Source organism: Rhinolophus sinicus, chromosome 18, assembly GCF_057876585.1.
Source record: "Rhinolophus sinicus isolate RSI-liver-muscle chromosome 18, RSI-T2T, whole genome shotgun sequence".
Taxonomy (NCBI): domain Eukaryota; kingdom Metazoa; phylum Chordata; class Mammalia; order Chiroptera; family Rhinolophidae; genus Rhinolophus; species Rhinolophus sinicus.
In genome coordinates, this window is record NC_142518.1 from 1,373,232 (window position 1) to 1,445,062 (window position 71,831).

A 71,831-nucleotide genomic window follows, 5' to 3' on the forward strand; every position below is an offset into this window, starting at 1 on the left:
TCTATCTATCTATCTATCATCTATCTATCCTCTCTCTCTCCATCCATCCATCCATCCATCCATCATCCATCCATCCATCCATCCATCCATCCATCCACCATCCATCCATCACCCATCCATCCATCCATCCATCCACCATCCATCCATCATCCATCCATCCATCCATCCATCATCCATCCATCAATCCATCCATCCATCCATCCATCCATCCATCACCCATCCATTCATCCATCCATCCATCATCCATCCATCCATCCATCCATCCATCCATCCATCACCCATCCATTCATCCATCCATCCATCCATCCATCCATCCATCCATCCATCCATCCATTTATCCTTATCTATGGCAGTGGCTCTCAACCATGGGTGATTCTGCACCCCATCCCCACAAGGGGGACATTTTGTGACACCTGGAGCCATTTTGGGTTGTCACACCTGGAGTGGAAGGTGCTGCTGCCGTCTAGTAGGTATTCCCTAGGTCTGCAGCTCAACAGCCTGCCGTGCACAAGACAGTCTTCATCACAGAGAGTGGTCCAGCCCCAGACGTCACTCGTGTTAAATCCGAGACAGCCTGCACTAGCTGAAGGGCCTATGTACGGCATGTGAACACTGCAACCAGGACACGTTTCCTAGACATCTGGGTGTTCCCAGAGCCCAGGCTGGTACCCGGCACACAGTAAACAAAGGCGGTGCAGATATAAACAAGCAGATACATGGATTAACGAGGGAAAGAGTCTGTGGGCTTCCCACAGAGACTGTTTCCATGCCTGACATTCTTTAAAGATTGGCAGCACTGTATTTCTCTCAGCCCTGACAGTCATGCTCTCCCCAAATATTTATCTTGAGTTTCCTTTTTCCCCTTCCTCTCAGGGTGAAGCCAATGAATGACAGTGCTGCGTAACTGTGAAGCATGCGTTCATGCACCCCAGATGTCTGTTTCCTGTAGAAAATTTCCGGAAAGATGTCTGAGGCACCACTTCTCCGTCCTGCAATCGCCTCCCTTCCTGGGGGGGAACTGTCACCACAGGGGACTGAGGAGGGGCCCCAGCCCACCTTCTGGGCTGTCGGGTCAGTCCTTTGACCCAGTTTCCTTGTCTGGGAAACAGTTGTAGTGAATAGGACAATTGCAAAGCGATGGATCAAAGCAGTTCCTCGACCACTCTGATTTCAAGGCCACTTCTCTCATGGGGTGCTTTTGTTCTTGAAAATATCACTGTCATCACTGCCCAGTTATTTGGAAAATATCACTTTATTATCCAATGTACATTATATTGACCTTAAAAATACAGTAAAGCAGTCATGGAAATATCAGGTCTCCTACGTCCCGTGGGCACAAACTGACGGGGGGAGAAGCGTTTTCAGGCTTTCCTGAAAGGCTTTGGGTTCATTCTGTGGGGTCACGGCTTAGCTCTCTCTTTCCTCTCCTCTCCTCTCCCTCCACCCCCCCAACTGCAGCTCTTAAGATAAACTTTATAAACGAGGAAATCCAATATCCAGCCTCCCCCACTGCGAGGTTCCCGGGAAAGGTAATCTAATAGTAGTGACTGAATTTAACGGCAGTTGGGTAGGAATCCTTTTAATTGCATTTCCATGCCTGCTGTAATGTATCCAAGTCTTGTAAAGACCAATAATTTATTACTTTTAATGAGACAGAAAGTATTTCTTTCTCTTTCTAGCCTCATCGTCTAATGAGAAAGAAAAAAAATATATAATATATATATATATATAAAACACTATATAAAAAGTGAGTTCCAGGCAGAAAGAGTTCTTTCATATAAAATGGTAGCTGTAGTGTATGAAAGTCGTACATTAAAAAAATAATAATAAATCACTCTGGTTCTAAGCCCGTAGTGGGCCAACTGGAGTTTTGAAGTGACAGAGGAAGTAACTGACAGGCGGGTACTCATTCTAGAATGTTCTATCATGGTACATCTGCACAGGGTTAAGTAGAAGAGGCATCTTCAATTGGATAACAGGGTGCTACTCATCTCTGTGGCTTATTTTCAGTGACTGCTCCTTTGCTAGCTTTGCTACAGACACTCATGAAAGCGTCGGAGTGGCGTGTGCGGCACAGGGCCCGTGACGTGCGGGTGAGAGCACACGGAGTCCTGTAAACAGGAAAGCAAGTCCCCGGAGAGGCTGAGCCCTCCTTCCCCGTCTGTGTCGCTTCCTTTTGCCAACAAGCATAGGTCAAAGTCAACAGGAACCCCAAACCCAAGTGGGGTCCCCTATGGCCCCTGACAATGCCTTTCAGAGCTCGGACTCTCTCCCCCAGGGCTTTCGGTACAGATGTGGCTTTGTCCTCAGTTCCTAAGCAATGACCGTGGAGTCCACGCTCTCCAGCCGGGGTTTCAGTAAACGTGGATATAGGTTGTTTTTGAGTCCGTGCCCAGGATGTTTTTCGCAGTGCACTTGTAGAACCCCGAGTCTCTGTGTGTGGCCTGCTGGATGGTTAATGACCCCTGGGGGTGAAGGAATCTATTTCCGTACAGACGGGCCTGCGAGCCGGCGGTCAGCTGTGATCGGTCTGGCAGCTCCCAGCTGATCTCGGCTTTGGGGACCCCCATGACCATGCAGTTCATCTTAATGGTATTCCCAGGCCGGGTGTAGATGACAGGTGTTGGCTCACTGGTGATCCTGGGGGGATACGCTATGATGATTACGGGGAAATTCATGACGGAGGAGCCAAACGCATTGTCTGCCTTGCACACGTAGGTGCCCCTGTCAAACACCGAGGCCTCTCGCACAGTCAGGGTGCCGTTTTCCCAAATGGAGACGCGCCCCCGTGCTTGGGGGTCCTGCAGAGTCATGCCATTGGGGAGCGTCCACGAGAAGCGTGCCTGCCGTCCCCCGGGAGGGAGGCAGTGCAGATGCAGCGTTTCCCCGTTGATGATGCTCACCAGGTTGTGATACTGCTGGTTCGTTTCGGGCTTCAGCCCCACCTTCAGGGACACCAGCCTCTCGGTGTGACCGGCGGCGTTCCGGGCCACGCAGCGGTAAGCCCCGGCGTCTGCAGACGACAGACCGCTGATATGCAGCATGCCGTCACTCTTGTGGTAAAACCTGTGCGCCTGTTGGCCACTCTGCAGCTCCGTGCCATTGGGGAGCACCCAGAGCAGGGTGGGGGCCGGGGTCCCCGCGGCTGAGCAGTTGAGACTGATGGTGTGGCCGGCCATGGCGGTGATCTTCTCGTTGACTGGGTCATGGAAAGTGGGCTTCTCCACGGGCTCCAGGACGGTGAGCTGGACGATCAGCCTGGCTTCCCCGCCCTCGTTGCGGCCAATGCAAGCCAGCTGCACCGAGTCGCTTTTCCGCAGACTCTTGATGTCCAGCGTGCCATTGCGATGGATGGTGACCCGGTTCCCGTAGTAGGGGGCCGGCAGAACCACGCCCTCGGGAAAGGCCCATAACACTCTGGGGGTGGGGACGCCCTCTGCCAGGCAGTCGATGAGCTTCCGACTGCCTCCAGCTGCTATCTCCCGAACCGTGGTGATGGCGTCCGGGTTCCCATTGATCTTGGGCGACTGGACATTGACGTGAATCCAGACTATTTTCCTGTCCTCCCCAGCGCTGTTCCTGACCACGCAGGTGTAGTTGCCGCTGTCTGAGCGCTGGGCTTTCTGGATGAGGAGCGTGCCGTCCTGGTAGATCTGGTATTTCTCGGAGGAGGTGGGGATCAGCCTGTTGGTTGGAGATAGCCACGTCACCCTGGGCGTGGGCTCCCCTTTCGCCTCACAGGCCACGGTGACCACATCCCCATAGGGGACGTGGACCACGGAGTATGTCTTGTTCCGGATGGCGGCGGGCTCCGTCACCACCTTGACACGCACGGTCATCTCATCCTTCCCCACCTGATTCTCGGCAAAGCAGGTGTAGTCCCCTTCCTCACGCATCCCCACTTCGTTGAAGTAGAGGGTCCCGTTGTTGAACACCACGTAGCGCTTGGTACGTCCGCCGCTGTCGTCCGACTGCATGAAGGAGTTGACCAGGCTCCCGTCCGGAAGACTCCAGAAGATCTCGGGGTTGGGAAGGCCGGTGGCCACGCAGTCCACTTTCAGGTCGCTCCCGTAAAAGACCCTGTGGTCATTCTCCTCTTTGTGCTCGATCTTGGCCGGCTTCATGACCACGTTGACCTTGAGCACCACGAAGTCGTCGCCAACCTTGTTCCGAGCGACGCACAGGTAATCCCCGGCGTCTTTGTCGGTGACGGATTTCACCACCAGGGTCCCGTTGGCAAACACCTTGACCCTGGTGTCAAAGCTGATGGAGAAAAAGAAAAGGCGTAAGATGCCCGTCTCCTAAATGCCACCCCCTGGGTGGAGGTCCCTGGGATGAAGCAGAAACATGTGGCTCTGAGAACGATCGGCACACGTGACTGCTCCTCCCAAATGTCAGATGGTTTCTGCAGCCGCCACAGGACTGTGTCCACATGAGGAAATGGCTTATTTACTGCACATGAGAACTCCCCGGTTCAGTCTTACCTTGGGGTGGCCTGGCTACTGATTGGAGGACGTTAAATGCAGTGAAGGATTTCAGCCCTGTTAGTGTGGGTGTGTGGGGATCAAGCATTTGCATGGTGGCCCGTGAAGAGTGTGTTATAATGATAAAATCAGGTAAAATGCTACCGTCATGGACAGAGTGAATCTCAGTTATCCTTATAGAGAGATGAAGTCCTTTCTGCAAAAAAAAAATCACTGGACACTATTTTCACTGTCGATGGTATTTTATAATATTGTGTCCCATGATGAAGCAAGAGGCAGCAAAATGGCTATACTGTGGATTACGTAACGGTGGTGACACCCAGAGTTTCAATGCTAAAAGTCGATTCTTAGGAACGTGACAACATTGGTGCAGAGTCTCCTTCCCTAGAATCTGAAACCAAAGCTGGGTGACACTCACCAGTGTCCATCCCTCTACGTGAAATGGTCAGAGTCGGACCCAAGTTCACACACCCCTGAGTTAATATTTATAAAAGGCTTTTGGTTTCAAAGGAGCAACACGGAAAGAATAATAGAAATATCTTCACCGTGCACATGACATTTTTATAAATATTAGTGTGTTCTTGAGCAATTCGGGACTCGTGTTTTGAGTAACAGGGTGAAAAATATTTGGCAGGCTCCTACTTTAAAAGTGTCCAGCCTGTCAATCTCAGTGACACATAAATTATAACGCTGGCATGAGTTGGGGGTGGGGGCTTCAATTTAATCCCTAAATATTTCCTAAACACACCTTATTCTTCTAATAGGGTGTCTGGGACCGTGTTGTAGATATTTAAAAAATAAGTAAAGTCTGCCTAGGACTCACTTCAACCTCATTATTGTTAAGAAAAGCAGCTACAAACAATGATTAAGTACAGTGTTTTGTTGGCCGTGGTGACAATGTCACCAACATAAATTGGTAGGATGAGAGGAGATAGGCAAAGATATTTTAATATGTCTTTGGAGTTTGGATCCGAACATGTGTATAGTAGCACATGTCTGTACACATTTTGGAACTTCTGTAAAAGCGATTGCTAGCTCCAGTCGTAATGAGAATCAGCTGAGGAAGTCTGAAAACTCGACGTGCCCACACGTCAATGGAGACTCCAATATCTGTATTTTTAAACAGCCTAATGGATAGGCAGGGCCAAGAGCTGCTGTGCTGTAAAAGTCACGTGGGTTGTTTAATTACACTTAACTAGGAAGAGAGTCAGAATTTAGTAATAATGGAGCCACAGAGATGGGGACTCGTGATTTATAGGGAGGTCCTAGTGGCGTGGTTCACATTCATACGGGAACGATATTCTTTTGCAGTTCGTGTGGCTGCAGCTGTGCCAAAACCAACTGGAAACACTTGTGCACAGACGGCACATCTGCCCAGCTGGAAGACGTGCCTGGGAAAACTGGGTGTGTGGAATTCAGGATTGACAGTGACAGATCCTGCAGGCACCACCCAGCCTTTTAAAGAGAACATACACGCAGGGGGGACAGCACTGTCCCTCTTTTCCTGCACCGGGAAGACGTGGGTGAGATGCAGCTGTGTAGGACCCGTGACTGGGCCTTCGCTCACATCCTGGAGAGGGTCCCTCACGGACGTGCGGTCCTGCCCGAGCTGCAGGGTTGGGGATGCTGAAGGCACATCACAAGCCAGGGTTCCTCCACCAGGGCACCTCTCACATTCCCTTGAATCCGTCTTGCAATCATGGTCCCTTTCCCCTGTAGCTTGAAATGCTTGTTAGAGAGACACTGACTCTTTTGGATTTGGGGCCGGATGACTCTCTGTGGTGGAAGCCTCCGGCGCATGGCCCTGTGGGGTGTGGGGGGCACCTCTGGTCTGCAGCCGCTGGGCAGGAGAACCCCACCCCCAGCTGTGCCAAGCAAACAACATGTCTGCAGGCACCGATGATTGTGTCCTGGGGCTCATGCATCTAGTTGGGAACGTAGCTATCAGACAGAGTTAATAGAGAGATAGACAGACAGACAGACAGACAGCAGACAGATAGATGATAGATAGATGATGGATGGATGGATGGATGATGGATGGATGATGGATGGATGGATGGATGGATAGATAGATAGATGATAGATAGACAGACACACAGACAGACTGTCCCCAGCATCGGAAGCCCAGGGGTTGGTGTCCAGCCAGGGACGCACGTACCTCAAGAGCGCGTCAATCATCCGCTTGGAGGGCAATCTCCAGAGGATGCGAGGCCAGGGGTCCCCGGAGGCGCTGCAGTCCAGCCGGAGGGTCCCGCCGTAGTGCACGTTGGTCCTCTGCGGGGAGGTGCCGGTGATGCGCGCGTTGGCCGCCGCGCGCTGCACGGTCAGCTGGATGGTCCTGCGCGCCGAGCCCACCACGTTGGCCGCCACGCACTCGTAGCGCCCGCTGTCCTTGGGCGCCAGGTTGCGGATGTAGAGCGTCCCGTTGGGGAAGACGAACAAGTTGCCGTTGATGAACTGGGACGGGCGGATCTGCGTCCCGTCCCACAGCACCCAGCGCACGCTGGGCAGGGGCGCGGCCTTGGCGCTGCAGTGGATGTGGATGCTGAGCCCCGGAGGCAGCGAGATGTTCTCCAGCTTCTCCTGCTGGATGACCGGCGGCAGGGCGGCCACGTGCAGGCGGATGGCCAGGCTGTCGGCGCCCGCCGCGTTGCTCGCCACGCACTTGTAGACGCCGCGGTCGGCGAAGGAGGCCTCCTTGATGGACAGGGTGCGGTTTTCGTGCAGTGTGACCCTGCCCTCCACGGGGGACACGGTCTGCCAGACCCTCCTGTCCGGGAAGATCCAGGAGATTTGGGGGACGGGGGTTCCCTTGGCCAGACACTCCATGGCAATCGTGTCTCCCAGGTAGACGGTCACGTCCTGGTAGTGGGAGGCCAGGATCTGGGGCTGCTGCACGGTCACCGAGAGAGCCACCGCCATCCTGTCCACGCCGTGCAGGTTTTTGGCCACGCACATATACTGCCCGCGGTCTTGCAGCTGCACCTTCCGGATGACGAACGTGCCGTTCTTGAGGACCTCAAAGCGCTGCACTCTGGTGTTTGGGGTCATGAGAGCACCTGGCAATCGAAAACAGGGACAGTCAGGTGACAGAGAAGGGGGCCCTTTCGATAAGGACCGAACAGGGACCTAACCAAATTCTCTCAGTTAGGTGGGAAGGAGACAAAGCAGAGACCCATCCCCGCCTGCAGAAGGGGGCGAGAGAACGTTGGGCTCCACCGTTCTTCTGGACTCTTAACACCCATCCAAGAATCGGGGCACATGCCACCTTCAATAAAGGGCAGCCACAATGGGTTTCATCGACGATTCTGGAGCCCTCCATGAGCCCCAGGCCAGTGCAAGGTGGCCACCTCATTCCCTGCAGGTCCTGCAGCCACAAACTCCGTCCAAACAGCCCCTGCCTCGCTGCATGGGCGCTGCCCTTCTGGGTCCCCAGTTTGGCTGCAGGGACGCCCCAGGCTTGCAGCCATCAGCCAGCTCTGTGCAGCCAGACTCCTCAGTCCGACAAGAGAGCCAGATGGAGCGTTTTCCTCTCTACAGGCCGGTGCAGCTGGGCATCAGGTCATGCTCCCCGGTGGCTCCTCACATGCCCTCCCCGCACCGGGGACACCTGCTTCTTTTCTTCCGCACTCTCTATGCTCACCATGTTTCATAGCCTGTCTTCTTGCTGTTCTGCCCCAGTCAGCCTCTGTGTGAACCAGGCATTTCTGATGCTGTGACATCTGGGGACCTTGCTGACCCTGGAGAGACTGTCCTGCTCGGGGCCCGCCAATCCCTAGGTCCGGCCACCAATTGGTGCTCGAGTGTTCCTTTCTTGTACAAACGCACTGTCCAGAGCCCACACTCACCACCTCATTTGCAGAGCTGTCACATGGAAGGTCACCCCCACACCACCCTGCCTTTGTCACCTCAGGGCAGGTACCAGACAACTAGGGGCAGCCCTTATGCCACAGAACCTGCTGAAAGGGTTCAAGCCAGCCCGTCCTCTGTCTGCTCACTCTGCCTCATCTGTTCCTTCCAGCAGAAACCGCAGTAAGATCTCCTGCCTCGGTTTCCCCTGCCCCTCTGCCTTCTCACCAACCCTGCTGCTGCCCCGGGGACACCTGTGTCTCATGCAATGATCCTCCTTAGGAACCAACTATCTTTTCAGTGGTAATTGTCCCTGTTCTGGTGACCTCGCCATACCTGAATAATAATAAGTCTTATACTTAAAAACAAGGAAACCCTGATTTTTAATTATCCTTTCCTGTTGCACGCTGCTGGGTTCCTGGGTCCCGGCTGACACGCAACTCTGCCTCTTCCTCTAATCATTTTGTGTAAGACGGGAGTCCTTCCTTCAGAGGGAGCTTTGAATGCTGGAAGGTCCCCTCAGCCCTCACCCCCGAAGACGACTCATATCCTTTGCCAAGGTCACACACCTCCTAAGAGACCTGCATGCGAATTGTCAAGGATGGTGTACTCCTGAGCCCAGCCACCTGAGCCCCACAGAATAGGTACTGATTGATGCCAGCGTCACCGGCCTGCCTTCCAGATGCTGCAGCTGAGAAGTCCCCCTGCTGATCCGCTGGGCAGATATATGGTGCCCTCACCTCAGGAGCTAATTGGGTTGATCCAGCAGGAAAGGCTCCAAAAACTAGGGCATCGTGCAACTCCACGACTCTCGACTGCGGCACTCAGTGGACATGAGAACATTGTGGCACGTTGTGCCAAAGAGCGTTCTAGAAACTGGAGCGAGCTAAGGAAGAAGCAGCCGGCAGTGGAAGCTGCTTCCCGGACACGTGGGAGAATGTGTGTGGATGTGCATGGAGGGCGTCTGGTCCACGGATGCTATGAAGTGGCACAGGACATGCGAGATCCACAGGATCAATGGATTTTCCCCGTCGAGGGATGTACCTTCCATCAAAGACACTCTCCTCTCATTAGGACAAACCCATGGTGCTGCCATTTGCTACTTCGAGCAAAACCCCTTCGTAAATCATTACGCAACATACGACATCAAATGCTGAGCTGATCAAAGAAGCCAATTTCCCTACGCTCCGTCGCTCCAAGCACCTAACGTTTGGCAAGCTTCCAACACTTGCGAGCTCAACGTGAGCAAAGACAGCATGAGTCTCCCAAGTGCTCTTAGCATAAATCACGGCTCTGTTATCACAACGGAGACAAAAAAACAAGAAACCCCTCTGATCAGAATCCAGGCCTGAAGACGCAGCTGTGTTGAGAGGAGGAAAGAGAAAGGGGACAGGGAAGGGCACTCCGTGGCGGCTGTGCTTCTCAGATTCACTTTCTTCTGTTACCTGGAAAGCATGTCTCTGCCCAGCAATGCACACGGTCACTTCTGTGCAGCAGGCTGTGCTGTGGGCATGTGCGGATTCCAAGTACAGCTCATCATATAGACCATCGTTAGGGGTAAACTGTGTCCCCACAAAAATTCACATGTCGGAGTCCTCACCCCCAGGACCTCAGAATGTGACCGTGTTGGAGACGGGGCTTTAAAAGGGGGAGTAAGGTAACATGAGGTCACTAGGGTGGGCCCTGATCCAATAGGACTGTGTCCTTATAAGAAGAGATGAGGACACAGACACACACAGAGGGACGGCCATGTGAGGACACGGGGAGCAGACTGCCGTCCACACGCCCAGGAGAGAGGCCTCAGGGGGGACCGGCCCTGGGACACCTGGATCTCGGACTCCAGCATCCAGAACTGGGAAAGAATAAACATCTGTTGTCTAAGGCATCCCTTTCGGGGTATTGGTGATGGCAGCCGTACCGAATAAATACAACTGCATCTCCAGGTTCAAATCAAAGCGACACCTGGTGGCCTTACTTTTGCAAGGCAGTGGAAGGACCAGGGGACTGTTCACACTGCCCCCCACCTTCCCGTGCCCCCCCACTGCACCCCACAGGGGTAGTGGAAAACTTCTGTAGTGGACCTCATTGGGGGAAGTCAGGGGCTCCTTTGTGAAGTGCTGCTAAGCCCACCTTATTTCCCATGCAAAGGACCTATTTATTACGTTTCCGTGGCTGCATTCAGATCTCACATCAGTTCAGCTCCTTACTTCCTGTCCCTGTAAAGGGATGGGCATGTCCTAGGTTCTCAGGGGTTCCCTCCTACCCTACCTGCCTGTCCCCTTCCCAGAGTCTCTGGTTCGGCCTGAGGTCACAGACTCAAGTGACTCCTGCTACATGAGCCCTGATAAAAATGCTACATGAGCCCTGATAAAAATGCTTAACTCCCCTACCTGTGGAAACCTTTGTCCAAGTAACGAACGGCTTGGGCTTCCCCGTTGCCTCACACGGGAACATGACGTCGGTCTCCGCAGTGACAGACACGGTCTGCGGGGACTTAGTGATAATTTGGGGCTTTTCCCCAAGGGTCCAGAATTTGGAGGCAGGTGGTCCTCCGGCAGAGAAGAACTTGGAGCCGCTCTGATGGAAGCTTCTGGAAGGCTGTCCAGAAGCGGTCACGAAGGAGACAGAGCTCCGGGTGGAGTGGACGAGAGGCATGTTCTGCATGTTTGTTGAAGGCAGTGCCGTGCTCCGGGGCCGTTGCACGAGTGGAGGTGCTGGGGGACCCAAGTCTCCATGACTGATACTCTGAGAGTGTATCCTCGTGTAAGGACCGGGGTTGACCTTTCTCTCTCCCATCACTGGGGCAGGAGAGGTGGGTGTCTGCGGCTTCAGAGTAACTCCCAACTGGGGGAAAGACAGGGTCCTGTTGAAAAAGAAAGGGAACCTTCCATTCGAATACTGAGGACCTCTGGAGCTTGGAAGCCTGCCACCAGGGTCTCGTAGGTCCGGGATGTAGTTATTTCCAAATACTTTGGCATTGCCGTGCCATCGGTCAGCTCCTGGGTCGGGAAACGTGCTAGGAACGCCAGCTTGGGACGTACGCCACGGAGCCCCAGCAGTGCTTGTGCTTGCGAACTTGGGAGTCGTGACGTGGTGACTCTCAGGCAAACCCCTGAGAGGAGGGTATGCCGTTATTTCCGGTTTGTTGGTCAAGTGGCGAGGGGGCTGGACAGTTACAAAGTATCTGAAGGCATGTTGTGTGGTCACAGGTGGTGGCCGTACAGTCCCTCTTGGTGGCACAGGTGAAGCGGGAACTCTGGCCGGTTGGTGGAAAACTTGGACTCTCCCTGCCTGGTGGTGACGGTCTGGGCCACGTGGGAGAATGTTTTGGGCCTTCCCATCAAATGCTTCCCTTCCTAACTCCTTCTTTGGAGTTAACTTAAATCCATCCTCGTCGGGAGACGGGGTGGATAATTCATTTGGCCTCCAAATACGCCGAGTGCCCTCATTGTGGACGGACGGGGTTTTGGTTTCTGGGACCCCCACGTAATTGAAGAAAACGTTTTCCTTGGACTCGACTGGGGTTGGAGGTACCCTTGAAGTAAGAGGCGTGGGTTTTGTGGAGGTTTGTAGCAAAGACACGAGGGTCGTGTGGGAGGGTGGGGACGCTGGCTCTCCCATGGGGGCCGGGGTGGGGTCTTGGCCGGGTGGTCTGACTTCGGAAAGGGTAACGGCGGGAGTGGTTTCTTGAGGATCCTGGGCACTGACGGTTCCTGCCCGACTTGAAGATAACGCTACGTTCATGTCCAAGAGCGTCGTTGGAGCAACATGTTTTTCCTGTTGGAAGAGTGTAGAGGCTGCCACAGAAGGTGACACCGTAGAGGGAAAATCGAGGTCCTTCCACTTGTTGAAAAAAGATGTGTCTGTCAGGGTTTCCGGAGAGCTAGTGAGAGCTGTGTCTGTGTGTGGCCTTCCCGGCTGGGCTGTGGTTGGGGGATTCCTGCTTTCAGCTCCTGGAAAGCTGGAAGGAGGGGATGCTTCCTTCAATTCTCCCACAGTGGAGACCTCGGAGCCAGAAGTTGATTCGACCTTAATGACGGACTCACCAGGGGCGAAACCATCAGTTTTATCATCATTCATATCGGTGACACTGTTATTCTTCATTTCTCTTCCAGCGGACGCAGGCTTCTCTGTGCCTGGAATTGTCTCTTGGAATGCGTCGCGAGATAAATGCATGTTTGTGGCAGTTGTCGTAGAATCTTCCACTCTAGTCATGAGACGTGGTTCTCCAGTTTGCAAAGAAACGTTTGTCGATAAAAGTAAAGTCTCTGGACGGGGGGTAACAGTATTTTTATGCTGATTTTCTGAGGAAGGGCTGGGCTTGGACGCAGATGTGGCAGAGCTCACTGTAGACGTGGAGTAACCATGCTTGTTCGGCCTCTTGCCGTGTTTCCTTCGTGGGGTCCCCTTGGTTACCGGTTCTGCATGCCTCCCCATTTCTAACTGTTTGGGGACCCCAACTGTGCTCTCACCCCAAGAGGTAGGAATGGGTGCACTCTCCACTTTGCTTGCAGTCTTCACTTCAGGGGCTCGAGTCGGTGGGTCAGAGAAAGTCTCCGTTGGGGCAAGAGTGGTGGGTGGAGTCTGTTTATGCCGGAGTCGGAATTTGTGGGGACGAAACCTCCTCCTCCCGTTGGGTCTCTTTCGAGAAGGGTGAGTGGGTGGCACTGATGGTGAAGTGGCCTTCTGGGTTGGCATCGTCGTCATCGTGGTGTCCTTGTCAAAGAGAACCACCAGGGTGGTTTCCCGGGGACCCTGGGAGGGAGCCACGCTGCCCCTCGCTCTCGGGGAAGAGTCGAGCAGAGTGCCCGACTTCCCGCGCTGCCTCTTCCTCCCAGGATTTCCGGAGTCCGCGCGGTCTCTCTCTGCCATAGCTCCTTCCTGCAGCGACAGCGAATTCTCCTCTCTGCTCTTTTTAATCGGTGAGTTGCCCTGAGTACTGAAACTGTTGTTCACACGCTGGGGGCTGCCTGTTTTTTCTTGTCGATGTGTTTGGGCTGGGACGTCTGGCTCCCCAAAAGTGACAGTTTCAAATGGCCTCGATGTCCTGGAGTCCACAGCCAACAGGGTCGGGGTTGGAGGAAAATGCCTGGGGGTCAGTTCTTTCATCTTATCTTCATCGGGTGGTGAATGGGTTTCCACTTGTGGGTAAACGGATGGCACGGTCTCCGACTCGTCCAAAGGTGACTGGTCGTCTGGTGATGTGGGGTCTGGCACGGACCCCACGTGTACTGCGAGCCCGCCCTCCTCTGTGGCTGTGATTTCGCTGGTGGGCTCTGCGTAGACTGTGTCCAAGGTCTGTAGCGTAGGAGACGACGTATAAGGCCCAGACATCAGTGTCGTGGTTGTCGCCCACGTTGAGTCAATTTCGGTTGCAACTGTATCCTCAGCCTTGTCGGAAAACTCATCATCCGTTAGTTCCTCCAGGTCTGTGCCTGTCACTTTGGCTTCGGCAGGAATGACTCCATCGTGGCCATGTTCCAGTCCCAACCTGGTTGAGGAAATGGTGCTGGAAACCTGCTCTTCCTCACCAAATAAAGACACATCTGCAGAGGACTCTTCGGCACTGATTATGGCCTGTTCCAGTGACACGGAGGGAGGGGGGACGGCAGGCAAAACGGGGGTCGCCTCTAGGCTCACCGATGCAGGAGTGGTGCTTTCAGTGACCCCAGGGATTTCCGTGCCCTTGGGGAGATTTTTCCCGCGTACTCTGGCTAAAATGTCTGCCCAGTGCTCTGGATTAATCTGTTTGTTGGCCATGTTTATTTTTCGTCGGGACTCGAACACTCTGCGGCCTTCTGCGACGGTTGTCTCCGGTTCTTTCTCAGAATTCTTCCAGGGCTTCAGTTTTCTTCTCCCTTTCTTGGTTTTCTTCCCTCCGGGGATGGCGTCGTCCTTTGTCTGGATGAACATGTCATGATCCTTCGGATGGAGAACTCGCCTTGAAGTGTTGTCTCCGTCTTCTACGCCGGAGCCCCCTTCATCCTCTACAATATCTCCTCTCAGCCTGGAAGGAGTCTTCCCGCCGGGGCGTCGGCCTCTTTTTGATGACCTGCCAGATCCTTTCTTACTCACCGTGACGGCCACAGTGAAGTCGTCCGCCCCTTGCTGGTTGACAGCCACACACCTGTAATAACCACTGTCACTGGCTTGGACCTTGGGGATGGAGAGAGTGCCATTGGCCAGCATGTACGCGTGTGATGTGTTAGTCAGATCATTAACGATCCTTTTGTTTGGAAGAATCCAGGAGAGCTGGGCTTCAGGTATTGCCAGTGCATTGCAAGGCAATATCACTGGCTCCCCTGGGTTCCTCTGAATTGTCACTGTGTGTCCATCAGGGGGCTGTGTGACAGGTGGCTGTACAAGGACCCTGTATACCATTCGGTCCATCTCATCCCGCACCTGAGCAACGCACTGGTACAAACCAGAGTCCGACTGTTCCGTTGCTTTGATCTTCAGCCAGCCGCTGGTGAGGATGGAGAATTTGCCGTCCTGGTCCTCCGTGGGTGCTTTCAGGACAGAGCCATCCGGAAGCACCCAGAAGATGGATGGACTCTCGGAAGCCTTCACGTTGCAGCTCAGCTGGCACGGAGCCCCTTCCAAGACAGTCTGAGCCCTTTGCACAGCTCCACTGGGCTCGATCATGACCCAGCTCCTGCTCCGAGACTGCTCCGCGTCTTTGCTGGACACGGTCAAGGAATGCTGCGAATAGTAGGACAGCAGCACCGTTTTGGCCGTGCTCTGTCGTCGGTTCAGTTGCAGGTCTATGGACGGCTGCATGACCCACGCCGGGTCTGCCTGAATGTGGGCTCTGACGCCCGTGTAGTAGAGCGTGCCGTCATCAGCGTCTTGCCTGTATTGGTAGCCGACGCTGGGGTCGTGGCTGAGCATGGCTTCTCGGTGCAGCCTCACGGGAACCTCGCTGTAATAGGCAATCAGTTTCCACAGTTTTTCATAGTTTTCCCGCGTCATCGCACACTCAAAGTCCAAGGCCACGGTGGCGTTGATCTCCACCTCCTGAGACTCCGTCTGGTTCAGGTGAATTTTGTACACATCCGTCGGCTTCTTGATGGCACACACCAGGCTCACCACGTTCCCGTGCTCGTCGGTCATATTTAGGGAGATGTTCCAGGCGGGGAGCTGGAAGGCCTCCAGGGAGAGCTGGCTGTCGCTGTCGTCCTCTGATTCCTGCTCGTCCTCTCTGCTGCTGCTCTTGTGGGACCTCAGAGGGGACTCTATGGAAGGCTTCACACAGGAAATGTCCTTCAGCTTGTGAAGCTCTTGTCTGTGTAGCTTCTCGGGGCTGGAGCACATGGCACATGACTGACCACCTTCGTAGGCTTTGTCTTTCTTACACTTCAGAATCCCTGAAACAGAGAAGCAAACAAACATGCTACAAGTTAGTGACCTACGTACGGAACGGCATGCCTGGCACGCGGCCAGAGGATAAAGGCTTCCTGTGCCCGGTTCCCACCTGGGTGCCTTTCCATAGTGACTCAATGCTTTGCCTCTCTGACGTCACTTCTGACCTGAGTTCAATTTAATGCACACAGTGTGTGGCAACTCACCAGGGTTTTATAACTGCTTGACAATGAGTAATGAGTACTTTGCGAACATGTCTTCCGTGAAAAATTCTGCTCACACACATTCCACATGTTGCTTTCTGTGAAGGTCCAAGAGAATCTACGTAAAATAATTCATGAAGGTGTTTCCAGGGTAAAGGACCAACTTTTGGCATGAATCGCATCCTATCTACTTTTTAATCATTGTTTTTCCTCTTTCTACAGTTTCTTTTGTCTCGGGCAGTGTTTGCTTTATGGATCCACATTCTAGACATGAAATCCTCCAGAATTTTCTCCTCCGCCTCTGGCCACCATTCCATCTCTTCCTGTTTCCCCCTTCTCTGCCCGATGCATTAGTGATGACGTGTTCCTTAGCTTGGTCTAAGCCCTTTTCTTTCTTGTTCTTCCCCACCAGCGATGACGTTGCCCACATGTGTGGTTTCACTTACCATGCATTAGGCATTGATGACTTCCACATGTGTTTCTCCACTGCAAACACATCCCTACGAGGTCCACACCTAATTCCCTACTTGACATGTCTATTTAGATGTTACAAAAGCACCTCCACATACGGAACCATATTATGCTTTCTCCCTGCTCCACACCTCGCCCTCTCATGCCTTGTTTTATATCAGGACGTGGTGCCACAGACTCTCCCCATGGGCATCCTGGAAGGCTAGGAATGTTTTTGCACCGTCCTCTGGGCCTCTGCCCACTTCTTGCTGTTTCCCACTGGGAATACTGCATACAAACCATCGTCACCTATGACTTGGAGGAGTATAAACCTTTTCACTGGTTTCACGCTATGTCCTTTTGCCTCCCTGAATACAGCGTTGGATGTAACTTTCAGAGTAAACGCCTCAACATGCAAGTATGATTGTTTCACACACCTCCTTGAATACACCACACACACACACACCCCACACACGTACACGTACACAGACAACAAGCGTACATGCGTACACCTGCACACAAAGGTACACACATACATGTCCGTTATGGCCGAGAAGGCTCTCTGCCCAGAAACACTTCACCATTCCACTTCCGTACAGCAGCGCTGCTGCTGGCAAATGAGTAAGCAATGCATTCCCTCTCATTCCCTGTTTGGGGACTAGTTCCTGTCAATGACATATGACTGCGGGTGACGTGTGTCTTTTCTAGTTGAAACTATGACGAAGCGGGTATGTGTCTCTTTCCCCTTCCATTGCCCACGTAAGCAAATCTGGGACCTACTTGAGGAGAGCCATAGAGGGAAGCACTGGGTTCCTCACTCAGTCCTTGGAAGAAAGCCACCTGGCAACCGAAAGCCCTCACATCAAGTTGTGACAGACGGTGTGTGTGTGCGGGAAGTTCCTCGATTGCCACGGGCTGAGGGTCTTGCAGAAACTAAGGACAACGAGACCCTTCAGAGCAGGTGACCTGTTAGCAAAGATTTGGGTGCTGAGAAGAAGCCAGCCTCTTGAACGTCTAGCAGAAAAGTGTTCTCGGCAGGAGGTGGAGTGACCCCGATGACACTAGGTTGGAAATAGGTTTGGAAGGGGCAGTGCAGCTGGAACTGGGTCAATACGGGAAGCTGTGGGGCCAGCACGTTGCAGGACGGGGGGCAGAGCAAGGAAGCACCATTGTGTAGGAACCATTGGCAAGGCCTTTAGGATACATGCTTTGTATCCTAAAAGCAATGGGAAATGATTGCGGGACTTAAGCAGGCGTGGGGCGTGGCCAGGTGCTTATTCTGAAAATGTGTGCTGACAAGTTCTGTGGAGGATGGTTGAAAGGGTGTGAGCAAAGCTGCAGGAAGACCTACAGACAGTGCTCCAGTGTCTTCCTGAGTGACAAGGAAGGAGCTGGACCCAGGCTGGTGGCTGTGAGCACGGAGACGAACACAAGACCCAGGATACGGTAAACCCAGTGGCATCTGAGGATGGGTTCCAAGGCAGGGCTCGGGGGAGGGGGTAAAAAGGAAAACTGAAAAACAAACAAACCACTTCCTCATTTTGATTCAGCAGCTACTTTCTTAGGACTTCTACACATCGGTCCTTTTCTCGTTGTCATTGTTTGAATCAGTAGGACATCTCTCTCCACTTCCATAAAAGAATAATCTCAGTCACCTCCCGCCTTCTCTTTTCCAAGCACCCTTGTGTGTTTCCTCACAGGACAAGGAATCACAGAAAGTCCCACATCTACCTGCAGCCCCGCTGAGCATAACACTCCAGACATCCATTGTATGACAACCGTCATCAACTGAGCATAACCCATCAGGTGACCGTGACGTTCCATTCTACTAAAGGATAGAAATGCATTTGAATCACGGAGTGGAGGTGCCTGAACATTTCAGCTGTAACCGTGACGTGTAAGTGTCCCGCCCTCCTGATTTGGTGATGCAATTTCACCCGATTCAACATGGAGCCATGTGAGAAGGTCGGAGAAGGTGACGTCTCCGGAAAGGTGAGTAACGAGGACACACGTTGACAGTCTCCCCTTCTTACCTTTGGATTTTGCATCCCATTGCAGAAACCATGTCATGTCACAGTCACAGGACCACGGGTTCCCCTGCAGGTACAGGTTCTCCAGAAGCGGCATGTTCTGCAGCATTCCCGCGGGAAGAGCTCGGATCTGGTTCTCTGCTAAGTACAGGTGCCTGATGTTGGACAGTCTGAAGTAGTCCAGAAAGGTGAACGTGGAGAAGGTCCCGGCATGGAGATGGTGGAGCATGTTCCCCTCTAAGTGGAGGAGCCGGAGGGACGTCAAGCCCTTGAACGCTTGTGGGTGGATAAACTCGATTTTGTTGTGGTCCATGTGCAGCCTCATTAAGCTCCAGAGGCCCTTCAGGGTCTGTCCTGTGATCACACGCAGCTTATTGTAGCTGAACTTGAAAACCTATGAATGGGATCAAATATATGGTGACGGAAGGAGGACGGACTCTGGGTGGTGAACACACAATGTGATATGTAGATGATGTATTACACAATTGTACACCTGAAACCTATGTGACTTTACTAACCATTGTCACCCCAATAAACTTTAATTTAAAAAAAAAGAAAACCTATGAAGACAACAAGGGGGGGGGATTGCTAGTGAAATTCATGATCATTATTTAACAAGCCACAACCAGGAACAGAAAGCAGAACAGAGGGCAGGAAAGTGATGGCATGAAGCTTGTTTTTTCTTGGGGAAAAAAATAAGCAAACCTGGCAATGTTCTTTATCATGAGGGAGCGTTACAGAATTTCCTTCTGCTAGCCAGGACGCCAGGATGGGCCCCAGAGGCGGGACTGGGGGTGCTGTGACGTGCCCAGCTTTACCTGAAGAGAGCTGAGGTCCTTCAATGCCCCGTCGGGGATGCTGGGTATGTTGTTGCCGTGAATCATGAGCAACTCCAACCTGGTCAGTCCCGCGAAGGAGGTTTCGGACAGAGCTTGTATACTATTAAACCTAAAATACATAGGTACATACATATGTAAATAACGGCTGGATGGATGGATGATGGATGGATGGATGGATGGACAGATGGATGATGGATGATGGATGGATGGATGGATGGATGATGGATGATGGATGATGGATGATGGATGGTGGATGGATGGACAGATGGATGATGGATGATGGATGGATGGATGGATGGATGATGGATGATGGATGGATGGTGGATGGTGGATGGATGGATGGATGGATGGTGGATGGTGGATGGACAACGGGAGTAAGAAACCGTGAACACATAAATCCCACATGGGAAAGAGTCCCCAGCCCGCCAAGCAGCAACTTAGCAGAGATGGATTCTGAGGTCCTTACTGGTGCTGTTCCCAAAGCACAGGCCTCTCTTTGTGTCCTTGTCCATATGTGTCACAAGAACCCTGACGCATTTGTCCCTACCCTCGTTTAATGAAGGCGTGCTCGTTGGGAATTCCGACGTGGGATACGCTGATCCAGTCAGAGGCTGTTCAGCAAGGCCCAGCCTCTTACAGCAAGTGGTCGGAATGGCCTCTCGTTGCCAACCGCACGGTGTGGTACCAGTACTAACAAACGACACGTGGCCCCCGACATTGGAAGGAAGCAGACAGCATCAGAAGGAAGCAGCTGTGCATCTCATAAGAGACGGAGACGTCTCTGAGCTAAAGGACCAGATTACAGAGCTGACGGCCAAACGTGCACAGCCTTGTTTTACAAGGCACAGGGGGTCCCTTCTGATAGATTACGTACGTTATCTGTAAACATTCTGGCGTGTGTGGGGCTTTGTTTCTGTGTCAACATGGGTAAAGATGCTCCCTTGACTGGAAAGCCCCCATTGCTACATTGTAATGGCAGAAGGAGCCCCCCCAAGTTAACCCCTGGAGAACCAACGATAAAATGAGCGGAGAACCCGTAGGGCACTTACCGCACACATCAGTGCTTTGGCTAAAACTTAACACACCCAGCCTGACATTATCGACTACTTCTCCTTATCACCTAAATAAAAGGAAATAGGTGTGTAGGGAACTCAGATGGGGCCCTCACAGCTTCATGCAGGCAACGCCAGCCAGGTGTGATTTTATAAGCTCTTTTTTTAAAATAAATATTTTTTAAGATTTTTTTTTAATGCATTCTCCAATTACAGGTGACACACACTATAACACAGTGTGTGGGCTGACAGTCTGCCTCATTGGTTTACCATTGCTTAGGATCTACAAGGAACTTCATCGGGGATGGTGAACACACAAAGGGAATGGATAGCAACATATAACCCTTCCCCCCACCCAATTTCTGGAGCCCAAGGTTTGTCCGGAAACAGTAGGGAAAGTTATGGTATCAGGTGAAGTAGGTGGGATCGGCAGGGACCAGGTAATATAGGAGCTGGGAGACATGAGAAGTCAGTTGTTCCAAGTTCAATGGGAAGCCATGGGAGGGTTTTAAGAAAGTAGGTGATGTGAGCAGAGTTACAGGTTAAAACAACAATGCTGGTGCCTCCAGGGAGAATGGGTGGGGGGTGGACAAGCCCAGAAGCAGGAGACCAGGTAAATACCGGGGAGGGGCACTGATATCCATGACCAAGGTGGGGACGGTGGAGATAAGGGTCCAGGGAAACCTTCCAGCTGTGCTTAGAGGAAGAGCCAACAGGCATGGCTGAGTGACGGAATTACAGACGGAGAAACAACTGGAGGACTGGCTTCTGCCTAGATGTGAGCAAGTAGGTGGGTGGTGCCATTTGCCAACATGGGCGAGACTGAGAGAGAGAGGTGTGTGTGTGGGGAATGATTCAGTTATAGTTGCCATGTGATGTTGACGATATTTGTGAGACTCCAAGGTGAAGCTGAAGGCTGAGACACAGACCCAAACTGTGCACATTCAGGAGAATTGGCCAACTGACTAATGGAGTGAAGATCACCTGAGAAAACCCCAAAGCCAGCGAAGAGCAGAGAGACCAGAAAGAGCAGGCGGGCCTTGACACAGGGGAGGAAGAGGTCAAAGGCTAAATTGCTAAACTCGGTCAGGAAGAGCCTGATGTTCCTTGGCACACGCTAGTCCAAGGGTGTGCTACGCTCATCGGTGTTTCCTATCTTAGCCTCCAGAAATTCTCACTCCCGATTTGACATCCAGCTGCACAGTGGATGCCAGGGTGGGGGGGTGAAAGAAAGGGAACACACAGAGAGATGGGAAGTTAACGTGGCACTCGGGGAAGAGAAGCTGCTGGGGGATTGGAAGGACGCCGGGGTGGGGGGAGCCCAGCTCTGCAATCTGTCTGCCTCTTCAAAGGGTCTCCTTCACCTGTTGGTTGATAGTAGCTGACTACGTAACCAACCAAGTGAAATGTTTTCTTTTAAATCAGAAACATTTGCAAAGCTGCTTCACGGATACGGGTTATTATCACAAAGCAAAGAAAACTGAAAGCAACAAAGGAACAAGACAAACAAAGAAATGAAAACTCTGGCCGGCCTGGTGGCTCAGGCGGTTGGAGCACAGGCTCTCAACCACAAGGTTGTCGGTTCGACTCCTCGACTCCCGGAAGGGATGGTGGGCAGCGCCCCCTGCAACTAAGATTGAACACGGCACCTTGAGCTGAGCTGCAGCTGAGCTCCCAGATGGCTCAGTTGGTTGGAGGGCGTCCTCTCAACCACAAGGTTGCCAGTTCGACTCCCGCAAGGGATGGTGGGCTGTGCCCCCTGCAACTAACAACGGCAACTGGACCTGGAGCTGAGCTGCGCCCTCCACAACTAAGATTGAAAGGACAACAACTTGACTTGGGAAAAAGTCCTGGAAGTACACACTGTTCCCCAATAAAGTCCTGTTCCCCTTCCCCCAAATAAAAATACATACATACATACATACATACATAAATAAAAGGCTAAAAGAAAAGAAAAGAAACAAATACTCGTAGACACAGACAGTAGTTTAGTGGTTACCAGAGGGTAAGGGGGGTGGGGGTGGGAGATGAGGGTAAAGGGGATCAAACATATGGTGATGGAAGGAGAACTGACTCTGGGTGGTGAACACACAATGGGATTTATAGATGATGTAATACAGAATTGAACACCTGAAATCTATGTAACATTACTACCCACTGTCACCTCAATGAACTTTAACTGAAAAAAAAGAGTAATATAGGCATTTTGGAAATTCCAGAAATATGTCATCAAAGTTAGTGTTTGAAATAAGCAGCAAACTATTTAAAGGTCTACAGATCAGACACTAAGTGGACGGTTTTATTTTGTTTGCTCAAAAATACTTCGAAAGGAGCTTTTTGGAAAAGCAAACAGGAAACAGGAGACGTGTCTTTCAATGCAGACTGGGAACCCTTAAAACATCTGTGTGGGAACGAAAAATTGCATAAGTGCTCTGTCAATAATCCCTCCTTCCTTCAGAGTTTTATGCTCTTTCCAGGCTGCTGAAAGACAAATTAGACCCCGATTTCTATCTGTATCACATATCGCTGTTCTTTCTTTCCCGCCCCCCAACCTACTTCGAGACTAGTTTTCAAGAACAGCACTGTGGTATTTTAAGCATGACTTACAAATGTGGTATATTCATTCACGTTGCAAATTAAGCCAGATGGAAGCAATATATTCCATCTATAGACAGTGAAGCTATTCCTTAGCTATTTTTTCTTTTATCTTGACTATTACGCAAAATCATCTCGGATATCACTGGCATCGGTAGGAAAAAGGAGCACTGGCTACCTTTCTTTCATTCTCGTGGCAAAGCTTTCAGGGCGTCATAATTCCTGTGTTTACCAGGAGTTGCCCAAAATGAAACCACCAGAAATGATGTTCTAATTGAAAGGTTAGTTACCTTCCACACTTACAAAAATACTTCAATGTACAGACGAGTGGGACAGCGTCTCTGGGTCCATGAGATGCAAACAGCTTGACAAGAAGTCGTCTCAGGGTGTTGCAAGTTTAAAGCCATCACACAGTGGACCTTTTCGGGAGGATGCATGGAGTATCTTCCCCACCCCATTCCCAAACTGATGGCCTTGACCCCCAAATAACAACAGGTGAATTGTCACACTTTCCAGGGGGCTCCTTTAGGGCCTGTCTACTAGAAACCCCAACTCTATGCCCCATAAAGGGGTCAGGTTCGAGGTATTAAGTGGTTCAGAGGGACACTATGCTAAAAACAAGTCGTACTAAATTGTAAGATTGTAAAAAGGAAACCAGATTATCTATTAATATTCCCTCTTCTGGCAAACCCAAATGATTTTCCCCACGGAGGTATTATCACTGTGGTTGGATTTTCAGACAGTCAAGTCATAAATAGTTCCTAAGGTTTTACTGAGAAAACGATGTAATGGTCTGGGCCTTGGCCTAGGGAAGTTTGTTTTATTGTCCTAACTTCCCACTGTCTCATTCTGCTCTTGCACTATAGAGTCACAAAAGCGAGACTATTTGAAGACTCTGCGTGCTAAGGTGTAAAGTCTTTGCCCATTGTTTCAAGCTCGACCATCTTATGGTACGAAGATGTCTCCTCAGTAGATAGTCATCAACCCCTAAATTACTTTTCTTGTTTTCTCGATGGTAGAATATCGCTAACATATTTTTTAAAGAAATCCAAATGGTCATTTACAGCTAAAGTTGCCCTCGAGTACCTGCAGCTCATAACACCTAATATTTATGTACACAAAACATTTAGGTGTATAAAATGAAATTTTAAAATACAAAAGTTCTATCCAGAATGCTGCATTAAAATATCTCTTAAAATACAGAGGGTGCCCCAAAAAAATGCATACACATTTTAAGAAATGAAAACTATTAAAATTGTAATACTCAATATATACCAATAACAAAAGACAAATACAAGTCTCGTGTGACTTCTGCAACGACAAGAGGTGCTCAAAGTGGTTCCCGTCAGCGTCCAGACACTTCTGATGACCGTGAACTACTGCTTGAGCCACGGTGACCAAAGTGTCCACTTGTATACATTTTTTTTCGGCATCCTGGCTATGTTATTTAAATAGGTGAAATCCTAAAGAACTCTTTTATTTTTTCAAAGTCACAGTACTTCATCCAGATAGCTTACAAAACGTCAGATGTCCCACTTGTCCTTTTTATTATTCTTGACTAGTTTCTGACATCTACTTAAATGATAGCCATATATTTACGTGTGTGTTGTGTGAATTCTTATGTGCGACATATTAAAGAACAGTTGTCCAGGGACATTTCTGGACAATTGAAGTGGCTCACGAGGCTTCCTTATTAAACTTTACGACAACGATGACAGAGGACGGATACGTTCAGAGAATCGCCCAAAGGGAGTGTATTTAGCAGAGTTAAAACTCACCACCTCGATTCTGCCCCCAGAGAACCTCACAGGGCTTGACAGAGCGACCCGAAAAGAAAGACATTTGCAGTTCCGCGGATGCACCTACCCACAGGCAGAAGCACATAAACACACAGGCAAACAGGCGGAAACGTGCAGGAAGAATGCGGTACAAACCCCAGATTGATTCTTTCCACATGTTTAGAAATCCCAGCTGGCACGGAAGCCAAGGAGCGGAACGTGCAGTGGACCTCGCTGGGGACGTAGCAGGAGCAAGGGTGAGGACAGGCGAGACCCGTGCGTGGATGTGCCCAGAGCAGGATCAGCACCACGGAGAGGGCTCCGCAGGGCGCCGGCGGTGGCATCTTGCTGGCGCTCGTGGTCCCTGGACACCTGCGTGGGGACAACCACAAAAGGACATGCGCTGACTGCCAGGTGGCGCTTCTTCGTGTCCGGCCAACGGGGTCTGAACTGTGCGTCTCGGTTGTCAGCATCCCAAGGCTTCAAAGGATAGACACTAGCGACCTTTCAAATATTGAAGGCAAAAAAAAAAAAAAACCCCACGAAACATATGTAGGTGACCTTTAGCCGTTAGCTTGAATCGTTACTATAGGACATCGCCTTAATTCCTGATTTTGATGCTAGGATTTGGAAATCTCACTATGTTGTGAGAGAGGGTATTGAATACGGAGTGGGGGTGGGGGGAGGGGAGAGAGAGAGACAGAGAGAGAGAGAGAGACAGAGACTGACAGAGACAGAGAGATTGAGAGAAAGAGAGAGACAGAGAGAGAGATTGAGAGAGAGACTGACAGAGAGAGACAGAGAGACAGAGAGACAGAGAGAGGGAGAGAGAGAGACACAGAGAGAGAGAGAGACAGAGAGAGAGAGACAGAGAGAGAGAGGAAGGCCATTATGTTTCTATAAAAATAAAGGTAACAATAAAAATAATTGTTATATGTCTGCCATCAACGTTCATTCCGAGCCATTATATACGGTATGTATTTGAATAAAACACTTCCAAGAAGGTCATTGCTATTAGGACTCGTTCCTTCTTTTAATGACACTATTTAAAGTTTTAATTATGTCTTCTTAAGGGGGCATTCATTAAAGCCAAATTTATTCCATCATTTGTGGGTTTGTTTATTATCTTTTTTTTTTTTTTTTTTTCTGGGCAGAGCCAAAGGTTGATGATGGTGCAGCTTCCTTGTTTCCAGGGAGGAACTTTGGGGGAAATTTCTGTAAAATCTGCCATTAGATAAACAGGAAAAGGATTGCCTGATGAAATATGTTCAGGGAAGCAAAAAAGGTCAGAGAGGTAAAAAAAAAAAAAATAGAAGGGAAGAGATAGAGGGAGGAAGAGACAGAGAGAGAGAGAGAGAGAGAGGAAGAAAGAAAATAGAGGGAGGGTGGGAGGGAGTGAAGAAAGAAAGAAAGAAAGAAAGAAAGAAAGAAAGAAAGAAAGAAAGAAAGAAAGAAAGAAAGAAAGAAAGAAAGAAAGAAAAAGAAAAAAAGAAAAAGAAAGCAGTTCAGATGGATATTAGAATTGCATCAGCTGCCCCACTTAGAATGCCCGTGATTGCATTTTCATGCACCGGGCATGACTTCGTCTCATACTTTTGTCATCTCTGGAATGAAGTTTATTGAACACCAGTCATACCCATGGAAAGTAAAGGGTACAGGAGAGAAACACGCCTGTCCATTCGTCTCTGCGGCGCGCGAGCGCTCAGGACTGGTGAAAACTCCACATCGGCTCACGCGGGGTGGGGACAAACTCCGCAGCTTTTCCGTCCTTTACATATATACATGTTTTCCTAAACCCGTGCGCGTCTCGCCTTTCGGCAGCTCCTGAGGAGCTGGCCGTGCAAGCAGCTTTGCAAAAAGCAAGTTCAGGCTGCACCTCCGCGCTCTGGAACGAAGCGCTCCCGCTGCTTTGCAGAGAGGGGCCTCCCCGCCCCCGCCTGCGCGCTCGACTTGGGCTTCTGCCAAGGGCACCGCGGCCGGCGCCCTGTGCCCCAGGCGGACCTGGCCTCGGCGTCCCAATGCCTCCTTTCCAGGCTTCTCGCCCCGCCCTGCCCAGGTCCTCCCCGGGCACCGAAAGCACGCGCGCGCCCCAGGGAACCCTAGTCCCGGGCCCGCTCGGGAAACCGCCCTGAGTTTGCAAGGCTGCGGGGAGCGGGCTGGCAAACCCCGGAAAGCTGGGCGGGGGTGCGAGGCAGTGCGCGCCGGGGGCGCACAACCCCGAGCTGCCTGGCGTCCCTGGCCGGCTTCCAGCGCCCGCTCGGACGCGCCCGGGTGAAATAAGAGCTTTGCCCGAACGTGGCTCGGGTGGCCCCGCGGATCCCTGCTGCCTGGGAGTGGGACGCCGAACGCCTGTTGGCTAACGTGATGACTTCTCCAGCTCCACACCGCGCAGCCGCCGGCGGGGCCTGGGGTCTCCCCCTTTCCAGGGGACGAGCAGGAGGAGGGAGGAGACTGTTAGCACCGGAGCCTGAGGGTCGGGGGAGGAGGCCCCGCCACTGTGCTTCCCCCGCCAACGCCGGGGCGCAGTCGGTTTCACTAGGGGTTCCGGTAGGTGGCTCCCTGGGAACCAGGGGTGGATGGGTGACAAGTCGCTAGGGAGACGGAGCGAAGGAGCGAGAAAGACTTGGACGTTCCTGAGACCTACTCACGCACCCTCCCGCCAGCCTTCCTCAGCTTCTCTTCTGGATCTTAAGTGGCCCCTCGGCCGCTTAAAGTCGTGCCAGGAACAGTTCACTGTGCCTCGTTACCTCGCCCTCCCCCCATCGGTCTTTCCCTTGGTTGTTCCCCAATTCTCTTCACCCAGTGCAGACAGAGCCCGCGCCCTGCATCTCCCCCGGCCGCCCAGGCCGTCCTCCGACCTCACCTGCTCTTCGGAAGCCGCGACACACGGGAGCTGTGCGCACGGAGCATCCGCGAGGCCGGGACGCACGAGTCACCGCCGGGGGTCCGCCGGGGCCATACCCTTCCCGGAGCCGGGGGCGAGGTGACACGGCTTCCCAGCGCGGCACGGCGAGCCGGCGCCCTTTTATTCCCGTCGCCGAGAGGCTTCCAGAGTCCACGCCTCGGCCCACCCCCACCCTGCCCCACCCCGGGAGACGCGCGCGGGCCGGAGCCAAGGGACCCTGGCCGCGCCGCTCTGCGCTCAGCCCTCCTCTCGTCTGTTCATCGCGCCTCGTCCCGGGTGGGCACGCCTCGCCCACTCCCGCTGGAAGGAGGGCAGGCGCCAAACTCGCACCGTTTTATTGCTGGTCGGAAAGTCCTGGGACCCGAGTGGAGAGGGGAAGCAGGAAGCGCTGCGAGCTGCAGAGTCCGCGCTCCCAGCTCTCCTCCCAGCAGAGCTGGAGACGGTTTCTTTCCTTTCGGGGAAACAGAAGGAGCAGGGCTTGCAGTCCTCTAGGCGGGACTCAGTGTCCTCTGGCAGCGCCTCGGAGCCCGTGTGCAGGCAGGGGCCGGCTGCGCCCCGCCAGCGTCCCCCGAGCTGCGGGCCCTGCTGCAACGTGAGACCCACGGACACGCCCTCCCGCCTCTACTGTGGCTCCTGGCCGCCTGCTTCCCTCCGGCTGCCAGAGTCCTCCTGCCAAAAAGGTGGAACGGCTCTCCTCCCGCTTGGGGAGCCTGCGGGAGCAGGGAATTTGGGGGAGCCTGAGGGAGCCGGGCCACCACAGGGAACTGGGGAGCCTCATGGTACTAGCTGGGGGAAATGGGAACCAACGACCTGCAGAAGGCAAGAAACAGAGGCTGGAGAGGATGGTGCTTTGCTAACCCAGAAAGGGAGGGAAGAGAAGTAGGTCATCTGGCCTCCAGAAGGAATCAGACCCACCAAAGGTAGGAAGCGGTCAGGTGGGGACAGACGTCAGCTGGACCCACCTGGGACCAAAGGACAGAGCGACTGTGAAGAGGAAGAACAGGGCTGCCCAAGCAGCAGCATCCATGCAGGAGAGGAGTGTGCGGGGGTCCTGACTGAGCGTATTGCACGCTCAGGCCTGTGGCAGGTCTGTTAGGAGGTGGCCTCAGACCTGCTTGGAGACGAGTTCCTTCCCATGCATGGAGTAAGGTGTGCCTCGGTTTCTCCTAGGAAGCCTCCAGCAATAGCTCATCGCCCCGCCCAGGGCGCTGCCCCCAGGGTACAGTCTCCGTAGATGTGGGTTCATTCATGGGTCAATTCACTTCTTCTATAACTTTGCTTCTCAATCATGTGTTGACATATTTCCAGGAGGTCGTGATTCAGGTCTTCACTTTCTTGGAAAGCCCAAAGCCCATCGATTAAAACAAAACAAAAAACAAAAACAAAACAAAGGCTGTTCCCAGACCATCTCCTAACCCTCCTTAATAGCAGTGTCAGTCATGCACCAACTCAACTAAACTGGGAGCTCATCCTGCCCCCATGACTCTCCTTCAGGACTTTGAAGTCAACTGGTGACCAGCTTAGGGACTTCTGATTCCTAAGGATTGTGGGACCCCACAGCCCCCCTTTGTCTCACTGCAGTAGTGAGAACTCCTGTCTCAGCCTCTGCCAACCACTTGATTCCTTCAAGTCCTTCTTTACTCAACCTCCAGGGGGCCACCAAAGCTGCCATCCCCATCAAAACAGGTCCTGACGTTGTCCTGGGTGGCACATGACCGTCCAGTGTCACCCCAGCCCATCCCAGGGTGCTTAGCGTACTCTAGGTGCTCAGTTAAATGCATGACTGAATGAACAAATGAAGTTCAAGTCTACTAAGAAATGCGTAAATTTAACTCACAGGCCCTCGCTTCTATGACACATCCACGTATACAGCATTATGGCTGCTCAGTGATTTGGAAATTTAGGGGGGGAAAAATCAACATTTTGGTGTGTGTAGTGCTTTTGTTTTGACACTTGTCCTGCTCGCATCGCCCACCTCCTGGCTGGTTAGCCCCACCAGGGTTAGCAGACCCTGTTTTACTTGTGGTCGAATCCCCAGAAGCACCAACAGAGTTTGCGCCTGCCTAGGGAAGGCTTTAAATCCATGTTGGTTGAATGGAATTCCGCTGTTTGCTCCCAGCTCCTGTAGCTGTGCTTGAGGAAGGTTGAGAGAATGACGGCCAGGCCAAGGAGACAGCACGACTCTGTAGGTACCTACTAACGTGCTTTGAGCAGAGAGGTGATGGTGGCCTGACAGGAGGTTGGACTCCTCCTGGGGACCCAATGCCACGAGACCCTCATGCAGCTGGTCAGCGTCCTTATAAGGAGATGCGAGAGCAGAAGTCTTTCTCCACCTCGTGAGTACACAGGGAAAAGACGGCCGTCCTGGATCAGGAAGACAGTTGTCACTCACTCTGCTGCTGCCCTGGTCTCGGGACTCTGAGGACTAAATGTCTGTGGTCTAACCCCGCCCCCCCCGTGTGTGCTATTTTGTTACAGAAGCCCCCCCCCAGCGAAGACAATACACTTCGTCTTGAACTCTCGCCTACTTGTGGTCTCAGATCTACACATAAATGTATTTTTTACGAGCCCAATGGTACGGTTTACAGCTCCTGTCTACTGAGATACCCCAGCAGCCACTGAGGGTGTGCGGCCTTTTGCTGGCCTTTTAAAGGCGATGTGTGCGTTCCCAGACACAAAATAAGGACAATGACACCGCCTCTCAGAGCTGTCGTGACAACAGGATGCAATGTACAGCACCTTGCGAACCAACAGCCATTCATTTCGACGGCATGCTTGTGTCTTTCATCCTTGTATATAATTTTACCCCAAGGCAGGATCTCTGCAGATATGTTGGCTGTTTCTTGCCTGGGCTGAAGGTCTTAGGCTTTCTGATTCTTCAGGGGGAGAGTTTGCTATTGTAAAGCAGACTTGTAGGCAATTGCATGGCTCTCTGCTTACCAGGGATTGCACACGTTATTTCTGACTCGTGCTGACTTCCATCCCCGCTGCTGCCCAGCCTGCATCACCAGTGGACAGTGGCCCCAAAATATTCTAGGAAGACTGGAGACAAACGCATGTGCGTGCACACACACACACACACACACACACACACAGAGAGACACACACAGAGGCTACACAGGAAGTGTCTACTTGCACAGCTGGGAAATCCCAGGGGTGGACAAGAGCTTGTGAGGCCATATCTTTATGTGAGCAGAAAGAGCCTTCTAGGAATTTTCCATGTGAAACTTAAGGCCCGTCCGTCTATGTCACCCTTCAATGACAGCGCAGGCTGCCGTCAATCTTGCTGAAAACGACGGGGTATTTTTGTTTGGGTTTGTTCACACACACACACACACACACACACACACCACAGTCAGTAGACGTCTCCTGCTCGGTTGTGTGTCCTAAAATGCTTCCAGATTTTCTCAACAGCATATTTTTTTAAATGGAACAGCATTAAAAAAAAAAAAAAAAAAAAAAGAGGTCCTTGTTGAAGAAACTCTTCAGATCTCCCAAGAACAGTTGAATCATTTCTGCAAAAATAGGCAGGAGAAAACGCTGCCCCGCCTGTCAGCCAGCATGACGAGTCATGAGGTTAGTGTGACCCATCGTGGGGGACACGCTGGAAGGGATTTCGGGGCAAAAGGGAAGCTATGTATCCATCACCACCCTGTACGAGGGGTGTCAGACACGTGCTCCTGTACTTTGGGTACTTCCCACATTCCGCTTGGGGAAAAAAACTACTGCTGGGGGATGAGAGCGTGGATTTTCAGCACCGTCCTCTCTGGGTGCCGTACAGGCCAGTGACAGGCAGACAGGGAGATGGACGTGGAGAGGCCAGCACCCATGCATGCACCCCTTCAAAGACCTCAACACTGGATGCTGACTCAGCAGCATACACCGAGACCAGTCTCCCTTTGCAAAATAAAAACTGCCAGAGGTCTCCACTACAACATGAGACTGTTTAGTTCAGAAAGATGGCCTGCAAAGGAGGAAGCATCAGCATTCCCTAGAGCGTCAAGACCTTTGATTGTGTGTGTTCTTTTTTTTGGACCGTGCAGGGCGTTTGGTCTGCATTCATGCTGACTCCACTTCCTCCCGTCAAGCTGACTCCAGGAATGAAACCCCAGTGGCTTCCAGGGCTTTTCCCGGGAAGCTGCCATAGAGCCTGGAACGAAAGCATGTCATTAAGAGATGTTTCTGAGCGCCGAAGGCGGGTGAGACCCAGCCCTTCCATGGGTCTCATAAGGCAGTAAGTGGGGGGCTCCGTTTTACCTGTGGATGCATTGAGGACCTCAGGTAAAGTCATTGATTCTTCGGTGACATGCCTGTTTCCTGAATTGGAAGGAGTGGCCTCACGAATGGACAAAAGATGATTTGTGGAGAGACCTGAAGTCAGTAAATCTATGTGCCCGGGAACTGTCTACTCTCCCTGCGTGTCAGGGAAGAGAACCACGGAGATTTGCCTGGTTGTGAATTCAGGCATCTGTGAGCAGGAGGAGACATTCTTCGACAGCCAAACTCCACTCGGGAAGTGTCCACAAGCTTTGGGACACAGTGTTTACAGGTATAAATGTCATTCATTTGTGAGTGAACCAGAAGGAACGCGTGATTCGAAAGGGTGAGGAAGAGTGGGGGGCAAAAGGAAACTCCAGAAGAAAAGGCAAAGAAGAAACAATGCAAAGCAAATATGAAGGAGAAACTACCTCCAAACATTGGTATTACTTGTATGGGTGTCCTGGGGCTGTTGTGAGAAATCACCACAAATCAGGTTGCTTAAAACTAGACATTTATTGTCCCCAAGTCCTGGAGGCCAGGAGTCTGCCCTCAAGGTGTCCCAGGGCCACGCTCCCTCCGGAGGCCCCAGGGGACGGTCCCTCCTGCCCCTTCCAGCTCCTGGGGGCTCCAGGCGTCCCTGGGCTGGTGGCCGCCTCCCTCCCATCTCTGCCTCCGTCTCCATGTGGCGTCCCCTCTGTGTCTGTGTCCCTCCTCTTCTGTCTCTGACGAGGACACTGTCATTGGGTTCAGGGCCCCCCTGATCCAGGACGACCTCACCTCAGACCCCTCACTCAGTCCCATCTGCAAAGACCCTGTTTCCAGATAAGGTCCCGTTCTGATGTTTCAGTCGTTTCACGTACATATGCGTACATCTTTCCAATCCATCATGTATGAAAAAGTAGAGAGACAGATACTAAAAACAGTATTAATAGGGCCTGTTTATGGTAAGTTTCTTCTCAGCACAGAACCTCTTCTGAAATTTTGTCTATTATTACCACTCAATATATTAATATATGCTACTTTTTTTCTGCTGCATGAAGTAAGGTTATCTATATCTATCATCTATCTATCTATCTATCTATCTATCTATCTATCTATCTATCTATCTCATCTATTACCAATCTTCTATCTACCTGTACTGAAAATAAATGAATGGAACCCATTTCTATTAATTTGATTTAAAAAACAAAACAGCCTTATCCAAAGGCCCATATGAAACTTTGAGTCTGATGATTTCTTCTAAAATAAAATAATAATAAAATGCATTTCCATATAAAAAAGAAAAAATGAGACCCTGCTTTCCATTGCTTTGGGTACATGCCCAGAAGTGGAATTCCTAGGTCACATGGTAGCTCTATTGTTGTTGTTTTTTGAGGAATTTTATACTGTTTTCCACAGCGGTTGTACCGTTTTACATTCCTACCAACAAGACACAAGGATTCCAATTTTTTCACATCTTCACCAACCCTCATTATTTTCTCTCTCTCTTATTTTAAATATAGTGTGAGGTGGTATCTCACTGTGGTTTTGATGTGCATTTCCCTGACAATTAGTGACATCGAGTCTTATCGGCCCTTCTTACGTTGTCTTTGGAGAAAGGTCTATTCAAGTCCTTCGCTTATTTGTGAAATTGGGTTTTTTTGGTATAGTTGTTAAGTTTTATAAGAACTCGATAGACTATGGATAGTAACCCTTTATCTGATTCACGATTTGCAAATATTTCCCGCCACGGTACAAGTTGCATTTTTACTCTGTGGATCTTGTCTTTTGCTGCTCAAAATTTCTTATTTTTCAAGAGGTCCACTTTGACTGTTTTTTCTTTTGTTGCCTCTGCCTTTGGAGTCACATACAACAAATCTTTGGCAAGTCCAATGAGGTGAAACTTTGTCATAAGTTTTCTTCTCCCCCGGCCCCAATTTTATCAATTTTACCCTGAATTATCAACCCTGCCAATGGCAATCTTGCTTGTTATCTGAGGGTCACGTGGGCAACAGGACGACATAAATGCAATTCTCATAGTGTCCACTTAGGGACTTGACACTCCAACTTCCTTTTTAAAAAGTGCTTGTGAAGGCACTGACTGCAACTCAGATTGTGTAACTGGATTAGAAAGATGAATTTGACCACAGAATTTCAGACCCTGCTTCTGCCAGTCCCAGGAAAAAAGAAAGTGCCAAGCGTACTTGAATTAGGACGCTGAAATATGATGGTAAAATGTTCTAAAGGCACCACCCTCAGTCTCCCCAGGTGTCCTGCCTCGGTGTCTAAGAAGAGCTGACTTAGCCAAATATCCTGTATCCTTAAGTGACACCCATGCGAGGATGTTATGTAACAGCTTCCAAGAAAGAAGAAACATTTCGGGACTGCTCAACAAGTAAAAAGCAAGTAACATGTTCCTACATCAAATTTAACCCTGGGGCCAAAACAGCAATGAAACACCTGGAAAGTTATATCTTTTCTTCTGAAGTTTCCACGTAAGGAAACAGCACTCCGTGAACTAACCTAAGTAACTATATTATTTGGAAAAAAAAAACCCAAAACAAACAAACAAACAAACAAAAACCACACAAAACAAACAAACAAACAAACAAACAAACAAACAAACAAAAACCAATACGGTGGCACTAGTGAGTATAATTTTGATGGAGGGAAAGTGCATGTAGATCCGGAAGTCAGATGCAATGGATCCCTTCCTAGCTTTGGTCCTGAGGGGCACTATAATATAAAAAGAGAAAAGTGACGCTGATGTCCTTAGCAGAGAAGTGTCATTTAAGAGATGACTGAAATAAGAGATAACACCGTGCTTTCAAAGGAAATCAATTCAGCGGGGGCATTTCCCTGCTGGGTTATACGTTCCCCACTTGAATGGTATCAGCTCCCCGATGGCAAAATGAATCTCATGCCATCCTTGCTCAGGTTAAATTACTTTACAGCTCCCAGTAACGGGAGCTTGAGGCAGGTGCTCCCCACATTCAGCCAGCACTGTTACCCCGAGTCTGTCTCTTTCTAATCACCTTGGGTCCTGGGTACCTCCCGAAGGGACATGTGGGAGACCCCTGGTGCTTCTACATGGCAGCCCTTCATATGTTACGTTTATCCTCTTTGGAGTAAATGTGGGCTCGTGTGTGCTGTGGTTAACTGCTTGCACCACGTCTCCTTTCCTATGTCCCTGCACAGCACAGCAACCCATGCTCACGGCTGCCCAGGTGAGCCCAGGTAGGAGACAGTGCCGTGTTTCCCCCTCAGGGGATAGAAATGGATGTCACAGTGCAGCGTTTGATCTGGGCAGGTATTTCTCACGACCCACCCACATGGAGTCCACGGTAGATATCTGTGAAAGCTTCCAGAGCTGCTCAGAAATCTCTGCCCGTCAGGTGTAGAGCAGACGTGGCATGAGCTGGTGGTGGAGGGAATCAGGATAGCTGGTGTAACCAGGTGGACGGTGCTCCTTTTGAAAGGGAGGAGGGTGGAGGGGGGCTCAATGCTAGAAAAAAGAGACGTGTTGAGAGAAACAGAGGCTGGAGCAATGTGAGCTCAGGATTGCAAGGAGGCTTTAGAAGCCCTGCCCACCCCTTAATTTTAAGACTTTGATATGCAGCATAGAAAGAGGACAGATGCATGTTGTTGAAGCCACTCAATGAATGACCATTTGTTACAGCCACACTAGGAGACTCACACACGTAAACACTGACGTTCAGCGTACGCTACAACAATGAAGCCACCTCAGGCCCTTTGCAACTGCTGGCCCCTCTGCTTAGAAACGTCTTTGTCTGATGCTGAATGGTTTATTCAGAGACCTCCTTCTCAGAGGAGCTTACGTGCTTCTGTCTCCCCAAAATGACCTCCTCCTGTCTGTTTGTGCCAATTTACTTTTGGAAACAATCTCCCGTTAGAACTTGACCTCAGTGCAATGGACGGATGGATAGATAGAAATCCATGGAAATACAATGCAAAACCAGGTGCCAGCCAAGTGCTGCAAATAGCAATGAGGGAGGGAAAAGTTTCTCCTCGTTGGACTTCCAGGCTCCATGGAAATCAGGGCTTCTCTACATTAGGGGAGGAGGTGACCCAGTTTCATATTAAGTCCCCGTACATTGATTTATCCAACTCTCCACTCGAAACCAATGAGGGTCTACATTCCATTGGTATTGTTAGATTTGTGAGAGAAGGGAAGACACAGGAGATGGCAAAAATCAAAGAGAAGCCTAAGAAAACTCAGCAAGAACATTTGCAGGGCGGCCGGTTAGCTCAGTTGGTTACCGCGTGGTGCTAATAACACCAAGGTTGCCGGGTCGATCCCTGCATGGGCCACTGTGAGCTGCGCCCTCCTTAGAAGAAGAAAGAAAGAAAAGAAAGAGTTGTTGCAAGAATGCAGGCCTTGTTTTTTGCTTAACTTTGTTTTACTGAATAGCCAAGACCAATGAAGGCCACGTGTTGGTGAGGCAAGAACAGATGACAGAAGGAAAGGGCCATGAGTGCTAAGTGGCCAGGAGAAAGGAGATTACAAGGCATCTCGGAATAAACCAGTCCATATGCCTTTCTTCTTAGGAACCACCAAACAGACATCAGCCTCTCCTAATGAAGTCACTCTGTGGTCACTGTGTCGTTAGCCAGGGGATGAGGCAATCGTGTGCTGGGATGGCTCCAGCAGCAAGGTTTTGCTCAGGGCCACATCACGAATCAGGCAGAGCCTGACTGATTGCCTACCTCCTTCTTCGTAGCACGTGGTCCCCAAGGCAACACCTCCTTACTGGAGCTCCATGTGTGCAGACGGCTGCCCAACCTTCCCCTCAGGAAGAACCACACAGCACTCCCCTCGTGTCTGACGCATCGAAGGTGCAGCGTTGCCTGTACATGCTAGGGTTCCTGATTAAAGACCAGACTTCAGTTCAATTACATTTTCTGATGAACACTTCTTTTTAGTGTAAGTCTGTCCTACATGTTTAGTGGGTCAAATTTAGAGAAAAAAACAAAAAAACCAAAAACCTCATTGGTAATCTGAAACGTCCCTTCCACTACACAAAATAAAAATATCCTGTATTTTTATTTGCTAAATCTGGCAACCCTACCACTGGCTATTTGAATCTAGAGAAGTAAAAAGATAAATGAGTTGATATTAGTTTAAACATCTGACCTTTTAGCATCAATAAAATGATGATGATAGTGATGGTGATGGTGGTGATGATGATGATGGCGGTGATGGTGACGGTGGTGGTGGTGGTGGTGATGGTGGTGATGCTGGTGGTGATGCTGGTGGTGATGGTGGTGATGGTGATGGTGGTGATGGTGATGATGGTGATGGTGGTGATGGTGATGGTGATGATGATGGTGGCGGTGATGGTGACGGTGGTGGTGATGGTGGTGATGGTGATGGTGATGATGGTGATGGTGACGGTGATGGTGACGGTGGTGGTGATGGTGGTGATGGTGATGGTGGTGATGATGGTGATGGTGATGGTGGTGATAGTGGTGGTGGTGATGGTGATGATGGTGATGATGGTGGTGATGATGGTGATGGTGGTGATGGTGATGGTGGTGATGATGGTGATGGTGATGGTGGTGATGGTGATGGTGGTGATGGTGATGGTGGTGATGATGGTGATGGTGATGGTGGTGCTGGTGGTGATGATGGTGATGGTGATGGTGGTGATGGTGATGGTGGCGATGGTGATGATGGTGGTGGTGGTGATGGTGGTGATGATGGTGATGGTGGTGATTGTGATGATGATGGTGGTGGTGATGCTGATGGTGGTGGTGGTGGTGGTGGTGATGGTGGTGATGGTGGTGGTGATGGTGATGGTGGTGATTGTGATGATGATGGTGGTGGTGGTGGTGGTGGTGGTGGTGATGGTGGTGATGATGGTGATGGTGATGGTGGTGATGGTGATGGTGGTGATGATGGTGATGGTGATGGTGGTGATGGTGGTGATGATGGTGATGGTGATGGTGGTGATGGTGATGGTGGTGATGGTGATGATGGTGGTGGTGGTGATGGTGGTGATGATGGTGATGGTGGTGATTGTGATGATGATGGTGGTGGTGATGCTGATGGTGGTGGTGGTGGTGGTGGTGATGGTGGTGATGGTGGTGGTGATGGTGATGGTGGTGATTGTGATGATGATGGTGGTGGTGGTGGTGGTGGTGGTGGTGATGGTGGTGATGGTGATGGTGGTGGTGATGGTGGTGATGGTGGTGATGATGGTGATGGTGGTGATTGTGATGATGATGGTGGTGGTGATGCTGATGATGGTGGTGATGGTGGTGGTGATGGTGATGGTGATAATGGTGGTGATGGTGATGGTGATGATGGTGGTGATGGTGATGATGGTGATGGTGGTGATGGTGGTGATGATGGTGATGGTGGTGATTGTGATGGTGGTGATGGTGGTGATGGTGATGGTGGTGATTGTGATGGTGGTGATGGTGGTGATGGTGGTGATGACGGTGATAGTGGTGATGGTGGTGATGATGGTGATGATGATGGTGATGGTGGTGATGGTGGTGATGATGGTGGTGATGATGGTTATGGTGATGGTGATAACTGTTTTTTTGGTGGGAGAATTTCCCTGTTTACCTCTAATATCCATCCAAGGTCAAGCCTGCTTGCTGCATCTTGTTCATCAGCCCTTTTGTACTCCTTTCTCCAGGTCAAGATGCTATCAGGCAAAGATGAACCATTGAACTCACAGGAAACAGAGGCTTTTCTTTCAAAGTAGAAATGTGGACCAAATGTATTTTTAAAATTCATCTCCATATGTGATACTAAAATATTCATCCTACCCTCCTTTGATCATTTTCAGCCACGTGCCTTCTGGGTGTTTTTAAAGTATGTTCTTGGCATTTGCAAACCATTATATGGCAAGCATTTGGAAAAGAAGTGACATCAGTTCAAAAGACTCATACTTGTTCGTCTTGGCGCTGGAGTCAGAAGCAATCTTTGATGATATAGAAACCCTTTGGATCTTCAATCCAACTTCATCCAAAAGGGAAAACAATTGGTATTTTTAGACATTTTTATTTGAACAGTTCTTATAGAGACCACAGCACAGGGGGAAAAAATCTGCGATTATTTTGCTATAATAGAATATACGGTAAATGCAAAACATAACGCATTGTCACTAAATAATGCAAATGGTGAATATTCATTACACACAGAAGGCAGATTTTGGAAAGGAAGATAAACCGTGATCTATAGAGTGTCCGTGGCTAAAGGAAAAACGCTAAAAACTTAGTAAAGAGAAGCAACTGTATCTACGTATATCATTTTGGCAAAGACCTTGAAAACTGCAGCCACTTAGAGCAAATGCACATTTTCACTGTCACTGAGCAGGTAGATCAAAAATAGGGGGCGAAAAGTGGCGGTTTGAAAAATCATATGATCAGAGGCGTTTTAAATTGAATGAAGCAGGTGGCAAGTGGCCATTCATTAAGTTTGTCCACATCTTGGAAGACAAGCGGCAGAAGGAAGCCAAGTTCCAAATTAAAAAATAAAGCCTTAGCCGGAAAAATGTCTCCTTTTTTTTTTTCTTCTTCTTCTTTATTCTTTGTATGTTATGCCCATTCTCCCAGTTACTGATCACCGGGGAATTTGTGGTTGCTAATTCTCAACGTATAATTTGTTTCTACGATTCCACATGGTGCCCTGGAATTGGAGTAGACAGTCTTCTGGGGTTTAGTTTGGGTTTAGAAAAAGAGATTTGATGCGCCATCAAAAGGGTTCTTTCTCAACACTGTTTACTTGGAAGAGGTTTCAGGTTCCTCTTTGGTGCATAATTTCTCCTACATGAAATTAAAGGGTTGCAAGAGCAAGTATCTATTAAGGAAATCTAAAAATATAATAATAATAATTAAAAGCATAGGTGTGCTGCGTAGGCATGAGAAGTGTGTTCTGGGGTGCACGTGTTTCATGGGTGATGTGCCTGGTAAGAACATCTTAATAGAAAATTGGTACTGTCTAATTTTAGTATACGTGGCAATATGCATAATGCCTTGCTGTAAGAAAAACCATAATATAAGGATCTGAGAGATTCTCCCAGACCAGAGCTTCTCAAGTTTAACGTGGGGATGAATCACCCAGGAGTCTTGTTACAATGCAGGCTCTGGTTCAGCGTCTCTCGTGTGGGGTCCAAAGCCCAGGTGAGGCTGGCTGTCACTGTGGGTCCACGGACCACACTTTGAGTAGCGGACTCGTTAGGCTGGAATCTCTAGGAGCAGAGCCTGGCACTGAATTTGCCTTTGAACTCCCCGGGTAACTCTAACATGCAGTCTGAATGGCAAACTGCACATGGACACCGACGCCTGGGTTCTCCAAAGAGGGGAATGAGATCGAGTGGTTTTTAGGACTGAATGACATTCGGTTCATGTTCCCAAAGCAAGAGTGGAGGGAATTCAAGCACACACTCCTGTCATTTGTCCTTGGGTGTTGATGTGGCTTCCCAAATGGGAAGAGGCCATTCTTCATCCTTGATCGAATTACGAGGCCATGAGGTGGAGGAAGAGACAAGAGGAACAGACAGGTGGTGACAACAGAAGCATTTGGTCAAGGTGACACTGGGTTCCAGCGTACGCAAGACGCAAAATCCTACTGTGCATTTGGAGGACACCACCATTCTTTGTACCGCCATCTACATTTCCAACACACCCACTCAACCTCATCAAAATGTGTTTGTTTGTTTGTTTGTTTTCAAAAGCAATTTCCTGAAAAGCCATAGGAACCAACCATATCTGAAGCTGCAAATGAGCTCAGCCTGAAGGGGGGCGTAAAACAGCCAGGGGTGAAAGGCGAGAGAGAGCAGAGGGCTTCAGCCTGCCTCGTCTCTCACTCTGCAGCGCAGGGCTATCCAAAACTCTGTAGTTCTGGAAACAAAAGATGTCTCTTTCTGCAGTGACCAGGGCTTCTGGAGAACATGAGGAACAGATTTACAGAGATTGTGTCGTTGAGAAATTTCCCATTGAGAGACATCCTTTGGCACCTTCCAGAAACCACCAGTGAACTATACCTTGAGGGACGCCCTCCATTGAAAGGTGAGTGGAGAGCTAAGATCTGGTCCGTCTGATGGCCTCAGTCCAGGCTGGTGTTGGAACAAAATCAGAAGGGCTCTGGTACCTCCTCACCCGCAAGAAGCGATACCTACTTGGAGGGCATCGTCACTTCAGTTATACTCCTCGGCTTGGAGGGCGATTAGAAAACGCAAAAAAGAAAAGAATAATCCAGCAAGAAGTTTTCTGTTTCACACACAAAAAAATCCCCATTTATTTATATGTTGAAAGAACTCCAAGATCCCTGATGTGAAAAAGAAGAAGAAGGAAAAAACGAAAAACCCACATGTCATGATTCTGCTGAGCCCTGAAATGCTCTGCTGTGTGGACCGGTGAGTAAGAAGGCAGAGACACCGGCCAAACCATGGGTCCAGACTGCAGCCTCCACTTGGGTAATGAATCCTAAGAGTCGTGACTCACTGGGTGCAGGAAGATAATGGCTGTGCAACAATTAGCATGCAGCGAGCGTCTGATAGGTGTTATCGTGATGAGTTCACATCCTTTTGTTTCTTCACGGTGATGTTTCATCACCTTTAGTTTTTGCCCATTGGACAATGCGCTCTCTTCAACTTCTTACCGTTCCAGACATGTTACCTCCTGACAACGTGCTGAAGCCATGAGATCATTGAAGATTCGTGTGCGGAGGGAAGGAGGGCCGTTAGGATAGGAAAATGTGCCTTGGGGAATTGTAGAATAACCCAGGCCAAAAAAAAAAAAATTGCCAACAATATGAAGACTGGGAAATAATGATTTATTATGATGCATTGGTCTTGCCAAAAATGATCTCAACAAGCTGTGTTTTAGGTAAATAATGCGTGGGAGGTCCTTCATTGAATATATGCAACGTGCCCCTCAGAATTCAAAGGGGCCATTCTTGTGACGGAACCGTCCTCCTTGCTGTCTGCACAACAGTACGCGGTTCTCAGAGGCCTTGGCTAGAGGACGGCAGCCCGTGCTATCTGCATCAGCGGAGCTGACCCCGGCCAGGCGTAACTCACTGTCTAGACATGGAGTTAATTTGCTGATTAGACCAGTGAGGAACCTTTGTAGAAACGCCAGCTGCAAACGTAAGACACCAGAGCACACCCGCCGTATCTCACCTCCAGCCAATGCACTGAGCTAACCTAAAATGCCTTCTTTGGAAGTGCAGAACACTCTTTCCTTGCTGTGATATTTCATCTGCAACCTGCAATGGCACAGCTCCACAAGCCCCGAGTGTGTGTGTGTCTGTTTTCTCGTATGTACCTGCTGGGTTGCTTTGTCTATAGTAAACATCTCACCATGTATTGGTGGTGGGGTGGGTTTTCCAGAAGTGTCTGTACTCAGAAGACACACTGCACTTTACGTGGATGCTCTAAAAAGATTTCCTTTGCACGTTCCAATCTCCATGTTTCAAAAGGGCTCAGGACTTAAGAGTTTCTATAACCCCAATCATTGAAGACCCATCTCCAAGTACGGCCTCATTCTGAGGTCCTGGGAGTGAGAACCTCAACATATGAGTTTGGGGGACACAATTCAGTCCATAACCATAGGGTGAAAGGAAAGTCCATTTTCACCTTCTATTAACCCTTTTCAACTTATTAAGTTGGAGAAATCTTGTCCCACTGCTGTGTAAAAACTCAACAGGTCCTGTGATTTTTTTTCTTTCATTCACTCTTAAGTAAACTATCATTTGGAGACAGGTCTGTAAAGAGGGGACGAAGGTAACACGAGGCCACTAGGGTGGGCCCTGATCCAACAGGACTGTGTCCTTATAAGAAGAGGAGATGAGGACACAGACACACACAGAGGGACGACCATGTGAGGACACGGGGAGCAGACGGCCGTCCACACGCCCAGGAGAGAGGCCTCGGGGGGACCAGCCCTGGGACACCTGCACCTCAGGTTCCAGCCTCCAGGACCGGGAAACTAATACACTCATGAAAGCTGGAGTTCAGATCCATGCCCTGAATCCCTAACAGGAGTTGCTCAAAGCATTAAGCTGTCCCAGTGTCACTGCGTGGGGATTTCTCCTTTGATCTCCCAAACCCTTGACTGACCTGCAGCAGCCTCAGTGTAAACGTATGTCTGACACTCATTAGCGTCACATGGAGCCAGCCCTGGATGGGGTGCAGGTGGGGGCTTCGGGGAGACTGCCTTTGTGGCATGATAAAAACTCCCTCCTCTTAATGGTCACTTCTTACAACATCACACGGTGAGGGGGTGGGGGAGACGTCCTCTGTTTGCTGAGTGTAACAGTCCTGTACTTAAAGGAAAGCTGTCCCAGAAGGGACCGAGGGATGAGACAGGAAGAGTTGTCAGTTATTAAATGAATGCAAAGTCCTTCTCGGACAGTGGACAGTGGAGGGTGAGGGAGGAAGGTCAGCAGAGTGTGTGGGAGGAGAGAGCCCAGGAGGGGGGAAGAGGGGAGAGGCACAGAAAAGAGGGAAAGTGGACACTACAGGGCAGAGGAGGCGTGAGTGGCACGGGGAGGGGAACTCAGGCAGGAGCTTTATGGTGACTGGGGCTACAGCTTTTCTTTTCTGTGCTGCCAGACATTTCAAGTCCCCTCAGCTCATCCCGGGAGCTTCTGATTTTCCCCCTTCCGTGCTGCATCCTCTGCGTGGGAGGCCAGTTTCCTGTCCAGAAACTTGCTCCCTCCAGCAGTAGCCAAAGTCTCGCCCACGACATTTCCTGGGGCCTCCGAGACACCGAGAGACCACGATGTGGAAAAAAAATCTCATCCGCGTTGCGTTCTTTCAGGGGAGCAGAACATATCACCTCCTTCCCGGAATTTCCCTGGCTGCCGCTGGATGCTGACTGAGCCTGCACCCTGCCCTCACTGGACAATGCCGTCTGTCTGCATTCCATCCAGGAGGGCTGGCTGCTGACCACACAGGAGGGTAGCTCAAAGCATCTGGACAGCAGGTCGTTCCAAGCGGTCCAGCCTCGTCAGCAGGCTATTTTCAGCTCAGCTCGTGTGCAGAGAATTGCTGACACAGGCAGTTCCGTGCAGAAAAACAGAGTGCTTTCGACTGAACAGATCTGGTAGGGCTGCAGAGCCCGTCCCTGTGACGTTTTCTGGAACATGTGGTACTTGTTTACTGTCATTGTACACATATATTTTTCAGGAAGGGTCTTCTGCTTTTCATAGACTTGGTGACTTTGGGAACTTTCCAGAAAAGAAAAAAGAAAAAAAAAAAAAAAAAAAAGGCTTCCTTTTGGCAACTGGCCAGGCCATGAAATGGAAGATATCTGTTTTTGTTTTTGCATATTAATTATTTCCGTTCCAGGCTTTTGGAAAAAAAACAAAACCAAAACGATATCTCAGGGGAGATAAGAGATACACAGATTGTGCTTCCATCAGTGAACTAGAATGCACCGCTTCTTGCTGAGTTGCAACTTTATACAGTGGTAAGACAAACAACAGGAAATAGTTTCTTTCTAACGACATAAGGTGCTATAACCTATCAGACGTAGATGATAGAACATGAAGTAGAATCATAGCTAAGTGAGTGTGACGGACAACTTTCTTTGAGTTGTTGATGGTCAAAGTCCAGCTCCTCCACCCCCTTCATCTCAGACAGAATCTGAAATGCACCCTTCATGCCATTCCTTTAGCTCTGTGAGCTCGTGATAACCTCATCAACAGCACTTAACCCAAAGGACGCATCCTGACCTTCACCAGGCAGCTGAATGTTGCAGCAACTCAAGGGTCTCTCCTGGGCGAGTCTCATATTCTACCCAACACTTCTAAATTTTCTTATCGGATACCCTGGCTTTCCATCTCTAGACCTGTCAGCCAAAACTTAGGTTTCCAGCCCAGGTTTTGCCTAGACACTGCAGGTTTCTATATTTCATGTCATCTCCAACATTGCCTCTCCAATATCCCAAAGGTCGTTAAACTCTTGACCAAAAGAGCAAGCGTCTATTGCAGCTGGGTAGGTCCAGTCCCACAAGCCAGAAACCTAGAAGACTTCATCCTGCCCTTGCCTAATCCATCGCCAACGTTGATGATAACTCATTTCTATGCATCTCTCCATCACCGTCAGTCTAGTAGAAACTACCACCGTCTCTCATCTGGACACGTTCTCTGCTTTCTACTGTGATCTATATTATCTATATTTCACTGTGATCTATATTCTCTACTCTGCAGCCATAGGGACTGTCCTGAAATCTCCCTCTGCTTGAGGAAATCCTGCCTCCTTGAAGCTTTTAAGCTCTTCCCATTGCTCTTACAAGGAATGATATCCTTGGCGTGACCCACAAGACTCACTGCTTGCCCTCCCTCTCTCCCTCCCTCCCTGGTGTCATTTCTCCCCTCTCTGTTCTTTCTGGATGCCATCCCGCCCCCGCTGGCTGCCTGCCATTTCCACCTCCCTCTGATGGACAGCTTGTGGACATCTTATGTCTTCCAGGGCCACCCTGAGACTCAGAGCGTCCGTCTCAGACCTCCTGAAGCAACCCATCCGCTCTGTGACACATTCTCCCAGCGTGGTATTGATTTCCATCAGAGCATCTACCACCGCCTGTAATTATACAACTATTACTATTTGTCTGAGTTTTCTTTTCCATTACTGTCTGCCTCCCCTAGAGTGTGAGTTCTATGCTTGTCTGGTTGTGCTCTCTCCTTAAGGTCCCTCACCTAAGTCGCGCCTGGTATCAACTCCCTTGGACAGATGGAGACAGGTCCCACAATGCCGGGCTCTCTGAAGCCTGCGCCAGCGGCCAGCCTGTGTTGCATGAGGACGCGAAACAGGAAACGCCATCCCACGGGAACTGTCCTTGTGGCTGGTCATTCTGCAAAGTGTGGACTGGGGGAGCTCACGCAGCCGTTCGTGAACACGGGGACACTTGTTCCTCACTGAGCTCACGGGCACACATTTAAGTTATTGATGTGGTACTACTTGCGTGTGTTTCCCTTCTAAACCATCAGAATGGCAAGGGTCATGACTCCCGCTGCTTTCCGTGTCTTAGACGCTAGTAATCCTCACAGGTGCCTTGTTCAGCTTATGACCTCGGGCTGGGAGGCATGTCGGGATGTGTTTTCCCAAGCTGCCAGGGCTGAGGTTCAAGATGCCTCGTAAGCAGTGGGGCAGAGAGTGAACACCAAGCAGCATTCTTTCTCCCCTCGGATGAAAGCACTAATTTGAAAAGGATTTGATCAGCTGTTGCTTTCTGGTTACGGTCCTAAGTCACGTGTGCCAACTATTCCATTTTCCCCATTGCCGCAATGGCAGTATTTTAGACACAAGGTATATTTTAAAAGGAGGTGGTGTGTGCATGGATACCAGCTAGTGGAATTCCATCCGCAGTAGGACAAGCCTGCATCTCTGTGCTTGGTTAGGGCTATAAGCCCACAACACAGGAATAGACTCACTTCTTCCAGGGGGAAAACACCGTTCCACAGGCTAAGAAGCACAGCTATGAGGATAATTTCTATATGTGCCTCCAACTGGGCCCTCAGCACGCAGCATCTTGCTAAGTCCTGTCCAAAGCCCAACACGGTCCAGAGACGCTTAAAACAAATAATTGCTCGAGAACTGGAGACAGCCAGGATGCAAATTCTTGGGCGTTCACGACACCGTTTACAACCTTACGGGGCTCTCTGGGGAGCAGACCCCGAATGGGGACACATTTGGACGCCTGACCCATGTCAGTACAGGGGAAAGAGAAGCCAGGGACCCAGGGCCTGGGATCTAACTCAGCTGATGTAAAACCTTCCGGCTCAAAGAAAAGTGATTTTTTGAAAAGCTCCATTTTCTTTACTGTTTCTAAGGCCATTGCAAAGAGAGAAAAATATTTTAATTCGCATGTGACACATCAGGTTTTCTTTTCTTATTTTGTTGTTCTTTTTCTTTTCTTTCTTTTTGTTAAATTCAAGTTTATTGGGGTGACAATGGTTAGCAAAGTTACATAGATTTCAGGTCTACAATTCTGTATTACATCATCTATAAATCCCATTGTGTGTTCACCACCCAGAGTCAGTTCTCCTTCCATCACCATATATTTGATCCCCCTTTACCCTCATCTCCCACCCCCACCCCCTTACCCTCTGGTAACCACTAAACTATTGTCTGTGCCTATGAGTTTCTGTTTCTTCATTTGTTTGTCTTGTTCCGACAAATCAGCTTTTCTTTACATTTATTTTTTCAGAGCAGTGGTAGGTTCACAGCAAAACTGAGATGAAGGTCCCAAGTCTCCCCGTGTGCCCCCTGCCCTCCCCACATACACATCTTCCCCAGTTGTTAATGTTCCCCATCTCCCCCCCCCCCCAACCAGAGCGGAACTTGTGTCATAGCTGACGAACCGACACGGACACGACATCGTACCCAAAGTCCGTCATATACATTGGGCTCACTCTTGGTGTTGTACGTCCTATGGGTTTGGACAAATGTCTAAAGACGTGTGTCCACCCTAAGTTGGCTTTTTAATGACAGCATCAGTTTTTTGTTTTGGTTTTTAATTTCCAGCAAGCTAGTTACGAATTGACATGAACACCAGGTAGAGTTTTGCTTCCTAGACACATAGGTCTGCTTTTAACACACAAGGTCACCTTGTATTGCCCAAGGTCACCTTTCTGACGACACTTCCAGGGATGGGGGGCTGCCCGTTTTACAAACATCTCAGGGTGAGGGGTCCCCAGGCGTCACCCTGAAAATTCAGACACGTCAGAGTAGGCAACAAGCGGGCACTTACAAAAGGTTTAATTACCGAATTCATGGTATAATACATGGAGCTGAGGCGTCCCAATTTTCTCAAATGCTGGACTCATGGCCCATATTTAAAGATACTGGTGGCCACACAGCCTGGGTGTGGTACCTGACTGATCTGGGATGCACGCGGGGTGTGTACATTGGGACAAGTTCCTTGGGTATTGCTAAACGTGTGGGCAAGTTCAGGACCCTCTAGTTTGCCGAATGGCAGACCAGATACGCCAGCGGAAGCTTGGTTTGCATGGGGCGCTGCTGCTGTGCTGGAGATGCAGCTAAGCTGACTGGCGGCTCACAGGCAGCTGGGAGGAGGGTGTTTACCCCACAGAAATGTGCACATGCCTCCTGTATGGAGTTTGGCTGGAGTAAGATCTCCAGGCACGTGGGAGCATAGAGTCCGTCAGCTCCTACTAAGCTGATAGAGCAGAGAAGGAAAAGGGTCTGCCCGGGGGACAGCTGACAGCCCCTGGGCTTGTTGCATAGCCTAAGGGAGAGGTCAGAGGACAAGCGCCAGTATTCACTCATAACAGGCATCCATATCCCCTGAGGTCGGCACCAAACACCCTGATCGCCCAAAATGCAACTCAGATCTGCCGCTAGCTGCTTATTCAAATGGGATAGAAGTCACTTCACTGGAAGGTACAGAGCTAGGGCTGTCACAAAACTGGACCCTTCTGCTGTTTTTCTCCGTAAGAACCCAAAGGGCCCAAGGTGGTCACTACATATAGTGTGCTGACCTAGCCAACCGAGGGTTAGAATTATCTCAACAAAAACAGAGCCAAGAAGAGATTTACAATACACATGCCTACGAGGTCTGACAATGAAGTTTCCAAACTCATCCTAGAAAAAGTGCTACATCCCTCACTGCTGAATATCACTGTGGTCACCTTTGAAGGACTCCCCTTGGGAAGCTGTGCGCTGACGCCAGCACCTAGTCCACCCTTCAAAGCAATGTTGGAACTCTTTTTCTGCAATGGCCATCAGAGCTGTCGTCGTATTACCCTTGATGTCCTGAATGTCATCAAAATGTCTTCCTTTCAATATTTTCTTTATCTTTGGGTAAAGAAAGAAGTCACTGGGGACCAGATCAGGTGAGTAGGGAGGGTGTTCCAATACAGTTATTTGTTTACTGGCTAAAAACTCCCTCACAGACAGTGCCGTGTGAGCTGGTGCATTGTCGTGATGCAAGAGCCACGAATTGTTGGTGGAAAGTTCAGGTCGTCTCACTTTTTCACGCAGCCTTTCCAGCACTTCCAAATAGTAAACTTGGTTAACTGTGTGTCTAGTTGGTACAAATTCATAATGAATAATCCCTCTGATATCAAAAAAGGTGAGCAACATTGTTGCAATGAGTTCACGAACATAATTGTCAGACCTTGTATGTGTGCCTGCATGTATGTAGGGTGTACATGTGTTTGTGGCTACACTTGCTGTGCTTTTCATGGTCCAAGAAGATATTAAGCTTGTGTGAATAAAAAGCAAGCAGCCTGGGCCGTCCCCGTGGCTCAGGCAGTTAGAGCTCCATGCTCCTAACTCCGAAGGCTGCCGGTTCGAATCCCACATGGGCCAGTGGGCTCTCAACCACAAGGTTGCCGGTTCGACTCCCACAAGGGATGGTGGGCTGTGCCCCCTGCAACTAGCAATGGCAACTGGACCTGGAGCTGAGCTGCGCCCTCCACAACTAAGACCGAAAGGACAACAACTTGACTTAGAAAAAAGTCTGTCCCCCAATAAAGTCCTGTTCCCCTTCCCCAAGAAAATCTTAAAAAAAAAAAAAAAAAAAAAAAGCAAGCAGCCTGTTTAATTTCACAGCAGTGTTTTTCAACCAAAATTTCCACCCACAGTCACCATGAAAGCGGCATGCCCCCTCTTGCAGAAGGACCTGCCCCCGTCCGTGCGGGTGACATGGGAGGAAGCCAAGTCATTTCATCTTTGTCAAGCAGGCACTTTTTTCTTCACCCAGACATTAAACCATTAAGATCAACCGTTTTGGAACACTCGACTGGCTTTTAAAGCAAGACGTGTTTTGTTTGTTTTGAAGTTTCATTGTTGTAGTAGTGACTTTTTTTTTTTTTTTTTTGGCTTTTTAGAACTTTTTATTTATTTATTTTTTAAATTTTATAGAGGGGATCACTTTGCAAATTACATAAATGTCTAACCACTAAGTAGTGAATTTTTCTTGACAGCCCCAAAGGCACCATAGAAGGTTGGCACAAGATGCCAACAGATGAATTAATAAGTGAGTTAAACAAATGTAAAGCAATAAATGAATTAATGCCAGAAAAAAAATCAGTGTTTACAACTACTCCCATTCTTAAGGCTTATAGAGACCATGTAGAGGTTGGTACCAGCCTAGCGTTATTTGCGGGGAAAATTTTGTCCCGGCAGAGGTATTTGCCAGCCCCTTTCGGTGCCTGGCGGGGGTGATACCCATCAGATGAACCATTTGTCTGAGGTCTCTGCTTTCATGAGAGGACACAGCCCTGGCTTTTGCCTGCTTGCTTGTCCTTAATATCTGAACTGTGGGTTTTTGCCAGAATGTCAACCTTCACGCCTTCACCCCTCACCTTTTATCAGAACCTCAAGGAAGTTACGTGTCTCCTGAAGGGTTGCCCGAGGGAACTTGAGTCAATTGATTCTACATTTTACACTCTGATCAACTCATAGTATGAAAAAGCTTTGGCGTTTAAGAGAAATCAGATGTCAGACTTCAGTAGGCTGGCTCCTTCTAGGAAAGCTTTCCCCAATACTGTTGCTTTTGCTGCATGACAGTGGTTTGTAATAGGACCATGAAAATGTCCTGTGTCTGTGTCAGGATGTGATCAAACATATTTCTACTCAATGAAGTTGAGGAAACATGACGATATCTCCACTACTACCAAGCCATTTTACTTTACATGGTGGGCATTAAAGATTCTTTTTAACTGGCTATGATTTCCTTCTACCTTTAGAAGGACGCGCAGAGGGAAATTTGGTTCATTCCCATAGCAACTGCACCCGCATTTACACCTCCCAAAACCTGTGTGCACCCTTGGCAAGGCTCACAGTTAGCTGGCTGAGTCTTGGACTAAACCAACCTAAGCGTAAATGTGGGTTCGTCCTGCCCCAAAGTGAACACCATTCTAATTCACTTGCAGTGTGCTTGTGTGTGTGTCATAATATTTGTGTATTTCCATTTCCTCAGCTGCTTGCAGGCAGGCAAATCAGTAACCTTTCAAATTCTGCCTTAATTCTCGGCTTTAGTGACATATCTTACATGCGTATTTCTCTTTCCATAGAAATTTGCTGTATGAACATGCAAGTGTGAAATTTGCCTCATGGAGAAGAGTGAATGGGATTTTCAAGATGCATCAAGGACTTACATTAGCTGTTTTTCTCTGATACTAAGCATGGCAAAGTTTTAATTTTCAGGAACTGTCAAATTTCACGGGTGTACTATTGTCTCTTTATACTTTCTGATTTATAGCGTCACATGTCATGGAATGTTGGCATATCCAACCTCAAAAGTAAAGCATTGACCCATGCGAAGGTAGCAATGTTACAAAGTATGCACCAGTTGGGTAAGTGTTTAAATCACCTCATAGAATTATTTACCACCTACGCAATGGATACTTCCCTCTTTTTTTCAATGGAAAGTTATCACAGGTAGAACGAAGTAGATTCTGGCCACTAACATGGACTTAAAGCTGTCAATTACCGTAACAAGAAAGTCCCAAAGTGTGAACGTATGCTTCTACACATGACTTCCTGTTCAAAGTCCTCTGTAATTCACGTTTCAAATGTGCAATGAGTAAGCTGGTACTGCATCCTGAAAACTATGTTCTTGCTTTTCTACATTCCAACCAAATAATGTACTATTAGAAAAAACTCAATTGGCTAACAATTTGTTGCTTTGTTTTCTTCTATAGATTTTTTTTTCCCAATGACAGTTGACATACAATATTGTATTAGCTTCAAGAGTACAGTGTAGTGATTAGACATTTATACAACTCATGAAGTGACCACACTGACTAGTCTAGTCCCCACCTGGCACCATCCATGGTGACAACTTTGTAATTTCCTGATCCCGTCCCCCTTTCCCACCTACACCCCTCCCATCTGGCAACCATCACTTGTTCTCTGTATCTGTGAGTCTGTTTCTGTTTTGTTTGTTGGTCAATTCTGTTCTTAGATTCCACATATAAGTGAGATCACATGGTCTGTGTCTTTCTCTGTCTGATTTAGCTCACTCAGCATAATACCCTCTAGGTCCATCCAGGTTGTCGCAAATGGTAAGATTTCATTATTTTTATGGCCGAGTAATATTTTGGTATATACATGTACCACCTCTTCTTTATCCATTCGTCTGCTGATGGGCACTTAGGTTGCTTCCATATCTTGGCTACTGTAAGCAACGCTGCAATGAACATCACCAATGCAATTTAACAATACGTCCTGTTCAATTGCATTGTTTCTCCCATCAGCTTTTCCCTCCCTTTCATTTATTTATGCTCCCCTTCCTCTTCACTCTCCTTTGGAAACTACGCCTCCTAGAAAGCACAGAGTCAAAATGCTAAAGAAAACATGTTTGGCCTAAAATCTGCATGCCAATAACAGCAGGACTCTGAAACAGTAAACCATGTTTATAGAATGCGTCCTCCTGACTCCTTCATTAATGCAAAATCACCATCATAGTCATCATTTTGTATCATAACAACCATTTGGAGCTTTGTATTATTACTTCTCTTGCGTGGCGAGAACAAAGTCCCACAGACAAGGCGGCTTAAACAATGCATGTACATTTGTCTCTCCCAGTCCTGGAGGATGGAGTCTGAGGTCCAGGTGTCCCAGGGCCGGTCCCCCTGAGGCCTCTCTCCTGGGCGTGTGGACGGCCGTCTGCTCCCCGTGTCCTCACATGGCCGTCCCTCTGTGTGTGTCTGTGTCCTCATCTCTCCTTATAAGGACCCCAATGCTATTGGAGCAGGGCCCACCCTAGTGACCTCATGTTACCTTAGTCCCCTCTTTACAGACCCATCTCCAAACACAGTGCCATCCTGAGGTCCTGGGGGTGAGGGCTCTGATATAGGAATTTCAGGGGGAGGGGCACCATTCAGTCTCAAACAAGCTTCTTCACCATACACATTACTGTGCTTGGCCATGTATTCCCCTGACCTACAGCTCACACACACACACACACACACACACACACACACACACACACACACTAACAGAACCTCACAAGTTAATGACTCTTTTCTTAGTGACTCTCTTCTTAGGTTTGGAGGTTACACCTACCTTCACCATGAAGGGTTCCTCAGCCCTGCAGTTAGTGTTTTGACTTAAGACGGTCAACGAAAAGTTAACACTGGCCAAAAGAGACTGTCTTTACTGGTTCTGCATGTGTGCAGACGCTTGTACCCTGGCAAAGGCCAGTTTCTCATTTTGAAAGGTATTTTATGATCTTGAAGTAAAAGCCATTTCAGCGCTCCATAAATTCTAGGAAAAGTAAGAACAGCCAAAAAAGGAAAGACAGTTGATGAAAAAAAAAAAAAAAAAGATATCATATTAGATACACCTGTTTTCCCAAAGAGACTAATGCTGCTCTCCACGTTTGGGTAGTTTGTGTCGAAAGGATAACATTCCAAAAGAAGGAAAATGTGTATGTAGTTTCCCTGGTTCTTGGAGCCCTCTGCAGCAGACCAATAAATTTAATAAATATTAGGCAAAAAAAAAGAAATCTGGAAAACGAATTATCTGGTTGTTCAGCTAATTCCTGTGGGGGACATTTGCACATAGCCATGCATCTGTGTTTGTCCCTCCATCGATATTTCAGAAGACGATCCATTTTGTGAACGGACATTTAGGCCACATATTGGTCACTAATTCAATATTCAAGCAAAAAAACAAACATACAAACAAAAAAGTTGGGGAGTATGTTTTAACTGCCTGCCATTGTCAATTCCATTTTCAGTCGGATAATAAAGCTACGGCATCCAGGTGGCTTGCCAACTGTAAACGGTTTCTCGGGCTCCCGCTATGTCTTTAACTTGGGATCAATTACCCTCCCAGGGCACTGAGACCAAGGCTCTTCCGATTCACCATTGGGATTCCTGCAGACCCTGGGTGTCTCGGACACCCTTCATTTTGCATTCATGGCATGTCCTATCAATCCTCTCAATCACCTAATAAGAGGTCATTTGAAGACTGCTGCACTTCCGGTGTCTAAAACTAATACTATGAAGAATCATTAGATGACCTGCCACAGGTCAAGAGCAAAAAAGGAAACAGTCCGATTTAAAAAATGGGCAGGGGACCTGAATAGACATTTCTCTAAAGAGAACATACAGATGGCTAATGGGTGCAAGAAAAGGTCCTCAACACAACTAATCACAGGGGAAATGCACATCAAAACCACAGCGACATGTCACCGCACACCTGTCAGAATGGCCATCATCGAAAATACAAGAGATAACAAGGGTCGGCGAAGATGTGGAGGAAAGGGAACCCCTGTGCACTGTTGGTGGGAGTGTCAACTATGGAAAACATTATGGACGCTTCCTCAAAAATTAAGAAATGGAGCTACCATATGACCCGGCAAACCCACTTCTGGGTAATTATCCAAAGGGAATAAAGAAACAGCCACGTTATTATGGTTTATTCACGATAGCCGGGATACGCAAACAAGATGTCTCTCAATGGGTGGATGGATAAAGAAAATGTGATATGCACGCAATGGGATACCGTTCGGCCTTAACTGAGGCTAACGGGTGGGAAGGAAAAATGAAAGAAAGATGGGATGGTGTCAAGACAAGAGTTTCCCAGCCTCTCTGCTCTAAGGTGAGGCATTTCTTACTCGCAAACGAGGGATGAGGGGTTTTGTTCTCCGTGCTGGGAAACAAGGCATTTCCTGTTCAGGTGGGTGTTTTCCATTCGGGTTCCATCAAAAATGAAGACGTTACCAGGGACCCGGGTGAGGTGGTTTTATGTGGAGGTTACCCCAAGATGCTGGAGTGAAAGAAACAGGAAGAAAGAGGCGGTGACAAAGGGGCAGCTGGGCTTCAGCCCCACTGGGGATTCTCTCAGCATCTTTGTAGGATGAGGACCGAACTGTCCCCCCAAGGATGGGATGTGTGTGCCCCAACATATCCCATCGCTGATGGCTGTGGATAATCCAGAAGGCCTTCTCCCCGCCCCGACCCCCACCTCTCCAAAAGTATGAGCTTTGCTCAAGTCCTGACACAGAAGAGCTGTGCCCCCAACGGCACACCAGGCTTTCGGGAATGACCTTGCATTGCCAGAAGTGGGCGATGGAAACGGGAGCCTCAAAGTTAACAAGCTCAGAGCCTCCTTCCATTTTAACGGAAGGAAACACTGAGAAAGCGGGGGGATTACTGGATTCCATGGAGGGAAGGGGAAGATGTGGTCTGATTAGAATATATGCTTCCTATAAAGTTTAAGGCCAGCCCATTCACTTAGAATGCGGAAAGCATGTTGGGGTTGGAAGGAAAATGGAAAATAGTGATTTTAGAAAGTGGGAAAAGCAATGCACTGGGGTGGGGCCAATGTAGATACTACAGAGAAATGGACACGGTGCCGTGAGTTTTCTCCAGCCCCAGTCAGCTCAGGAGCTCTGGCATCATGCATGAGTTTTGCCATCTTCAAAAATATTCTATGGTCCCCACTTGAAGATTACCTGCAAACCATCATTTTAAGTTGGCTCACAGGCGCCATAAAAATAGCTGAATGCATTTCTAAGTGACGGGACAGAACAGAATGTGTGTTTTCTTCATTATTCTGGCATTCGGAGTCAGTTCAGTTTTTCATTTGACTGTACACGTGTCTTAGAGTCACCTGTAAGAGGATTTATTTTTCTTTCTGAAAACTTATAAATTCTGAACGACGACCCTGACACCTGGGATTACAAAAACACTCCACAAAGAGAAAACGTGTTAAATTATTTTCTCTGTGTGCTTTTTGGATGTACCTTCAGAACTGAAAGGGAAAATAAAAACAAAAACAAAAAGCAAACAAACCCCAAAACCAAAAAAACAAAAAGGAAAAACAAAACAAAATGGTAACGTGAAGCCAAAGGCTGAAAAAAAATAGGAGGGAATGATGAAAATTTAGTCTTTGGACTCTGTTCCCCATAAATGAATGCACATGTATTTCGACCCACCCAATTCTGAGAAAAATACTTTCTCGGAAAAAATACTTTTTCAGAGTCTTTTTTATCAGGAAAGAGAGAAAGGCAGGGGTGCGCGAGCCTGGTGTAGGTGGCGGTCACTCGGGTAAGTGGATTCTGTGGTTCCGACGGCAGCAAGGTTTTGGGTCCCTCAGGTGGCGTCAGGTGGTGCAATGCACAGGAAGTGTTATTAAAAGGTTAATGGTGGTAAATCTTTCTTCCTCAGATGTAGTAGCGAAATATCAGTGGGACCAGAAAGTCCGCTAGCAGAGACACAGCTTCCTCTCTCACAGCAAATTCTTGGGAAGCCCAGGACGGCTTCCCGGGGACCTCAACAAAGGTTCACCTCCCTCAAAACGGGGATGACAGTAAACACACTTCTTGGAATTCTCTGCGCACAGCAAATGCCTCATAGAAGCTTCAGAACATAATAAATGTCAAGCGAAGGGTCGATGACACTTGGAAAACCAGTAAGATTATTTTCTCTACATAAGCGCATCGTCTGGGGATTTGTTAAATGCTAAGCTTTGCTGTTGTCTGTGGGTCGATGTGACCTGGAGCTGACTAAGGGGTGTTGGGTAAAAAAAAGCAAACAGAGCCATTGTGTCCATAGAATTTTAAAGGATGCTTTTCACTGGGTGATGAGAGCGAAGGATGGCCTGAGACCCAAACTGCAAGTGGACGCTGAGTCTCAGAGGCTCCACGTTTTGCAAGCCCCTGGGGGTAGGATATGAGAGATGGGACAGCCAATTAGTTCTGCAACAGGCCAGCCAATCGGTGCTAATGAGCGGAAATATACGGAAAGGGCTTGTTAAATGCTGCTTGCCAGGGAGGAAATGGATTGTCTTTTCATTTTAATAAATGTCTTTAAAAGCTCCATAGGTACCGAGAGGAAGTACAATGATCATAAGTGTTTGGTAAGAAAGAAATCTGCCACACGCTTTTTATTTTAGTGCAGAACTTTCTCATTGTCTCAGATTGAGACTCTGCCCCCATTGGACACTCGCTCGCTTCCCCTCCCCCAACCCTTGGCATCGACACCTACTTCCTGTTTCTATGAATTTGTGACTCTAGGGACTGCCTATGAATGGAATCCTACTGTTCTCAAGGTCCATCCACATGGTAACATGTGTCCCAATTTCCTTTCTTTTTAAGCCTGAGTCAGATTCCACTGTAAGCATGGGCCACGTCTTGTTTGTTTTGGGAGATTTAAAAAGTGTAATGAAACACAGAGCACCTGATTGTGTTCATTTTACCTCTCACTCTTTAAAACCTACTCAACCACAGAGGCTGTCACACCACATGCACTACCGTGTTTGGAATAAACTCCTGTTTTCTAATTGCAACTTAAATGGTTTCCAGATAACATAAATAAAGAAAAAATACCCTAAGCAATCCAAGTCTGGCAAAAAATGCGATTTCAAACATATCTCCAGGTGTAAATAGAAATAAGAACCCATTGCCTTTTACAAATATACTTTAAAGAGTCAGAACAAATGTAGGTGCAGATTTATCGTAATAAAATGAGTCATTTGTTGGAGAAAGAAAATAATACCTAGGCATGGAGTATCGGGGATTTTACAAACAGCGGAGTTCTGTTGTTGGAACTAAGACTCCGTATGTTTTCCTGAGTTCACAAAAAGCAAGTGATTTTCCCTTAGGCGATGGCCTGGATGCACACGGTGAGATGACGGTGCTATAGTTCTCGCCTTATTGTATTCTGCGTAAAAGATACTGGACGGGATTGCTAAATACAAGACTCAGAAGTACAACGCCAAGATCTTAGGAGGTTATCAAGGCAAAGAGAACAGCCACGAATGACAGAGCAACAGGAGCCACCCTTTCTCCAGTGGGATGTCTTCCTTTAGGACAGGACACCTAGCAGACACTTCTAATACGTAATTCCTGTTTTTCTAAGGATACGCTTCTAGCACAGCCAATAGGATTTTTCATGGTTGTTTTTTTTTTGTATTGAAAACAGCAGGAAAATGGCTTTACGTACGATCGCTATGTAAAATTGATTGTAACTTTCCCCCACGTGGAATGGGAATGACACTGATCTCCTTTCTTGTAGTAGGTGGTCATACCCGGACTTGTAACCTACCCATTGTATGATGCTAAATGGGACATTTCCACATATACCTGGATCTGGTTTCATGCAAGGAAAAAAAGAGAATCAAAGATAACTTGAGATACACTCAAAACATAAAAGTAATTTCCCTGGACGACGGGGGACATATATTGCTAAAGAGCCGAGTTCGACGAGATATGGCTACATCGAATTAGCATCAACGACCCACTAAAGAGATTTATAGTTTAAGCTATGTTTCTATTTATATATGCGTACATATTGAATGCATAAGTTATAAATATATATATATATAAAATTCATAAATTATAACCTATACTGTAATGTGTAGATATGTTTATATATGTAGTCTGTGTTTATATTTTAAATCTTGGTTTTTCATAACGCATTACAATGTAAAGGGTAAAGTGAGTAGAACTTTGAAAAATAAATATACTCTTAGCAGAAGCCAGAAATAACATAAAATGGTTATTAGAATGCGTTTTCTGCCCCAACGTTGGCACTGACGTTGGACTTTATGAAAAACATACACTGGGGCCAACAACCACCAACGGAATCATTTCAGTTGTGTATTTCCACCAAAATGTCAGCGCTCATTGCTAATATAATTGGTGTAATGGAATATTATATTATAAACACAACATCACGAGGTTCTGAAAGCCATAAAGTAACTCCAGACTCTTGTCTGTAGACAGAAAGAGGAGACCCATGGAGCCCAGAGAGAAATGGGGTTAGTGTTGTTTTGCAAAGGGGTGAAACCTTCGTTCACAAGCTTTCCTGCTTCCGACGTGAAAGCCCCATGTGCATCCTCACTCATTCTAGGCTTAAGGGAGCCCTGTGATTTCTTGAAGCCACGAGTTCTTGCGGATGAGAAGGGAGGTTGAGCGCTCCCTGAGGTCTCTAGCCAGCAAAGATGGATTCCAGTGTTTGTGGTGAGTAGCTGTAGCGACCGTAGGTACAGAAAGATCGATCAGCTCCCCACGATCCTGCAAAGGAGACAGACTCCGGCAGGAAGACGCTTCCCAAATCTCCCCCCAGGGCACAGTGGGAGATGGAACCATGTGAAGAATTTTCAGGGGGGAAAAAAAAAACGTCAACCCGGGTGGCTTTTGTGTGTCAACATCATGGAAAACAAAGATGGCGCTTGAGACGGCCAGCCCCTCGGGGACCAGAAATGCTGGGGGCTTGGCTTCTTTTGCTTCCATCTGAGTGAGTTTTCTTTATCTATCCAGGCTCGGAGGGTTGTGCAAGCCCAAATCAGATGGAGCACATCTGAGAACACGGGGAAAATGTGAACTCAGAGTCTTGGCCGGTCAAGACACATTGGTTCTGAAAAAAATATTTCTAGTTGCTGTAAAGACCTTTCAGGGGCAGCTGATAAGCTCAGGATTGGGAAAGTCATGACTAACTTTTGTAGTGTTGAATGCTGTGGGATTAAGGGAGGTGATATCTTTATACTGTATGTTGTTCTGAACTCACTGGACACAGCCTGAATTAAGCTCGCTATATTGTTCCTACAACAGGCGTGCAGCCATGTGAATTTCCACTGCGGCCTTTCTCTTATGTTTGATTGATGTTTACCGAGTTCCTGGACCTTCACTGAGGGTGTGTGTGTGTGTGATAAATACTGGATTCATGGAGCTTTGTGGCGAGCGAATGAGGAAACGCACGAAGCATCTCCTGAAATCTGGTGCACAGGCAAGAAAATGCATGATAAAACGTGTGTATCAGCTTCTCAGTGGTGCACGTGTCCTTGATGGCTAGTGTGACCGAACGTCAGAAGGTCTGCCTGCCGGACACACTGCAGAGCCAAACGCTGAACACCGAGTTCCACGGCGGGGAACTTAGAGCCACGCATCGGAGGGCGCCAAGCCACTGGTGTCCACCTTCAATCTTTGACAATCTTATTTGTCAATGACACAGCTGGGGAGAAACCATAACCCATTCCACCCTAGGCCAAGGCTTAACTATCACTTTGCAACTGTGGGAGTTGTTGAATGAGCAGAAAAATCACTCAGAATGCATAATGAGAGTGAGCTAAAGACCGTGAGGATTCTGGAAGGTGTGTGTGTGTGTGGGGAGGGTGCTGCAGGGTCAAGGAACTCACCCACGGGCATCTGCCTATGAGAAGCCAGAGGCCCCCACACAGGAGAGGTGGGGGAGACCCACAGGCTCCTTTGCACAGCGACAAAAATGCAATGACAACTCCAGCTGAGCGACCGCCATGAACCAAGCTGGATTTGATTTAGTGCTTCAGGGCGAGTGTTGGCAATTCTCACAGCCCTTGACAAGGAGGGTTATTGATGAGGAGGGTGCAAGGTGTGGGGGCAGCTCAGGGATTCAAACCCAGCAGGATGGATTTAAACCCCAAGGCCTGCGGGATGCCATTTTCCTACCAGACGCGCCTGCCTCAGCAAGGTGAGTGGCTGGGACCTCCTGGCACGTGGAAGTGTGGCCCCCGGTATCCCAGACCCACGCCCCAGGACGTGTTTTTTGAACTTTCCCCTTTTTTCTTAGATTCGTCTGCAGACAGCGTCCACAGATACTTTATCGGGGTTGATGAAATGCTTATATCCGACATCTCCAGACAACAGGAGTGTGCTTGGCACGAAGGACACAATCAAAATGTGCTAAGAATGAAAAAGACGGAAGATTAAGCCATAAAGATGTAAGCAATGGAAAGAATCAAAAAAGTAATGTCTTCCCTCCCTGGTATATAAAAAAATTGTGTGACTGTGTGTGTGTATGTGTGTGTGTGTGCACGCACGCTTATGTGCAAGCATTCTATCGGGAGAAATATAGACCCATTGTAAGGGGAGGGGATGTGTCTCCATTATGGAAGGGGCCACGTGTATTTTGCAGTGTTGTGTTGCACTGCCTTGTGTTCTGTTGCATTGTATCGTGTTGCCTTGTGTTCTGTTGCATTGTGTCGTGTTGCATTGTGTTGTGTTGCATTGTGTTTCCAGGGCTTAATACAGTCACTGATATGTGATAGTGGGTAGATATGTGGATATAATCTACAGAAACACTCACACACACACACACACACACACACACACACAATATATAGTCAATTCTACTATCTCGTTTGTTTTGAACATATAAATTCATTCCAATGAGACTGACGTCCGAGGGGACAATTTGAACAGAAAGCAGGTATCAAAAGTCATCTGGATGTTCGTGAACTTTACAAGAGGAGTGTGTGAATGGCGTCTTTTATGATTCAAGAATCTCTAGCTCCCACGTGGCTAAGCCAGCCTCGCTGCATCGGAGCTGTTCAGACAGGGCAACAGACGTCCTTTGTCACTGGCCGTTTGCTACTGGGGGTGCAAAAGGCGGGCAGCTCCTGTGAAGTCGGCCAACACCTGTCCAGGGGGGTGTAATTTAAGGATCATGCTGGGAAATACAAGGAGACTCCCTTTAATTAGCTTCTATGTGGTTATGAGGGGCTGCATCTGCTTAGGAATTTTCTTTCCGTGTGTGTGTGTGTGTGTGTGTGTGTGTGTGTGTGTGTGTGAAAGTGGTGACAAGCACGTCATTTTATTCATTGTTTGCTGAGAATGGCTTACCATTCACTACATGTTTCTGGTAGGGACCATTTATCTCATTGTAATATATATATACATATTGTTATATATATATATATTTTTTTTTTTTCCTTAATGAGGTGAAATGCACATAAATTTGTTATTTAAAAGTGTGCAAGCCTGGAGCATTTTGTGCCTTCACAGTGTTGTGCAACCAGCACTGCTATCTGGTTCCAAAACATCCTCATGTCCCCCAAAAAAGACCCGTGCCCGTGAGCTGTCACTCCCCACTTGCCCCACCCCAGCTCCCAGCAGCCACTAACCTGCTTGCAGTCTCTGTGAATTTATCTATTCTCAATGTGTCATGCAAAAGGAAGCATACGACATGTGGCTGGTTGTGTCCGGCGGTGTCACTTAGCATCGTGTTTCCAGGTCCATCCGTATTGCAGTGGCTGAGTCACATTCCACGGAATAAATAGACCACCTTTTGTGTATCTGTTGATGGACATGTGGGTTGCTTCCGCCCTTTTGGCGATTGTGGATAATGCCACAAGCATGGGTGTAAAAATATGCCTTCGAATCCCTGCTGTGAATTCTTTTGGCTACATACCTAGAAGTGGAATTGCTGGTCACACGTTTAACTTTTTGAGGAACCGCTGTGCTGTTTTCCATGGCAATGACACCATTTTACATTCCCACCGTCAATGCCCCAGGGTTCCAGTTTCTCCACACTTACTATTTTCTTTTTATTTTCCCCTTTTTCTGTGAAGTGGTATCTCACCGTGGTTCCGATTTTCATTTCCCTCATGACTACGGATGCTGAATGTCTTATCATGCGTTTATTGGCCGTTGAGGCATGGCCTTCAGAAAAATGTCCATGCAGGTCCTTTGCCCATTTTTAAATTGGTTTTGTCATTGAGTTGTTGTGTTTCGCGTTGATGGTGGGAATGTAAAATGGTGCAGCTGCCATGGAAAACAGCAGGGCGGTGCCTCAAAAAGTTAAACTGTTACCATGTGACCCAGCAATTATATATTCCGGCCACTGATCCCTTCCCAGATCTATGATTTGCAAACAGTTTCTCCCACCTTGTACGGTGTCTTTACGCTGTTTTGAGAGTGTCTTTGGATGCGTAACAGGTTTTCGTTTGGAGGAAGTACAACCTCCTTATGGTTTGTTGCCTGTGCTTTTGGTGTCACATCCAAGAAATCACTGTAACTTTTCAAAACATTCTTCTAGGACAGTGATGTGCATCCAGAGTGGAAAATGCCAGCTGTAGCTGGATGTCTCCATCTGTGGGAATTCCTTGGTACAGTCAGGTGTCCAGACAGCTGGTTCTAATGGCACTTTTGTCCCATCTTCACCTCTGCTGCTTGTCACTGCCAAGAATACGTCTCTGCCCAGGAGGTAGGAAGACAAGCCAGTTTGGGCAAATGCAACGAATTGAGTGACTTTCTCAGTGGACTGTTCCCACTGGTCATCGGTGGCTGTCCCTTCACTTGAAGGAAGAAACTGGGGTACAAATTCCTAGCAATAGCCCCGCTAAAGCTGTCATCAGTCGTCCATGCCCAGTTCTCCAAGGGTCACATCAGGAAAGTTAGCTAAGTTCTTTCGTCTCTTTTCCAAGGTTTGTGTTTTGTTTTCCCCGGAGAAACTTATAAATCTGGATTCCTGATGACACGGTCTTTGTGGTTCCAAAACGTTGTCTTAAAAAAGCAAAAACATTTTTCAAGAGGTTGCATTTTCCCCCCCCTCTAGGTGGTGACATTTGGAGATTTTACATGGAGCCTGCCTACGCCCCTGGAGATGGCTTTTGGAAAGGAAGGTGATAGATGTCACCAGTGGACAAAGTAGGGTGTCCTCCCAAGTTTCCAAAGACTGGGTGGGTTTTACCCCACCAGCGCCCAGCTTTGCCTGCGTTTTCCAGACCAGTCACATCACCAGTCCTGGACAGACTGTGTGCCCGGAGCCACAGACCAGACAGAGTAGGGACCACTTCCAAGGTGACAAATCCCGCAGCTTATCACGTCTCATCCCCGAGCCGTCTGCCCCTACCATCCCAGGCAGACTTATTTCTGTATCCTGAGTCTTAAAGACAGTTTTCCGCGTGGAGTCTGGGGCCCCTAATGCAGCCCCCTCACTGCTCCCTCACCTTCCCTGTCACCATGACACTTTTCCTCTTCTGCTTTTGATAGAACTGACTTGCGTTACCCCCGAAATCTGTGTCTGCGAGAAAAGCATGAATCGGGTACATTATTACCTAGGAGAGAACCATCCGTGGGCCTGCGGGGCCTGAGTTTAACCACGTGTAAAAGTTGGAACTGCCTGGTGTCTGCTTCTTCCCTTCCTGAGGTCACGATGAGACTTGGGAGGGTAACGTATGCAGGTGGTGAATTTGGGCTTCACGGCAGCGTGTGTGTGTGTGTGTGTGTGTGCACGCATGTGTATCAGACAGCTTTCATTTTCAGTCTAGATTAGCTGCGGTATACATGCAGATACCCAGCAGAATTTTAAACTCTAGAGAGAAATCCTTTGCTAACCCTCGTCCTGTCGTCGTTACAGATGAAACTCAGTTTGTAGCACGCGCTGTGAGATACGGTCTCCAGCCATTGAAGCAAGTTCACTTTTACCTCTCAGGACCTTCGCTAGGTAAACATTTGTTGTTGCTGTTGTTACTTTGGAGACACGTTTGAAGGTGTGGTTTGCCTCCAGATTTATTTTCACATAAACCTCTCAAACCGTCGTGTGGGACCTCTTTGAAAATCAGACACACAAAGTTTGAAGGTGGCAACCCGGCCAGGGCACATGCGGTCTGTGGCCAGACGATCACGAGACCCAGAGCAGCACACATGCCCGGAAGGCACCAGGCTCCAGGCTGCAGCCCCAGCCCGGCCAGGCAGCTGGACAAGGCTGGTGTCGGTGCCAACAGCAGCCCAGACGTGCCAACGCCCCTGGATTCCAGGCCTCCCCCTGTGGTCCCAAGGACATGTTGGCTGCCCTCATGCTGCGCTCACACATCAGCTGGGAGACGCTTCGGGAGATGGTGGCTGAGGGGGCGACGGGAAGGACCCAGCACGCATTTCTCCAAAAGGCACCCTGAGGGAGTGACTCGTTTGCACTCAGTTTACCCCCCCAGCCGTGCCCCAGCTGGGCGGCAGCTTGGGAAATCCACCGGCGGAGCTGAGAGATAGAAACAAATGGTACACGTCGGGCTGTGCTCATCTAGAGCGAGGCTGGTAAGCTTTGGCACCCGATGCGGCCAGAAAACAACTCCCACTGTGGTCCCCCAAAAAGGGTTAGTGTCCAATGCTCACTGGTGACTGACAGAGCGGGTCCATGCCTCAGTCCAGCTCCTCTGGAAATGCAACTTGTGTCACGCTGTCATGTCTACATACCATTCGTGTGAAAACCAATCCGATTTTATCTCATCTTATTCTGCTCTGAACTAAGTCACATGCCCACCCTGGAAAATTCACAGCATCGTGAGAGATGACAGTCACACAGACGGCTGAGTTCTGCATTGAAGCCATGCTCTAGGGGACACAGACGATCACGTTTGGAAAAAAAAAAATCTCCTGAGGTGAGCCACCTGAGGTGGATGACAGTGCTTGTTGTACGTCTGACCCACGTGTCACCAAGCGTTTCGTTTGGGAAACTAGAGGGCTGGGGCGGGGGTGGGGAACCTCACTGTCCACATGCAGAATGGTCGCTGTGGGGCAGTTCCCTGCGTTATGGGCTCAGTGTTTGTGTGCCCCCCAAATCCATAGGTGCACACAGAAGAAAGGACACAGCTACCAGGTGGCCGTCAGCAGCCACCAGAAGGACACCGCTCAGCAGAATCAATGCTGCCAGCCGTGGATCGCGGACTTCCTATGAGACAACAAGTTTCACTTTTTAAGCCACCGAGTGTGTTGTATGCTGTTACAGCAGCTGAGCTGACTCAGACGCCACCTCTGGGCGTTTAGCACCTGGATTTGTATCGGGGGGACAAGTGGATTTCATAACCGGCCACAGGCGTGAGCCATAGGTGCCCAAAGGAATGGAGGCAGTCTGGCCGGCCGGAGCGGTTTCGCAAAGGACCTCAGTGTCTGACTGTGGTGTTTGGGGGACGCTTCTGCCCCCTCCCCCGAGGGAACAGAAAGCACATGCCCACAGGTATGGGCTGTGTTTTCTTCTCCAGCATCTGTGTTTGCCAAGATGACAGACGTGAGAGACTATTTCTCACTCCCTTCCTGTGCGTGGGCCAGGTGGGTAACGCTCCCTAATGAGTCACACCTGCCTGGACATGGCCAGTCCCGCTTCTGGCCTCGTGTGTGGGAGGGTCTGTGGTTTGCTTACAGTGGTCAACTTGCCCTGGTTGGATGCTCCTAGACCTGACATTTCGCAGAGGTAGTGTGGTGCAGGCCAGCGGCGTACAGACGAGGGCTGGCGGCCCTGCGGTGCTGCCATTATGGTGGGTGTTTACCTGGCCCAGTGCAAGCTCCACGCAGAAGATACCTCCGAGGAGTTCACATGACTCACCCGTGTTCTCACTTCTCACATTTTAATAAGCGAGATTTCAACATCTGTCTGCACGATTCCAAAGGAATTGACACAACAGCACCACAGAGACCCAGAAAACATCTAGCTGTCTGTCTGTGTATCTATCTATCTATCTATCTATCTATCTATCTATCTATCTATCTATCTATCTATCTGTCCTTTATCTACCACCTATATATCTCATCTCTCTATCCTCTGTGGGGTGCATTATGGAGAATTTCAAAGAATGGGCTTGAACCTCAGAGAACCTCCCACGTGTACAGGAAGCAGCCAGAAACTCAAGCCCATATTCCTGCCGTTGGCATGAAACCTCACTGGCTGTGCAAAATACCATGTGTCCTACGAGCCGTATGAAACTCCGGTCACCTTCGTGCAGGCTAACACCCCCTGTGCCCTCTGGTCACCTGCATGAAGCAAGCCGATTAGAACTCAGCCCATCTGAGCAGCAGACCCCTCCACGAATTTCCTGTTGTTCATTGTATGTCATAGGCTGTCGGTGACACATGGGGAGTGAGAGCTGGGGGAAGGACTACCTTCTCTGTGTGTGCCGGAAAGTACAGCTCCCTCCTTCAGGAGGCAGCTTGTCTGTCACTGGCCGTGAGGTGACCACCATCTTTAGAACAAAGAACTATATTTAAAGCAATGCATTTAGGAAAAAATACATGTTTAAATATACATCTAAGAATTGCCAGGAAACAATGCCCCAATTGTCACAAGTCCCAGTTTCCGTCCACCCAATACAATGTGTCCCACAATTGCAGGAAGGAAAGTCACCTTCAGGATCTAGGCCACAGGAGTCATTCTCCAGTAAAATTGCTGTAAACTCCTTGGACAGGGAAGCGTAAGAAAGCAAGCTTTTCACTCTCGAGGAAGATGGCAGGTGGGTCATGTTCCCGACTCGGGAAGAGTATCCCCCACCAACCTCATCACTGGGGTGAGGCGGAGGGAACAGAAAGACAAAAAGAAACATTTTTCATTTTATGCTTTTATTAATGAATCCCTGACCTTTCTCCCAACAGAAATGGTCGCAGGGAAACCCTTCTGCCTCATGTACATGTTGTCTACTAGGAAATTTGCTTGGAAGCTCCTGTCTAATCCTTGAGAATCTCTGAGGCCACGTAGAGCTGCTAGGGTTGGCCCGGGGACCTGGCCTCCCAATGCACAGAGGCTTCTGGGATTTCATGAGAAAACCTCTCTGCTAGGTATTAACTCTGAGTCTGCTCCCCATTTTGTCCCTGTTTTTCATTTCGGGCAACTTGAATAACCTCTGCCTGTGAGATAACTACGGCCATTTCTGCCTATCTCACTGCATACAAAGAGTGCTGCGCCCTGGGCTGCTGCAGGGTCTGAAAGCGCCCAACTCTAGAGATCTCCCTTTATCTTCTCAAGATTTCCTACTCTCTTCCTTTGCCTGATCTTGTTGCTAACAGGTAAGGAGCTGCCCACACTCAAAAACCGTAATTTGTAGAGTAGGAATAAGTAGAACCAACTGGGCTATCTGGTCTACCACCATTTCCATCCTCACTACCCTCTGCCCACAGTGACTAATACTCCATGTGCTCCAACGATACTTGTGCAGTAAACGTGTTGCACCTCAAGTCCTGTCTTAGTTGAGGAATCAATGCATTTCGCATTCACCCAAAACCCTGACATCATAACTGATAAGAGTTCCTGGTTTGATGGGTTTTTTTGTTTTTTTTTTCATCTGTTTTTTTCAGCCCTCTAAAAAAGTTAACCCTAGTATTCCATTTCATTTGACAAGTTCTCCTCTTATTTTCTTGGTTGTCAGTGTCTAACATCGTCTCTCCTCCTAAATATTCACCAGTTCTTTTCTCTTTGGTGGGAGGGTCCTAGGTGTATCCTCAGCTTTCGTGTTTTTCCTGCCTCAGCATCGTTTTGGGGGGTAATGAAAACATCTTAGGAACATTCATAAATTTGGTTCAACATTCCGATCTGTTTCAATAATTCGTTCTGACTTTTCTCGAGTAAGCAAATGATAGTTAAGTGTTTGCAGGCCTGCGGACAGTCTCCTGGGGATAAACTGAGGGAAATGTGGAATCTTCTTGGGTTTTTCCTGAAATGCAGCTCATGCTCGCCCATGAGCATCTTTACGCTCTGCAGCCGTGCCCTTCGAATCTGTTCATCTGAAAATAATGTCAGACCCACGCAGGCAGGATTGTTTGCTCACGGAGATATTTCTTCTTCTTCTTCTTTGGCAGAAGACCAGACGATTCATGCAAACGTGTCTTCTCACCAGCCACCCAGTCTTGCCCAATATTTTTTCTTTTTTTTTTTCTTTTTGCCTTAAAACCTTGTAAATCAAATGAATTTGCTTCTTCCAGCTTCCTCCTACTCTGTTTCTTCTCCCCTTTCTGTAACCTTGTCCTTTCTTGGGGAAGCAATTTAACATTTTCTATTTCCTTGTAAGAAGTATCTACTCCAATTGGTGTTTTAAAATGTCTTTCATATGTGGGTTTTTGCATACATTATGCCATTGGTTGAATATTGAGGCAATAATCCTGCCCATAAACTACAGATGGTCCTAATGTTTTTTGGATATATGAGAGTGTTTTAGGATTTTAACAAGTTCAGGTATGAACATGAACTCACTGCCAGAATCATTCTAACATGTATGAAGTGATATGTCTGCACATGTACTCCATGTAACACGTCTCATGTTAAGTCCCTGACAAAACAAAAAGAGAGCCTTCCTATATCATATGACAGCATAGCATCACCAAGGCAGGTCACATCCCTGATTGCAGCTGTTATCTGAACAAGGATTTCCTTCTCTCCGGTATTCTGTGAGGAAAAGCTGCTGAGACTGTTGTGACTTCAAATGCAATATTTGGGGACAAATACTGTGCTAACTTCTGAGGGGTGGGGAGGAGGGATGCGAATAAATAGAGAAGCCATCTTGGCATCAGGGCTTTTTGCACACAGGCCTCCAGTTGGAACGCCGGCAGGCAAGTGTGTGTTCACACACTCCTGGGGTGACCTCGTTTCTTTTTCTCTTTCTCGAATAAACAGTCCTTTTGGTGGATTTTCTGGAGAGGTATTTTTGGCCAGTTGACAAGCTGTAAACCCTTGACTAAGCAAATATTTTTTTAATCCAGATTAAAAAAAAAATTACAGTATGCATGTAAACCATTCACGAGAGTTTCTAGAAATCTATGGCATTTGGGGTAATGTTTCCTGGGTGTGCGTGAAAATGTCTAATCCTTAATTTTGTTTCTTAGAGTCCACTCGTGTCGACTTCTGTCCCTAAACAGTGTGAAAAAGAGACTAATGTAATTATGGCTCTGGAAGTCGCAGTGTGATCAATGGTAGGGTTGGCGTTTTCAAAGGTGTTCTGTGGTAGCTGTTTCATCCAGCAGAAGAAAAGCCAAATTTATGGTTTAGTCACAAATCCACTAAGACCCCGCCCCCTCCCCAGTGTGGCTCCCAACACAGAAAGAAACTTGAAATGTCATATCCACTTTAGGAGTTTTGTTTATTCAGCTGCGGAAGAAACACTGCTTCAGTGAACTTCAGAAACAATCGGGGTGAAAACATGCAGAGCCTTGGTACCACTTAATTTGCCTCTGTTTTGTAAACTGGACAGGGATGGAAGTCAACGTGAGTGATCTCTGAAAACAAAATCCCCTCTGCACCCCAGGGGGGAGCTCTGCCTCACTCTAGAGCCAAGACGACAGAGGTCACGTTTGGGCAAAGCCCGTGCACGGGGTAACCAAAGGGACCTTCCTGCTGTGCCCTGCTAGGGAGTTTAGGACCAGTCTGTACATCACCCATCAGACATGCCTGATTCTTTGGAAGTTTCCCTGCATGCACTGGCCTGTGTCTTTTTTCCACTTTTTGTCCCCTTGCTTCGATGTCAGCTGCTTTTAAAGCAATGTCACCCTGATGTGGGTATCTCAACCTGTTGGTGGAACCAACATCCAAGCCAGTAATGACATTTTATGAATTTATTTGAGCCAAACTGATGATAATCGCCAGGGGAGCACCATCTCAAATGCTTCTTCGGAGAATGAAGAAGGTCATGTGATTTCTTGAGTGGGGTTAGGCTTATTTCAAAGGTGTGACAACCTAGCTGAGCAGGAACAAAGGACAGGCTGCTTAAGGCAGAGATAAGCCTTTTACTAAGGAAGTTCTATGCCTGGGGGTTGATTACTCACGTGACCGACCCAGTTAGGAAATTGTGATCACATCCCCTGCGAGCTGATTTTCTGTAGAAACTCTTTGTCATCCGTAAGCCTTATAACCTTTTTATTTTTATTTTATTGTGGTTAAAATACAAGTAACATAAGTTGTACCATGTGTATTGATTTCCTAGGGCAGCCTTCAGGATCATCAGAGACTGAATAACAGAAATGGATTCTCTTCTGATTCTAGAGACCACACGTCTGTAGTTCAGGTGCGGATGGGGCTGGTTCTTTCTGCAGGTGCTGAGGGAGACTCTGTCCTCTGTGTCTGTCCTGGGTCCTGAGGGCCACGGGCAGTCCTTGGTGTTCCCTGCGCTGTGGCCCCATGGCTCCAAACTCTGCCTCTGTCTTCCTGTGGTGGCCTCCGTGTGTGTGTGTGTGTGTGTCCAAATTCCCCATCTATATGAGGACATCAGTCATATTGGAGCCCCTCTGCTCTCTTATGCGACTTCCTTGTCTCTACAAGGACCCTAATTCCAAACAAGGTCCCATTCAGAGACATACGGAGCTAGAATCTGAACATATGAAAGTGAGTGAAAAAAAAACAAAGAATTTGAGTGGGACCCAGGTGAAGCCCTAAGGCCCCAGTACCCATTTTCAAGTGCACAATTCGGTGACATTCCGTATAGTCACGGTGTTATGCACCCATCAGCACGGCCTCGTTCCAGAACATTTCATCAACCTGATGGGAACCCACCAAGGAGTCACTCCCCATGGTCTCTGTGCAGCGCCTGGCAAGCACTATTCTGCGTTCTGTGTCTGTGTTGACTGAAGCGGGCATTTATAAATGCGTTACAGGCAGACACACGCGCTAATGAATGCTGGGTCCCACTACACAGGTCAGATGTCTCATGAACCTTGGAGCGGGGACCCTCTCCTGCTTCTAGCTGCGTAAAGGGTGCACGGAAACTCAAATGACCTCCTGTTGGATCCTTAACTATTCTGACCGATAACTTGGACGACCAAACTGCAGAGCAGGCTTTGCAAGCTCACGCAATTAAAACCAGCTGAAGAAAAGCCAACTCGCTCTCTTCAGTAGGATGAGATGCACATGATCTAAAAACTGAGCTGAGTTGCAGACCTGGCAGAATAAGAACAGTAGGATGCCGGAGGGTCACTCAGTCAGGGTCTTGGTGTGAGGGAGGAAGAAAAAGATATGGCCAGAGGGCTGGGGAAAGTCAGCGATTGCATTGAGAGTTTGTATGCCCAGGAATGTCCCTCAAGCAACAATCGTGCTCCTCTGTAAGTGTCTGCACTGTTCTTTTGGTCTGACGGCAGCTATGATGATACAAGGCTGGGGTCTTGATCCTGTTTGCATCCTGAGTTCTAGCAGGGTCTGAAATAAGTGTGCCTAGTGAGCAAATAAACTTACAGACATGTCACAGCGTCGCCAAGACGGGCTGTTTCCAAAACTCTTCAGGCGCTCAAACATTGCACCATACGCTCCAAAGTCGCTTGATAGTACGTTACGTGAATATATACGCAGCAGACACTAAAGTTAGATTTCCCTGGACACCCTATTTCCACAGGAAAGTTGAAAAGAAATAGTTCATCATTCTCTGCCTTTGTTTTCCTGCTGTAGGGCACAGCAGGAAGACGGGTGTTTTATTTTATTCTGTGTTTCTCAGCGTTGGATTTGATGATGGAATCAGATGGATTCACAAGTGTCAACACTTCCACAAGCTGTGACGGAATTTGTTTTGTGCTTTCGTGTATGTTGATGGCTATAACTGTGTGGTCATGGAAAGAGCGTTTCTGGAGCAGTTGCAAATGC

The 71,831-nt window shown here is 48.7% G+C and overlaps 1 protein-coding gene across 1 annotated transcript; it reads right to left on the reverse strand.

The window, feature by feature from the left end:
• Positions 1–1,233: 1,233 nt before the first annotated feature.
• On the reverse strand, positions 1,234–28,136 carry MXRA5 (matrix remodeling associated 5). Its single transcript, XM_074323617.2, has 7 exons — positions 27,506–28,136; positions 24,799–25,014; positions 19,197–19,326; positions 18,382–18,772; positions 10,724–15,700; positions 6,643–7,543; positions 1,234–4,263 (listed from the first exon to the last, which is right to left on the reverse strand). Exons 1-7 carry the CDS (start codon positions 27,550–27,552, stop codon positions 2,355–2,357), a joined length of 8,571 nt encoding a protein of 2,856 aa, XP_074179718.2. The 5' UTR covers positions 27,553–28,136; the 3' UTR covers positions 1,234–2,354.
• Between the last annotated feature and the right edge of the window lie 43,695 nt (positions 28,137–71,831).

Coding starts and splice junctions, on each gene's coding strand:
- MXRA5 (XM_074323617.2), bottom strand. CDS start 27,552: ATGCTCCGTGCGCACAGCTCCCGTGTGTCGCGGCTTCCGAAGAGCAG. Junction 25,015..27,505: donor TCGCGGCTTCCGAAGAGCAG/GTGAGGTCGGAG, acceptor GTCCCCACGCAG/GTGTCCAGGGACCACGAGCG. Junction 15,701..18,381: donor ATGGGATGCAAAATCCAAAG/GTAAGAAGGGGA, acceptor TCTCTGTTTCAG/GGATTCTGAAGTGTAAGAAA.